Source organism: Sminthopsis crassicaudata, chromosome 4 (genome assembly GCF_048593235.1).
Source record: "Sminthopsis crassicaudata isolate SCR6 chromosome 4, ASM4859323v1, whole genome shotgun sequence".
Lineage (NCBI taxonomy): Eukaryota > Metazoa > Chordata > Mammalia > Dasyuromorphia > Dasyuridae > Sminthopsis > Sminthopsis crassicaudata.
This window is the reverse complement of record NC_133620.1, coordinates 354,461,732-354,533,385: the sequence shown is the minus strand read 5'-3', so window position 1 is coordinate 354,533,385 and position 71,654 is coordinate 354,461,732. Positions and strand designations below refer to the sequence as shown.

The 71,654-nt window shown below is 43.9% G+C and overlaps 2 protein-coding genes across 2 annotated transcripts; one reads left to right on the top strand and one right to left on the bottom strand.

Annotated features, from left to right (window-relative positions):
• The first annotated feature begins 15,557 nt into the window (after positions 1-15,557).
• ETV4 (ETS variant transcription factor 4) lies at positions 15,558-31,815 on the top strand. Its single transcript, XM_074261716.1, is given in 14 exon segments — positions 15,558-15,693; positions 16,238-16,348; positions 16,672-16,765; positions 17,075-17,122; positions 23,676-23,729; positions 24,717-24,840; positions 25,356-25,514; positions 25,876-26,132; positions 27,869-27,900; positions 27,902-27,944; positions 28,940-29,008; positions 29,170-29,342; positions 29,584-29,685; positions 30,767-31,815. Coding segments are annotated over 13 exon segments (1,440 nt in total). The 5' UTR covers positions 15,558-15,693; positions 16,238-16,288; the 3' UTR covers positions 30,992-31,815.
• Positions 31,816-35,430: 3,615 nt separating this feature from the next.
• On the bottom strand, positions 35,431-65,677 carry DHX8 (DEAH-box helicase 8). The gene is made up of 23 exons (XM_074261715.1): positions 65,068-65,677; positions 62,691-62,776; positions 61,918-61,990; positions 60,391-60,476; positions 58,466-58,572; positions 57,622-57,945; positions 57,002-57,146; positions 56,668-56,871; positions 56,022-56,109; positions 55,500-55,597; positions 49,988-50,135; positions 48,142-48,323; positions 47,542-47,736; positions 47,157-47,342; positions 46,787-46,997; positions 46,460-46,641; positions 41,330-41,470; positions 40,126-40,281; positions 38,638-38,775; positions 38,110-38,238; positions 37,736-37,932; positions 36,923-37,102; positions 35,431-36,114 (listed from the first exon to the last, which is right to left on the bottom strand). Exons 1-23 carry the CDS (start codon positions 65,177-65,179, stop codon positions 35,895-35,897), a joined length of 3,588 nt encoding a protein of 1,195 aa, XP_074117816.1. The 5' UTR covers positions 65,180-65,677; the 3' UTR covers positions 35,431-35,894.
• Between the last annotated feature and the right edge of the window lie 5,977 nt (positions 65,678-71,654).

The window sequence follows — 71,654 nt, the reverse complement described above, 5'->3', positions numbered from 1 at the left end:
TCTCCCTTCCCAAATCATCATACAACTGAATCCCTAAATATTGGTTTGCCTGTTCGGGAAGAAAGAAAAATTTTGGCCTTATTAGTCCAATATAACAATTCCCTGTCCAATTGAGAGGCAGGTGATTATAGGCAGTTAAACCACAGATCCAATAATGACCCTTTAGAGCAGGTTGTTCCCTTGGAAATGTCTGAGCTGTTCCTTGTAAAAGGATAATATTGTTGGTCTCTCGTCCCTAGGGGGCTTCCCCCACAAAGGGGTCATACTGGCATTTCCATAAACCTTGCTCTTTTCTCCAACTACAATTGGCAACTGGCCACTGGCCTGTTAGATTAGAGGTACTCCAAAATGTGGAAAACAGAGTCCCATGTTGCCCGGGTGTCCCTGGGGTGACATTATACCAAGCCCATTGGTAACTGCACCCAATGTATATGTTCCCTTTCCTCTTATTCTCTTTTATACATCTCAATACATCCCATTCTACTTCACTACACTCAGCAGTAGTGACTTGTTGATAGCAATATCCCTGCTCTCCTATTTCTGGGAGAACATCCAAGGTACAGTCTTTCTAGTCCTTCCTCAATTGAGGATTCCTCCCCGTATCCCGCCAATATTTAGACATTTTTGTACAATTGTCTTTGGCCTCAGGTCTGTTCTCGAATAGGTCCACTCACAAACACTATTTCCCAGCTTCAAACCTCGCCCTGTCTGATTTAAGCAGTATTTCCCTTTCCTATCTTCTGTCAATGACCACTGATGTTGTTCTTCTCAATTCTGGAAACCGGTCCCATTATGAATTTGGGATCTGTTGCTAAGGATCCAGGCTGGGCTTAGGGGGACAGGTATCCATGGCCATTGGTTCAATTGTTGGGATCCGCCACAGATCCAACAATTCGATAAGTTAAATGTTCTCCCTATATTCTGCATGAGCAGGAGAAATTGGTTCTCATCTCTAGAAGGTCATAAGGAAATAGATAAACCCAAAGCTTAGGGAGAGCCTCATAATGTTCAACTATTATAACACCGTAAAGTTAAGGTGAACTTCCCAAAGGAAAATATATCAAATCACAAACAGGCAAAGAGACCCAAAGTAAGGAAAGTCATACAGTTACAATTCCCATTCAGTGGAGGTCCCCTCCTCTTATGTAATTGGAGGTCTCCCCTGTCTTCAACTGTCCACTCTGATAAAGGTGGCGCCACAGGTCCTTTTGTCCTGGTGTGGTGTGTCCAGCCTCATTCCTGGGTGCGAATCGCAGTATCTGAAGTCAGTATCACTTGGTAGGGTCCGTCCCAGCACGGAGTCAGCTTCTCGTCCTTCCAGGAACGGATCAGCACCCAATCACCAACCTGAATTCTATGAACAGGGAAACCTAGGGGAGGAGTCTGAGCTATTAGCCCTTTTTGTTGAAGTCCTTGCAAATGTTCCAGCAATGATTTAACATATCTCTTAACAAACAAATCCTTAGTTTCTAAAATAGGGTCCCAGTCTCCCTTAGGATAAGCCTGGAAAGGATGACCATACAATAATTCATAAGGTGAAAGCCCAATATCTCTACGTGGCTTGGTCCTGATTCTAACCAGAGCGAGAGGAAGGCATTTCGTCCAAGGTAGTTGGGTCTCTAAAGATAACTTAGTCAGCTGCCATTTTATTTCTTGGTTCATCCTTTCTACTTTCCCAGAAGAGGGAGGATGCCAAGGGGTATGGAGATCCCAAATGATTTCTAAGGCCCTAATCAGATTCTGCAATACCTGGGCAGAAAAATGTGTTCCCTGATCCGAGTCTATCCTCTCCACCATTCCATATCTAGGAATAATTTGTTCTAATAAGACCTTACTTACTGTCGAGGCAGTTGCTCGGCCTGACGGGAATGCCTCCACCCATGAGGTCAGATGGTCCACTATGACCAGCAAGAACTCGACCCACTGGTGGCAGCTCAGTAAAGTCCACCTGGATGCTTTGGAATGATCTGATTCCAGGAGGTCGTCCCCCTTTTGGAAGCTGGCGTTGGGCAGCCCTGTTAGTCCTTCGACAAACAAGACAACCGTCCACCAGTTGTGGAGCCATAGTATATAGGCCGGGGGAAACATACCTTGTCGGTATAGCATCACACAGGTTTTGGACATCCCAATGACTGCCCTGGTGCAGTTGCTGAAGGACTTGCCTCAGACTTGCTTTGGTCAGTACCTCTCTGCTGTCAGGTAAGAGCCATCGTCCTTCCGAGTTCTCAACTGCTCCGAGAGTTGAGGCTTTCTCTTTTTCCTCCTGAGTAAAACTAGGAGAGGGTAGACTAGGGGGAAGTACAGGTATCAAAGCCATTATGTGAGAGATTTCCTGATCTCCGGCTCCCTTGGCCTCCTGGTCTGCTAATCTATTTCCCCTTACCTCAAAAGAATTTCCCATCTGATGTCCCTTTACATGTATTACTGCTATATTCCTAGGAGTCAGAATATTTTCTAGTATCTCTCTGACTAGTGTATGATGAACCAGTTCTTTACCTTTACTGTTTACATATCCTCTTTCCTCCCAAATCCTCCCAAATACATGCACCACACCCCAGGCATATTTAGAATCAGTATATATATTCCCAACTTGGTCACACAATAATTTTAACGCTTGATTTAAAGCATACAATTCACAGCAATTCACAAGTTTGAGCAGACCAATGGGCAGGTAGACTGTCCTTGGTAACAGTGGAAGTTCTAACAAACCCATTTCTTTTCCCATTTACCATCCTAGAAGAACCATACATAAATTCTAAACAAATATTTATCATAACCTTGTGTTGATAACAATAAGGAATTTGTCCCAATGAGTTTATATCCAAGTAGATCTTTCATAAGTGAACATTATTCATACAAATCAGTTTGTTTTTAAAAACATCCAATGCAAATACAATCATATACAGAATGTCTAATTCCACACAAGAGAATTCAAGAAGTTTTGATAATAGATTCCCATTAACTTGTAATGGGAGAGACATTCTGCTATTCTGAAACATAAGGTCTTATCAAGTATTCTGATAGAGGCAGGGGTGGGGGTTTGCAGAACTAAGAGGCAGGGAAACTGAGGCAGGACTGAGTCAGGACAATAATTCAAAGTTAAAACATAAGCTAGCCAATCATAGTCTAGCAAATTTTCAGCTAGAGTCCCCTGTAAAGGCCTTTTGTCTCTGCAGCCTTCTCCAAACCCAGCATCTGCTAAAATCAGGTGTGTCTAGCTAGTGGACAGGTAAAGAGCTTTTTCAACTTTTTGCAGCCTCTCCCTTATCTGTAGAGACAAGAGACCTTTTGTCAATCGCAGCAATTCTTAAAAGAATTGTGCCGAGCATAGAGCTCTAACAACGATCCAGGCCAGAAGCAGCCTGGATGTCCGGTGCAAAAAAAGAAAAAAAAATCTTTTACCTTTTCCAGAGTTCCATTCAGTACCCAAATTATGTCTATTTTCGAGGTCCTTCATCAGGGAACCAAAATGATGAGGTAAGCAAAGAGTAAGTAATTTCCAATTAGGCCTGAACTGAAATAAGACATCAGTTTTTCCCAATTTTCTGACCAGTTGAAATCTCAGTTTCCCTTCCCCCCCCTGTTTACAGAAATTATCAGATTATACACAACAGACTAGTAAATTTCCCAAAATAGCAATAGTCATACAGTTTTATACAGCAATAGTTCTGTTCTCCAGGGGACAAAAAGGAAGCAGGATTAAAATTATGATCTTGGATTATGGAGCATTCTTTTCTAATAGTATTGTCTCATGTTTCAACACTATGGAATCTGTGAGCCATCTCCCAGCCCTCTAGATTTAATATTGTTCTAACTTGAATACCCCTTCATTTCATCTTCTCTGCATATTTAATAGGGGATTGAGTGTCAAAAGTTCTTTCCCCACCATGATCATGCAAGATATGAAAAACGCATCTGAATATAGATCTATAGTCAGGAACTTGGGATTGGGGTTCCAGAGATTGCCAGCTTCGTCTCAAAAAGAAAGGCAAAAGTGGGAGCGGTCCTAGCACTGTATATCTCACTGACCACTTGGCTCTGATTACAAACATAAGAGGAAAAACCAGGGGCATGATTTAAGGCAGTTTTACTTCAGGTAGCTGTCCTAATTTTAACCATCCCACCTCCAGATGGTGGAGTTTAACGACCTCTGCAAACAGTTATACCTGAATTCAAAACTCCAAGTAAATATTAGCTTCAGTCCCAAAAGATTTTATCTAAATGTAGGCTGTTCCTTTAAACAGTAGAAATAATTAATATCTAAATCAGCAAGGAGGTGCAGTTATTAAAAACAAACTAACAAACAAACAAAAAAAAAAACCCACTATACTTAATGGGAGGAGGGACCTCTCCACGTGGTCACCCTTCCCCCACACCACCATGCTTCCCGACCCAATATATCATAGCTCCATTTTAAACTATTAATTACTTTTACAAATCAATCTTTCCTGTCCCGTCTTTAAGTAAATATATGTGTATATATTTTTAAACTTTACACTTCAATGTTTGCACGTAACTGACCCAAATTTCATAAAACTTAATACATGCCCAACAGAGCTGACAAACACTTAAGGCATAGCTCAGTTACAAATTACCCAATACCTCTAGCAAACATACCATCGAAGTAGGGAGATACAACCACAACCTCCCCCAAGTAAGCTACCAGCATTGTTTTAAAAACCTATGTTTTAACTTAAAATCCCAATCACAGCTTTAAATTCCCAATAATATAAAACTACTTTGCTATCATATTTAAAACAATGAACTTCACTAAATAGCAGTTTCTTTCCCCCAGCCCACGTGGCCCTGCTGCAGTCAGGACACGTGGGAGGAAGAGGAAGGAAGCCACCATCTTCACTGGCTCAATCCCACATACTTCCCCATGTACAGGGTTTCTGATCCCCAATGGGATCTACTAACAGCTATTTCTGGTCAGCTGGAAAGACCCCTGCTTCAAAAGACCTAGTTCTCCTCCCTGCCCGAAGGCCTCTGGAAGGGCTAATGGAATTAAATCCTCTCAGGTCCTTCTTTCAGGTACCATTTAATCCTTTTGGCACCACCAGTCTGCAACAAAACAACAATACCTTATCCGCTTTTTCTTGCTTTTTATTTTTCCTCATATTTTGGCAGTTTGTTCCAATTACTTAATTTATCTCCCAAGGGACTATCTACCAGTATTTTCTGATATTTTTCTCATTTCTCTCCGCGAGGGCTGGCTGGGACTAGGCCACACCCATTGAATTTGGAAGGAGTTTAACAGACTCCTAAACGCCCAAACACGCTAACTGTCACCAGTTAACTCAGTCACCCAGGAAGGCCTAGCTCTCTTCCTGTCTACCGTCTACAGCCCCCTCCAGAACCTATAACTAGACTCAAGGGGCTTCACAGGACGCTTACCTCTGGGTTGCTGCGCAACAAATTACTTGACTGATCTGTCCTCCACCAACCGGTTGGGATTTTCACCGCGGAGTTTCCGTTGCTTTTCTCTGAGTTTCTCCACTTCGGGTCCACTCTACGTCAGGGAGCAAGGAGAAGCCCCTGGAAGCTGGCGGGCTGCCTAAATCAAGGCAGGGCGCCATCCCACTAGCACCCAGGAGTTCACTTACTCACCGAGTAAAGGATCCGGACTAGCCCCCAAACTGTGTGGTACGGAAATGGTGAAGGGTCACCATTTAATAAAAAAGCTGGAGAGAGCTCTAGAGAAAAGCAAAGTTTATTGTACATTCTCGCGAGAAGGGCGTCCCACTCTTCGAGTAGACTATGGAAGAGAGGAAGCGCCTCCTGTGGGCAGGACAGCACCTTTAATCCCTAACGCAAAACGCCCCCTCCCACCACTGACCCTCATCCTCATTGGCTGAGAGTCTTACATTCTAAACGCGAGATCTACCCATGAAATTGAACTTGACCAATAAGTACATAGTTGCCCATATTTGGATGAAATAGGGAGATAGCATAGGAGGGGAAGGCAATGTCCTTTACTTGAACTTCAAAGTCCTTCAGGCCTACTAGAATTCTGAAGTAGATGAAGCCTTACTCGATTTTCACAACTGTCTTGAGAGATCTCACCTTATCTCATTCAGAAGGATCTTTCCTAAAGTTCTACCTCAAATGTCCCATCTAGGAGTTTACATGCATACTAGGGAATAGAACTATACAAAAGTGGTAGCTCTGGGACAAGAGTTTTGTTCTAAGCAGGTTAAAGAGTTCTAAATACATGCTCTTAAATTCTAGGGAACTGATGTAGGGTTCTGTATATTTCTATGTTCTATACTGAGCCTGTATCTAAGTCTCATCTTAGAGGAATTATTCATTAATTAGGTCCAAACTTCCATGATCCAGGGCACAATTTTAGTTATGGACTCACATTTAGGGGCCCCCTAACAAGAATGGGGAAAAATATTCAAGGCATAATATAAATAGAGTATAGAACTTAGGGGAAATGACCATTCTATCAGAATATATAAGAGAGAAGGAAAGGAATATTGGGTATAGTCTGACGTACACTCTACATTTGGAGAAAAAAGATTTCAAAGAGTTCAGAGGAAAAACTGTTTCCCATGGACTAAAACATTTTAGAGGAAGTTTGTCAAGGAGGGACGAGATATGCTCAAAAACAAAATTCTGAATACACATGTACACATACCCACACATTTTAGTCTAGGTTTGAAAATGAGATTTTCCTAAAAAGGATAAGACATAGGAAACTCACCAACTGACTTAGATTTTATAAAAATATACATACAAGATAAGGCCTGATATGAAAAGATATGGGAATGGACAAAGGAAGAGAAGCATTCACAAGCTAAGCATTTTAAAAATATTATCTTATTGGATAATGAGGTATGGTCCTATCAAAATAATACCAAAAATACTAAAACTTAAAAAGAACTGAGGTTGGTCAAGAAAGCTAAGGATAACAAAATGACCTTTTTTTTTTTTTTTTCTTGGCACTATTGGGAGAAGTCTTCCAGACTCAGGCCCAGCACTTTATCCACTGTGCTATCTACCTCCAAAATAGCTAATACATCTATAGCACTTTCTATGTGCCAGAAACAGTGCTGTTGTTGTTTTTAATCCTTCCCTTTTGAAGAGGACCAATGACATGACAGGTCATGTCTTGATTCAAATGTGAATTGGATTTAAATAAAGCAGAGTTGTCAGACTTGCTCTCTCTTTCAAAGAGAAAACTTCACTGGCAAAGAAATAGAGCTAAGTAATTTGGCCAGAATTATCCAGTTGCTAAGTGTCTGAGGATGGATTTGAGCTTATCTCTTCCTAACTCCAGATCTACCTTCCTCCACCCATTGAGAAAACAAGTTGCTTTTTTTTTTCTTTTAATTTGCAAAAATGTTTTATATTGGGGCAGCTAGGTGACAGTGAATAGAACACTGGCCCTAGAGTCAGGGTACCTAAGTTCAAATCCAGTCTTAGACATTTACTAGCTACCTGTGTGACTCTAGAGAAAGAAGAAGGAAGAAGAAGGGAGGAAGAGGAGAATGAGGAGGAGGAGGAGGAGGAGGAGGAGGAGAAGGAGGAGGAGGAGGAGGAGGAGGAGGAGGAGGAGGAGGAGGAGGAGGAGGAGGAGGAGGAGGAGGAGGAGGAGGAGAAAAATTGGGAACTATGGAGCAAAATACTCCAAAGGATACAGTGGGAGAGGAGGGCAGAACTGGGGGTGGGGGTCAGGATGGAAGTATCTAGTTCTGAGGGAGGGCAAGACAAGGATGAGGAATAGAGAATGAACATTGGCTACTGAAGGTTCAGTGTTACTGGGAAGGGCTATATAAGAGAATAGGAATAAGCTAACTATTGAACCATAAACCCAGATAGTATAACAGTGATCAGAAAGAAATAAGTTGAGAGAAACACACTATTAGTTTGTTGGAGATCCTTCCTTGAAGTTCAGAGTGTCCAGAGGAGGACAATCAGGAATGGTGAAGAAGTCTGAATTTGGGACATATGAAGATGAGCTGAACATATTTAGCTTGAAGCAGGCAAAATATAGTGAGTAAAGTGCTGGGCTGAGTTCAAATCCCCCCTCAGACATCAGTTATGTAATCCTGGGCAAGTCACTTAATCTCTAGATCTCACTAATCACTTCACAATTTACTACCAAGGAGGACTTAACTCAGTCATCCCAGGAATTTTTCCCCTCTCCAGTTTTACAATTCTAATTAAATCAAGTGAAGTCACTGTTCCCGGAACGGAAGTGTCGAGATACCCCCCCAAGGCTATACTCACCCCTTCCAGGATAACCACTCCCACACAGGTGTTGTTCGTTTTTGTCCAACTCTACGTGATCCCTTTGGGGTTTTCTTGACAAGAATACCAGAGTGGTTGGCCATTTCCTTTTTCAGTCCATTTTACAGCTGAAAAAACTGAGGCAAATGGGTTAATTAATTTACCTAGGGTCACCCATCTAGGAAGTATTTGAAGTTGGATTTGAACTCTGGAAGGTGAGTCTTTCTGACTCCAAGCCTGGCATTCTGTGCACTATGGCACCACCTCGCTGCCATTGTACTTCATTGATGTTCAACTCTTAGGACCCCATTTGGTGTTTTCTTGGCAAAGATGGTTTGCCCTGGATTGTCCTGATCTTCCCCAGTTCTTTAGGAACTTTGTTAGCTAAGCAAAGGATGGACTAGACTGGGAAAAACTTGAGATAGGGAGGACAACCATCAGATCACTTCAAGTCAATGAGGTGATAAGGGATGAAGTGAAGTGATGTCTAGTCTCATTAACTTACCACATTGGCTCAGTGGAGTTTATTATTCAGGATCTTGACCTGTTATTCTAATTAACCTTTTCTGTGTCAGGAGTCTTTTTGGCAATTGGATGAAACTCATGAACAAACACCTTTTTAAAATAATGCCTTTCAATTAAATTAAATGCCTATGATTACCAAGGGGCAGCTAAGTGGCACAGTGGATAAGGTGCCAAGCCTAGAGTCAGAAGGACCTGACTTCTAATCCAGACAATAAGCAAGATATTTAATCCCATTTGTCTCAATTTCCTCATCTGTCAAATGAGTTAGAGAAGAAATGGTTACCCCATAACCTCCAGTATCTTTGCTAAAAAAAAAAAACTCTCCAAAATGGGCTCCTAAAGAATCAGATAGATCTTTCTTGTGCAGCAAGATAATTGTACAAATATGTTTACATATATTGGATTTAACATATGCTTAACATACATTGGATTGCTTGCCATCTAGGGGAGGGGGTGGGGATAAGTGGGGAAATTTGGAGCACATGGCTTTGTAAGGGTCAATGTTGAAAAACTATCCATGCATATGTTCTGAAAATAAAAAGTTTTAATTAAAAAAAAAAACTAGCTGGAGTAGAAAATAAAAAAGAATCAGACATGACTTCAATGACTAAACAACAATAAAATGATTACAAAGAAAGCCAAGTATGTTGAAATATAGTTATTACATTCTTTTAAACAAGTTTACAGAAGCGGGGTTAAGAACCTCTGAATTAAGGATTCGATTTTTAGCTGCCCCTTTCTGCTCAAATGAAATTGTTTTTCTTAGCTCTTCAGGTTGCTGCAATGAAAAAAAAAAAGTCTTCTGCTTGCTTTCTACAGTTTCTCCCCATGACATGCAGAACCATCAGTCAAAAATTGTCATTATTTTCCTTAATAGACAGCCTAGTCCCCACCCACCCCCACTCTACCTCACAGTTTTGGGGTATTTCTAATCACTGCTCCCCTAGAGTTTATCTATTTGCTACCCCACCCTCCCAGCCCCCAACACAGCTTTCTTTTTCCTCATCTTTATTCTTTTGGATCTTCCAGCTCCCAGGATTGGAGGGCAGGAACTTTAGCATATCTAAAGCCTATATCTACATTTTATAACTGCCCTAGGAGGAACTGGTCTCCATCCTATCCATAATATATTGGAGAGTGGTGGGTATTGGAATAAAAGAAGAGAGTTCATTTCTCCATATTTTGCCGAATGTCTATGATCCTTCCTTCTTCCTCTTGGCCCCCCACTATAGATGACTGTGTTGCAAGGCAATATGTCATTATCATTAGAATTTTCTTGGAATGTTCAAATTCAAAAAAATGTATTAAGGGGCTCCTAGGTCCTTAGGTACTAAGTTGAGCAGGAGAGACACAAAGACACAAACAAAATAGTCTTTGCTTTTGAGGATCTTATATTCTCCAGAGATAGGTGGAGCAACAAGCGTTTATTAACAATTAATAAACATTTACTAAAAATCAGGCAGTGCATCAGTATTATCTCTATGGGAGAAAAGTAACAAGTCCCAAAGTGATAGGATAGAGAGACCTGGACCTGGAGTCAAGAGGACCTGAGTTCAAATCCAGCCTCAGACATTTCCTGGATGAATGCTCCTGGGCAAGTCACTTAACTTTGTCTGCCTCTGTTTTCTTATCTGTAAAATGAGCTGGAAAGGGAAGTGGCAAATCACTATAGTATCTTTATCAAGAAAACCCCAAAATGGGATCACGAAGAATTGGACACAACTGAACAAGAAAAAGTATCAGACATTGACAAATACTAGACATAAAAAAGAAAAGAAAGGAGTCTACAGTTACTAAGGAGAGACAATATGCAAATAAATATATACAAAGCAGGCTATATTCAGGATAAATATAAAATAATTAAAAGAAGGAAGGCACTAGAATTAAGAGGGGTTGGGAAAGGATTCCTATGGAAGGTAGGATTTAATTGGGATTTAAAGGAAGTCAGAACTGCCTTTAAAAGAAGCCAGGAGGAGTTTTCCAGGCAGCCAAAAAAAAATTATTGAAGCTAATAGATGAAGCATCTTGTTCATGGAACAAGAAGTAAATTAGAATTGCTAGATCAAAAAGTATGTATTGGACTATCATGCTATAAGAAATCATGAGCAGGCTGATTTCAAGAAAGAGTTTATGAACTGATGAGGAGGGAAGCGAGAATTAAGAGATCATTGTACCCAGTAACAGCAAGACTATGTGATAGACTTAGCTCTTCTTAGCAGGGAGGTGATGTAAAGACAAATCTAATAGACTTGGTTTGGAAAATGCCATCCACATTCAGAGAAAGAACTATGGAGGCTGAATGTGGATTGAAGCATAGTATTTTTACCTTTTTCTTGTTGTTGTTGTTTTTTTCTTTCATATGGTTTTTGCCTTTTGTTCTGATTTTTCTTTCCCAATATACCTAATATAAAAATATGTTTAAAATGATTGTATGCATATAACCTATATCAGACTGCTTGCTGTGTTGGGGAGGGGGAGGTAAGAAAGAGAGAGAGAGAGAGAGACAGAGACAGAGACAGAGACAGAGACAGAGACAGAGAGACAGAGAGAGATTACAGAGATACAGAGAGACAGAGACAGAAAATCTGTTAACTCAAAAACTTACAAAAATGAATGTAGAAAATTATCTTTACATATAATTTTAAAATGAAATACTGTTAATTTTTTAAAAAGAATGTGTAATGGAGGATAGAGTGGGTGTATAGGAAAGGAATAAAGCAGAAAGGCTGAAAAAATAGGAGGGGCCTAGATTATCAAGGGCTTTGAATGACAGAGCATTTTGTATTTGCTCTTGGAAGCAATAGGAGTTTATTGAGTAGGGAGTTGAAATGATCAGACCTTGATTTTAGGGAAATCACTTTAACGGCTCAGTGAAGAAGGGATTGGAGCAGAAAGAGATTTGAGGCAGGCAAAACCACTACCAAGCTATTACAATAATCAAGGCATGAGGTGATGAGCACCTGCAGTAGTGGCAGTGTCAAAGCAGAGAAAGGAGTGTATGGTACAAAGGTGAAATCAGCAGTCCTTGGGTATGGAGATAAGAGGAATCCAGGATGACTCCTGGGTAGTGAGCCTGAGGGACTGAGAGGATGGTATGGTCCTCTCCACTGGGAAGGTAAGGGTTGGGGAGAGTATTTAGGTAGAAAGATAATCTGTTTTGAACATATAACAAAAGTGAGGATCACTGGTGATGGCCCAGAATGCAGTGCATGACCTAGTATCTTCTATGACTGACCAATCTCTAAACACTCTACAATGCTTGCTTCTTGGGCACTGGAATGAATTGTTCTCATCCACCCATTTAGCCTTTGTGGCAGAGTTGGGGAGTCTTCCCATGCTTGCAGTAGACATCCCCCTAATTCACCAACAGGCTGACAGGTCATTGTGTACTGAGACTTCCTGAAAACACAAGGGAGAGCTGAGTGTCAGGTAGATACCAAAGGTAGATGAACAGCTCTAAAAAGGGCTCCCCTCACAGGTGCTAGTTCTCCTGGAACACCCCATATGTTCCATTATTTGTAGTGTACCCCATCAAAAGATGGAGTAGTTTTCTCCCCTTTGTTTAGCAGTATGTAAGTAGCTAGGAAAGCAATGAGTAGGGGGAGAGACCCAAGGCTGAGGCCTGGCTGGGCATAATCAGCAGCTAGGGATGTGAGAAAGGAGGCCAGTGTAGGGTTGATTTGATTCACCAAGAAGTCAAGATGGGGAGAAGATAAGACCGTGGCTAGTGCAAGGGAGATGGAATAGCAGAAAATTAAGGAACCAAGGGATCAAAAATCATGAAGAAAATGAAGAATAGAATTATGTAAAGGAAAGCAGAAGGAAAAGTACAAAGACAATAGATTATGGCCTGATGAATTTCATCATGGTGGAATTTCAGAATTCTTGAAGCTGGAGGTAAGCACATTTTATAGGTGATGGCAAGATGAAGAGCATGAGCATGTTTGTGTGGGATGCAGAAGTAGATCATGGGAGGGGGATTGTTTGAGGTACTGAGTGGTTAGGGTGTTTGAGGGAGAATCAGTTTCTATATCAAATGGAAGGAGGCAGGAGTTGGAGAGGAAAAGAAGGGGAATGGCATTGGGGATTTTGATTGGGTAGTAGATATGAATAACATGAACCTCAAAGAAAGAGAGGTTACTGAATGATGGAGGAAGAGGGAGAACCTGAAAGTATTAAGTGCTTCCTTTGAGCCCAACACCGGACACACAAGTAGAAGGAAGGGTACCTTCAGCAAGACCGAGAGCTGGGTCTCTCTGCTGGGAGGGGAACAAAACATAATGGGCCTGAGCCTCTTCTCAAATGGAGACTAAAAACTGAGGAATAAAACATGCTGATAAGTAAGTAAAGACAAGGTGATTTGAGGAGAGAGCAGCAGGGAAATCATGGAAGGATTTGAGAAGGTCATGCACCTGATCTGAACCTGGCAGGAAGCCAGGGGTGCCAAGGATTAGAGACAAGGGGACAGACGGTGCAAAAAGGCATGGGGACGGCTTAACTGGAAAAAAAAACTCAGTGTAGAGGTACGTCATTGTTTATGCGTGTGATGCACTGACCACATTCTGTTCTGTGCTATAGATTTGTGTGGGTATTTTTGTTCTCTTCAAAAACTGCGCGATGGAGCATAAAACTCACTAGTCTTAGACATTGGAGACGCAGGTCCAAATACCGATAACGTCACTTCCTGTATGGCCTCTTATTCTCTCCGTCTCAGTTTACACATCCATAAAATAAACATCATAAAACATGCCTTTTTATTTATTTATTATTATTATTAATTATAAATTAAGCATGTTGTATATGAATATAAATTAGTTGTCCGATGGTGTTGTCCAGAAGGTTGTAGATAAACAACTTATAACGAACTATTCCCCCCTTCACTGAGGAAATGGAGACGCTAGGTATAGAATATTGTATGTAGTTAGCCACCATAGTTTTACGGGCTTTGCTAAAGTGCTTTTCTTTTCCTCTTATAAATTCTTATTGCAAGGGATGACTGGCTGGGCAAGAGGGAAGAATTTATTCCCAAATGAATGTGATTTAACAGCAAAAGATCTCTAAAATAAAATGCATTTTAATCACTTTAACACGTTATGGAAATGTGAACTCTGCTAGAATTCCTAGTTGGAAGGGGAAAGGTGGCAGCTGCTGGGGAGAGCAATTCAGAATTCGGGAGGTGGAGAGGGCCCCCATGGGCATTTACCAATGTGTGTGCCCACAAACGGGTTATTGGGGATAACACCTGCAACTGAGGGCGCGGACCTTCAGCGAGACCTCTCTGCCGGGAGGGAAAGGAGGCGCGACGGGCCGGAACCTCGGGATTCTGGGGGGAGGGGTGCTTTGTAAACATTGAAGTATCGGGACACGCCCTCTTGCTCTTTCTGTTCCTTCTTCATTCCTCGATGTGAGTCTCGTACTTAACACTGAAAAAAATAAAGTTTGGTAGCTGTTCATTCCCTGCTTGTGCCCAGACAGCTCGGGCTCCCAAACGGCGTGAGTCACTCAGGAAAGGCACCTCCCCCAGCCCGAAGTTTGGTCCTCGCTGCACATTTTTGTGGCGGAGAAAGGAATAAATGTTCCCCTTAATGCCCGGGCTGCAGAGCTGGTATCCTAGGCCGGGGGAGAAGAGCGGCGTTATCTCCCGGGGAGAAAAGCGACGATCCCCGAGCGACCGTCCCCTCCTCTTCCACGCCCCGCCCCCACCCCGGCTGGAGACCGCCGCTGGGGCGGGGGAGAGGGGGCTTAGTTTGCCCCTGAAGGACGCACTTTACTTTCAGTGGGGTCCGGGCACTTGTGGTGAAAACAAGCAGAGTGAGTCAGGAGCGGCGCCGGGGGGCCTGGGACGTCGCCGCTTGGCCCGCAGCCCCCGAAGAGGCAAAGCCCACCCCACCTTCCGTCTTCTTCCTCCCACGTCATCGCCAGGGGCCACCCAGCCCCAATCCCCGAATTTACTCGGGCTCCCCTCCCCCCGGGAAGGGAGATGCCCTCGCTATTGTGTCTCCTCAGGGCCCTAGCCCCGCTGGCACCGCTGATCTCTGCCCACTGAAGCCTGGCCCTTCTCCAAGGCCCCCGGCCCCCGATGCTCTCCTCTCCCCCATACTGGCTCCAAGATGGCCCGCTTACCCCGGAGCCACTACAAGCGACATTTTCGGGGGGAGGAGGGTTAGTCCCCAGGGCGAGAGATGGAAACATGGACAGGGAAAGTGTGGCGGCGGAGTGGGTAAGGACCTCGTGGGGGATGCTTGGCCGGCCACCTGTGCGCTCCCTCTGTGCACACGCGCGCACACACGCACACACACACATTGAGGTACACTTCTTCTCGGGGTGGGGAGTGCGCTGCGCACGCACCTACACAAACCCAGACGGCTGTTTCACACATTCACACACACAATCCCAGAGCCAGAGCCACCCTCCGCCTTTCCGTCCCCGAGCGGGTGGGTAAACTTAGTCGAGAACCCGCCCCGGCCCCTTGCTCTGCTCTGCTCCGCTCCTTTCCCTTACACGAAGCTCTTTATGAATGAACTCCTAGAGCAGCAAGTTTATTTTTTTATGAATGAGAGCCCAAGCCGTGAATGAAGCCCTGAACCAGGCCTTGCGTTCCGATTGGCCCGGGTGGCTGGGAAACTCCGCCCCCGAACTCGGACGGGCTGCGATCCTGATTGGCGGGCGTGTCCGGCCCTGGGGTTTCATTCACAAAAGTCAATGAAACAAAGGGAACGGGGAAAGCTGAGCCCGTGCTGAAGGAAATGCACCAATCGGGGGGTCCCCCGGGCACACAACTGTCTGCTCCGGCCGGAAAACAAGTTGGTGCGCTTGGGACTGGGGACTAAGGAAGCCTTGCTCTGTCTCGAAACCCGGAGTCCCTGCTTCCCAGTCCGGGGACATGCTCCGGACCCCAAAGCGGCAACTGCGCTGACGCCCCCTCCTCAGGTGAGGGTGAGGGGGAGGGGAGGGGGAGGAAGTGCGATTCCCCGCCCACACACACACCCCATAACACACGATCGTGTGCGCACACACATGCTCCTGCAAATTTGGGGTGGGGGAGGAGAGGGGAAACCGAGGTTGGGGGGGGTTGCAGAACCGGGAGTCCATGTGTCCAGCAAGAGGCGGCGGGCTGAGTTAGTTGCATGAGGATGGTGCATCCGTCGCCTTCCCCCCACCCCCACGCACACGCGCGCGCACTCACACGCACAGAGACACACACAAAATAAGTCTTATGTAACCGATCTCAGCAGACCAGGGTTGCAGAAAGAAGAGAAAGGAAGAATTGTAAAGCTTCCAGAGCAGGTGGGGGTCATTTGGCGGGAGGGAAGTGGCAGCGGGGAAGCCCTCATTCCCTCCGGAGGTGCAGAAATGTGGCCATCCCACCTGGGGTTCCCAATGAAGCCGCTGCCCCCCCCCGCCCCTTCCCGGGCGGTCTGCGAGCGAGCCCCGTTCCCACTCTGCTCCCGCCCCGTCCCCACTCCTACCCCAGGTCTTCCCCCCCTCGGTGGGGCCGAGGCTCGAGGTCTGAGGGAGGAGCCGAATGGAGCGGAGGATGAAAGGCGGATACGTGGACCAGCAAGTGCCGTACACCTTCTCCAGCGTGAGCGCGGGTCTCGGCCCCTGGCACCGCGGGCACCTCTCTCCCTTCCTCCTCCGACCCCTTCCCCAACTTTCCTCGCCCCTCGCCTATCCCTCCGACCTTCCCCACCCCCACTCTCGCCCCTCCTACCCCCTCGCATCCCCTGCGGGGACCGGCTCCTTGCCCGTCCCGGGGGACCTAGGTCAGACCTCCACGCCCCAGCCCCGTGACCGCCCTTGGCTGCCTCCGCCCCATCCATATCCATCCCCCCCTCTCCACCACTCCAGAGGATGACTCGGGGTCCATTGGGCCCTTTTCTCCCCCTCGCCTCCCCCCACCCCCAGAAATCGCCCGGAAATGGGAGTCTGAGCCGAGCTCCGATGGTCACACAGGGGAAACTCATGGACCCTGGCTCCCTGCCGCCCCCGGAGTCAGAAGGTGAAGTGCCAGGTTCTGGGGACCTGTACCTCCCCCACCCCGTCCCAAACCACACTGTACCCTCCCAGTCCCCAGCCAGGCCCTCCGAATAAATGCCCGGGCCCAGTGTGCAATCCCTCCCCACCCCCACCACTTGTGGCATTTCCTTTCGGAGGACAGAAGTGCTATTTCCCCGCGTGCACCCCACTTTAGTGGCTCCTGCAGCCTCGATTGGGTCGGGAGGGGGAGCTCCCTGGCTTTGAGTTCATCTCCCGGTCTTCCTACCCCACCAACACCTCCCCATCCCATTTTATTCTATTCAACCCTCAGATCTCTTCCAGGACTTGAGCCAATTCCAGGAGACCTGGCTTACGGAAGGTGAGTTTGGGATTTTTTGGTTGCCCTCCTTTCCCTCCGATCCTGCTCCCCCCACCCCGACCCCCCTGCAGCTCTGGGACTCCCCCAAGCTCCCTCCTTTTCTTCGGCTCTTCCCCACCCCGCCCCCACCAGCCCAGTGTGTGGACATATATATTGATGTATTTATTTTCTCTTGCCCTGAGCGGGCTTCTAAGCTTGTGTAACTAGGCCTGGGGATGAATCAGACCATTGTGCGGGGTATTTGCTTATGAATGGAACTTGGCCTCAGGCCCATTTTCCTTGTTGAAATTTTCTTTTGCAAAGTCTGCTTGGCCCTGTAGGAAGACTGAGGTGTGTATTGGGGTGGGGGTGGGGTGGGGAAAGGAGCAGTTAATTTGTTACTTATCTTCAAGAGTTTCCAAAACATTGATTCTTCCTCCCCCTCCCCCACCCCACTAGACAATCAGCTATTCAGTGTGTAAGACAAAAGAAGAAAAAAAGTTGAAATGATTTTTTTTTCTGTCTATTTTGCCTCCAGGGGCCAGGGATCTGTCCCTAAATTCCCTTGGTCATAAATCAGATATTTCTTCTTTTTCCTCTCTTTCCCTTTTCCACTTTCCAAGTGATATTCTCTCAACCATCCTTTTCCAGCCCCAGGCTGGAGGGTTTTGATAGTGTTTGATGGATGTATTGTATTAAGGTCTGAAGCTGTATCTGATAGGGGGAGGATCTGGATTTGGGTGTGGTTGGTTGCTACATTTCACCTAATGTGTTCTGGAAAGGGTAGTTGAAATATTTTAATAAGTTCTGATAATATTAGATTTAGAGATAGACGGGATCTTTGAGGTCATCTTTTTTCCACTTGGTATTTGTCCATGAGTTTGTTTCTGATAAAATTGGTGGCTTGTTAGTGGTTTTGTTTGTAAACATTCTGGGTGGGCCTGGCTGGAAAGATTAACATTCCGTCTTAAACTCTTCATTTTTATGTCTTGATGACCAAAAATCTCTGGAGAGATTTCTCTCTCTTCATCTCCCCATCACCTCTCAAGCTCTGGTGTCTTATTCAGGTGATATTTTGTATGTTATGAACTGCAGGGGAATCTTGGGGCTAGTGGGAAAGAACTTTTGCTTAGACGCTTGGGGCATTATGTAAATGAGACTTTCTCCTAATCTCTGAAGTGGGCTGAGTAGATGGCTCTTAGTCGGAATTACAATTACAAACCCGGAATCTTATCTCTCAGTCTCCATCCTTCCCACCTAAAGTGCCAGAATAGTAAGGTCGGGTCTTCCTTGCAGCAGGATTTTCTGGGTTCCTGTTTTTATCTCTTTCATTAATTCCTTATAGTTTAACATCCCCTGGGCTTGCCAGGCTGAAGGTCCCCAATTTCTGTGACTCTCAAGTGGTCAGCACCCCAGGAGGTGACTAGGAAGATAGTCCTGAGGTGGGCTTCGGTATCGGCCAGTCCCATCTGTGGCCTAGGCTTAGGAGTGGGGAGAGGAGGAAATATCTTCCTACCCCTCCTTCTAGAGGGACAAAAGGGATTAGGGATACGTGGGCAAACGGCTCCAGGGAGTAGTCTCTCTGTTTCTGCTCCTCTGAAGTCCCTGTACATTCAAATCCAGTGGGTGGACAATGCAGGGCCAGAGAGGGGGAGGGAAGCATAAGAGGCAGGGGGAGGGGGACTGGGATCTCCCTGGTTCCCTTTCCCTTCTGTGGGAGCGGCTCCGGTTCCCAGCTGGAGATGGAAGGGGCCTGAGGTGGGGATGCTGAGGCCACTCACTCCCACTCTCTCTGCGGAGACAGATGCAGCTGCCGGGGCCATGTCCCCCTCTGCCGTCAAGTCACCATCCTGGCCTTCTCTACTGCCTTCTCCCACAAGGTCAGTCTCCCCTCTTAGCCCAGGGGGGCCCTGAGATAATGGAATAGGTGGGGAGGGAGGCTGGAGCTCGAAGGGTGTGGTGGGGGGGATGGGCAGGAATTGCTCTTTGGAAAGTGGTGATTTTTGGGAACCCTGGACCAAATGTGGGGTGGTACGCATTCCACCTCCCCCACCGCTTCCTAGAGGATTTACAAGTCCACTTTTCCTTAGTCCTCCGGGGGCAGAGCCACCCATTTCTGCCAAGGGGCTATCAGCAGTGTATTCCTTGCTGAGCCCCACTGCTGGGCCAGGGCCAGGGGACCAAGAGATAGGCAAGGGAGGGTGGTCAGGCGGACCACCAGGCACGGACAGCTTAGAGGTGCTCGGGCAGGGTGTGTCTGGGGGGTTCCTGAGCCGAGAAATGGCCACAAGGACTCCTATCCTTGGTTTTCCGGAGCCTTATCTCCGAAAGGTCCGAAAGGACCTCCATTTTCAGGGTGGGTGCCAGGACTCTGTGGAAATGTTGGAAAAAGAGAGTGCAGGGAAAATGCCCTGAAGTTGGGTCTGATTCTGAGGGACCACCTGGCTGGTGGAGGATGAGGGAACTGATCCATCCTGTATAAGGCTTCTCTTCTGGCGCTTTAGGCGGGCAGCACGAGGTAGCTAATCTGAGCTTGGGTTCCATTCCGTGGAAATGAGAATATTTCCTCTGGCTTCATGCGTCATATGATTCAAGCCCTCTGTATTGAGATCTCCTTCATCCTTTGGTCCCTTTGGCCTGTGGATATACCTGTGTGACCTGATTCAGGTTCCGAATGCTTGTGACTGTTGTGGCTAGAGTTGACCGAAGGAATTAAGGAATTTGTGTATGTGCAGGATTGGATTTCTATTCTCATGTTTGTATATGTAGTTGTGTCTTAAGGTATGCTGTGTGTAAGGGTACACTCAATTCATTTCCCCTTCTCCCCCCTAGTTTTACCGGTACTCTTTAGTTTGACTTGTTGGCCATCTCACAGAGTGTGGATGGGACTATTTCCTACCCCCTCCCCAATTTAAGGTTAGGTGGTTCACTGTAGAACGGAAAGTGATATTTGGGGGATAGATGTGTGAACAGCTTCAAGATGACTTTAACCCTTCCAGACCTTGGGTTGGGAGACCTTCCATTAATCTTTGTGGAGCATCCTTCTAACTTTTCCCATTTCCATGCTAGTTTCCTGAATTGCATAGACTTGAAGAACATTAGAACATGGAGGGATCTTGAAGGATTCAACTCCTTTAAATTATAGTAAAACCCAGAGAGAAATGATTTGTCTGAAGTCCTACAACTAATCATCAACAGAGGCAGGAAACAAAAGAGTGTCCTCAGATCTCTTCCTAGCTTGGCAGTTCTCTGCCCTCAACAGCCATCCTCATCCACTGTCAGAAGTCATAAGAGCCTAGTGTTGAGAGCTGGAAGGGGTCTTATGAGATTATTAGTCTAAAACCATCAAGTATAACCCTCTGGTTCATCTGTTATGGAGAGTTTGGTAGCTAGCTGGAATGGGACAGGGAAGTCAGAATTCAGGTAAATAAATAAAACAAATCATTGTGATCTCAGAACCAAAAGTGGCCATTAAAGAAAATGTGTTTGCTGGTTTGCTGTCCAGGAAAGGAAGTCTCTGTATCATTGTTATTGTCATACTTGGCAAACAAAGCCATCCCCCAATTCTCTTGTCTTGTCCCTCCCCATCCTCTTCCTAAAGTGTGAACTTTTTTGTTCCAGTGATGATGATGATGATCATAGCTGACCTAGCAATTTGATCCTCATATTAACAATCCTGGTAGTCATTTGCTCTTATTATCTGTATTTTTACAGATGAGGAAATTAGGTCCGAAGGAGGTTAAGTTTCTCAGGCAGCATTTGATTTGAGGTGCTCCTGATTCTGCCCACTAACACTCCAAGTTCTCCTTAGGTGTGGGGAGGAAGTATAGACAGGATCATGGAAGGCTTGGGGGATGAGAAGCTGAGTAATGAAGCCCTCTCTGTAGGACCACCATATTTAATCCTGGCTTATCTTACTAGGATTGTAGATTGATTTATTTCTTTAAGCAGAATTAAACTGAGAAGGCTAGACCTGGAAACCTAAACAGAATTACAAAGTCATGTATTCCGGCCTCACACCCTCATTTCATAAGGGAGAACCTGAGATCCGGAGCAGGGGGGAGACTTGCCTAATGTCACATAATTGGTGGCTTAATCAGGACAAGGCAGTCATTTAAGTTGTGTCTGATTCTTTGAGACCCCATCTGGGGTTTCTTGGTAGAGATCCTGGAGTGCCTCCTTATTTCCTTCTCCAGTTCATTTTACAGATTAGGAAATTGGGTCAAACAGGGTTTAGTGACTTGCCCAGGGTCACAAAGCCAGTATCTGAGATCATCAGCTTTTAACTCAGGTCCTCCTAACTCCAGACCTGGCATTTTATCCGCTGCACCAACTAGCTGTCCAACCAGGATTAGAACAGGAGATGAATAGAATTCCTCCCTTGGGGATTTTCATGGGGTAATGTCTGTCACAGCTTTTTAAAACCCGAATATGAAGCAAAAGAAAGGGTGATAGGACAGGACCTATGGAGTGCTGCAATATGGGCTTTGGGTTCAGGTTAGCATCCGTCTTAATGGGATAGTGGAGGGAGTGACGTCAACAAGGGCAGCCCTGGCCCCATTACTTCAATGGAAACAGCTGTTTAATGAAGTCCCATGGGGGCTCTGAGTGCGTCACCTTTCTCCAGGCTCTGAGCCTTCACTCCCCTCCCTCCCTAGAGACCCCCCTTGCCTAAGTGGGTAGGGGAGAGGGGGAGGAATTTTCTTCATCTTGTATCCCATTACCCTTCTTCTCTAGGCAGCCATGGCTACTGTACCCATTGGAGATGGGGCAAGATGGGAGTGGGATGGAAAAGAGAATAAGGGGTCTGCCTCCTCCCACAAGAGATAGAACTCATGGACCATGAAGTCTTGCAGCTTTAAGGTCCTGGGGACTCTTTAGGTTTCCTTAACTCTATCGATGGGTTCCTAAAAATCTGGATGTATGTGGCTTCTAGAAATGGATTTTAAAATCAAAGGTGCAACCTGCTAAAGAGCACCCCAGGAACCATTTAAATCAATGTTTTCATTTTACAGATGAAGACAGTTCCAAGGAAATTAAATGATTTGTGTAAGGTTACACAAAGAAGGAAGGGAGGAAGGGAACAAACATTTATTAAGTGCCTACTGTGTACTGGGCACTGTGTTTTCAGCCCTTCATAGATATTCTCTTACTTAGTATTTATACAAGTCATATAAAGAGGAATCTAAACTCAGGTTCCAAACTCTTTGTTTTCATACTGATATCTGCGATCGTTTCTGGAATTGTTTTACTGTTTCCTTTGTGATGGAGAGGTCTACAAATTCCTGTGGCTGTTTGTCCACTCCAGGCTTTCCCTCTTTCAGCAGACCATGAGTCTATAACCAAAAGCACTAGGCATTTTTGTACTTTAAAAGAACTTGGTGGCAAATTGACACGTGTGTGTGTGTGTGTGTGTGTGTGTGTGTGTGTGTGTGTGTAAGTGTGCAAATAACTCTCTTCTGATTTTTCTCTTCTCCATCTCATTTTGTTCTCCCTTAAGAAACACTGATAATAGCACAAAGAAACAGCTGTAATGTTCAGCCCAGGACTGGGAGAATGGTTAGGGGTTGTGTGGACCTTCAGAGGCCCAGTCTTCCCCAGGCCTTAAAATCCCAGCTTCCAAGACCAATGTGAGCATCTGCATTACAGTGACCTGAGCCCGAGAATCATCCTGACTCCCACTGGACCAAAGGCTATCCCATTCAGCTCCTCTCCTTGCATATTAGACAGAACCTTTTCCATTTCTTAGCAATCTCCTAGGAAAGGAATCCCTGTGGAGCTCTTAGACAAACTACCCCCTACCTCCAACCTCAAGCCCCCTTCCTAGAGTCAGAAAATTATTTGGCCCTTTCATTTATCAGTCTCCCCACTGCATTCTTCTTGGGAGGCCCCAACTCAGGAGGACGGGGCCGTGCCTTCCGTTCTCCACAGAATAGATTGCTTCCACCCACTCTATTCCTATCATGCTGCTCCAAATTCCCTACATTTACCCCCCCTCCATCACACCCTTAAAACTTGTGCCAACGTGTCAGACTTCCCAGCTCCTAAGATTCTTAGAAGCTGCAGCCAGTTCCCCTCCACACCCTGAGACAGCAGTAGATAAAGGGCCTAAGGCATCCTAACTCCCCAAACCCCCAGTCCTCCTTCCCATAATTCTCCCCTGTTGCGACTAAGTACACAGGTGATATCCCCATCCCCCATCCTACCTCTCATGACACTTCTAAGTTCTGGAGTTGGGGAAGAAAAAGGGGAAGAGGAAGCCTGTTTCAATTTGGGGTGGGGGGGATTTAAAATAAATCTTGTAGGAAAAGACACGGGAATCTCCTCAGACAGGTTCTGGGAATGTTTCAGCCACAAACTAGATGAGTCTTCACTTGAGAGAAGAAGCGGGCAGAGGGGCCTTAGGACATGAAGCCCTTTGTCAATAAAAGGGCAAAAATGCATCTTATCTAACTTGGGCTCCTTCTAATCTTTGGCTGAAAATGTCAGATCTGGGCCCCTTTCCATCCTCTCCCCACCCCAACCTGGGCTCACATGTGAGCTCCAAGCTCACTCCCAAACCTTCTCTCTGCAGCTCAGGTTCCCGACAGCGACGAGCAGTTTGTTCCAGATTTCCATTCCGAAAACTGTGAGTTCCTGGGCCCTGTTTGGAAGGGAGTTGGAGAGGAAGGAATAAGCCGAGGGAAGTTTACCTATACATCAAACGACTCCTTTTCCCTTTTTCTCTGATAAAAGTGTGGGTAGGGGAGGGATCCCCATTTTGCTATATAAATACAGATAGACCACCAGTCAGAAATATCTGAACAGAAGTTCTGGGGAGAGAAACACTTCTGTGAGATCAACCATGAAACACAAGCATTTATTATCAAGTGCTGTATTTATGTGTCATGGGCTAGGCGCTGTGCTAAGTGTTGGGATGTAAAAAAGGGCAAAAACACATGGAACAGGGACAGTTAATCCTGAGCAGCGCATGATATGAAATGTTTGACTCTAGATTCGAAGTATTTGGCACCAGAACATAATGAAAGCCTCTATACATTTCCTCTTCTCTGACTCCATTCACGGAGGGCTTAAAACCCAGCTGAGGGGCGGAGGAGATGAGGTCATTATGCACAGATAATCGCGAATGGGGTAGGATGCTGAAGCTACTTCTGAGCCCTAAACTAAGAATAAACATTCCGCCTGAGGTCTAAGGTTCAATGCTGAAGCCTTCCTTTCACTCAGCTTCAGGTATAAACTGTTCAATTCCTCTAGAGAGCCAGGATCATTAGGAAATTACAAGTCTGTTTGCACCAGGCCTCGGGAGTTTGGGATTATGGTGAATATTGAACTTTAAGCAGCGTCTCTGGCCAACGTCTAGCTTTGGGCATTGTCCCTGGCTAATGTCTGCATTAGCCACAGGGCCAGTAGTGACACACCATTGCACAGCGGTGATGACCGCTGCGGCTGAGGTGTTAGAGCGACTTAGGTGCTGCGGTCCCGCCCCCTCCCCTCCTTCCTAGAGGTGTACTCCAGCCAGCTGAGAGTTAGAATACCGGACACGTACTCTCGGGGAGGGAAGCCAGCAGGTGACCGAGATCCGCTTTGCCGATTCCAAACCCTCCCCCCTCAGTAGCTTTCCACAGTCCCACCACCAAGATCAAGAAGGAGCCCCAGAGTCCGCGGACAGACCCGGCCCTGTCCTGCAGCCGAAAGCCGCCGCTCTCCTACCACCGTGGCGAGCAGTGCCTTTATACCAGGTGAGCCCGGGCGGAGAGGGTCTCGAGGACGCAAATGTGAGGGAAGGATGGGGAGTGGCCAGACCGGGACCCCACAGGAGACGGAAGTCACTGTCCAGCCATGGGAGGGAGGAGCTGTGAAAATTACTTCGTGGGGACTGGGGGGGTTCCCTCATGAGAAAGAACTTCGTCTAACCGGACTGAGCTCCCCCAAAATCTGCCCTGGCAGAAAGGGGGGGCAGGTCAGATTAAGGAGAGTACAAGACGAGGGTCCCGAGGTTTCAGACTCCTCCTCACTCAGCCTCCCCTCCCATCCCTCTCTGTAATGTGGGGCTGTGACCTCACTGTCCCTGGGGAGAGTGTGCGTGTAAGGAGGAGGAGGGAGATGGAGCCGAGAATGACATAATGATAATAATTTATACTTGGATAGCTTTTTAAGGTTTGAAAAGTGGCAGGTTGAGGAGATGGGAGAGGGCTATGCCTTGGGAAGCTCCTCCAACTTCCCCCGTCTCTCTCCCATGTCTGTCTGTCCCCAGTGCCTATGATGCCCCCAGACAGATCGCCATCAAGTCTCCCCCGCACAGCACCCCAGGGCAGTCACCTCTGCAGCACTTTCCCCGCGCTGAGCGGAGTTTCTTGAGACCCCCAGGGGCAGCCCCACCCAACCCCAACCATGGGTTCGTCATGGAGCATAGGTGAGTGGAGGGCGGGGTGTGGGGGTCCCAGTCCCGGCTATAGGGGATCCCCTCCCTCAGGCCTCCATCTGGCTGCTTTTCCCAGGCAGTGTGGTGCAGGGGATAGAGTTCTTCTGTGGAATGAAGGGGTGACAAGTCAGTAACTTTTAGGGTTCCTTCCGCTCTACACCTGGAATCCTGGGTAGAGAGGGAGAGGTACAGAGCAAGGGGGATCCGCACTTCCACCCCGACCAAATCCCCGGCTCTTGAGGAAAGTCCCCTGCGGAAGGAGAAAAAATAGGGAAAAAGTAACAAGGAGGGGACCGCTAACACTCTTCTCTCCTCTCTCCTCCTGCCCTGTCCCATCCCCACCTCCGTCCAGCTCCGTTTTCCAGCAGCCCGCAGAGCTATGCCATTCCTTCCCCCCCTCCCAAGCTGGGGGCCGGGAAGCCCCTGCAGCCCCCTGCCCGCCCCAGCTGTCGGAGCCCTGCCTGCCTTATCCCCAGCAGGGCTTCAAACGGGAGTACCACGACCCCCTGTATGAGCAGGCGGGCGGGGGCTGGGGCGGCGGCGGGCACAGGTACCCGGGCGCAGGGGTGGTGATCAAGCAGGAGCAGACCGACTTCGCCTATGACTCGGGTAAGAGCAGCTGGGGTCCGTGAGGGAGAGGGAAGTCTGAGTGTGTGCCGGGTGTCTGTAAGGTGGGAGCGGTGGCGGCTGTGGCACGGGGGAGGGGCACAGACATGCGCGCTGGTCAGCTGTGTCACCCATGGTGAGGAAAAGGAGCGGCCGTGCAGCGTCACCCTCTCTGGGCCTCTGGCGCCCAGGTGCACCTGCTACGTGCGGATGTGTGTCTTATACATACAAATATAAAACAATGTGCATTATATACAGAGAGAGAGAGACAGATACACACGCTGTATTATGTACACATACATACAGCCACAGAGAGACACACATCTGCTAGCCACGTTCACAGGTGAGCAAGCCCCGCTCCTGTGCCTCAGTGTTCCCATCTGTAAAATGGGGATAATAAAAGCCTCTACTTCCTTAGGTGGCTGTGGAGCAGAGGAGCCATGCACACAGAAACCTACACACGATAGATCACAGACGTACACACACATATACCCATACGGACGTCTATCGTGTGTGTGAATATCTTTCTCCTTGTAGTTTAAAGCGGTGCAGGGCCTGGGTGTATTATCAGTGACATTGGGTTGGATTAGAAAATGATGGAGGGGGCTCTGACATGACTGAGCTGTTTCCTTCCCAATTTTCACACCTTAGCGGAGGGAAGGTGTGTGTGTGTGTGTGTGCCCCTGCGCGCCCGCGCCCCGGCCTATCCGGGTATTCGTGCTGTGCCCCTCTGTGGGGGTGGGGTGTACAAACACGTGCGTGTGCACGTGGCCCCCGGACATCAGAGCCCCTTCTCTCCCAAGGAGGGCGCCTCCCTTCTGCGAAGCGGAGGAGGAAGGCCCGGATGGAGGCAGAGCTCTTGCCACTGACCTTCAAACACTGCTGGAGTGGAAGGGGATCGGGTTACGCGCCCTTGAACTCAGGGCCCCTCCCCCTTCAACTCCCGCTGAATGGAGTCAGGAATTCCATTCACAAAATGGAGGCATGAATGAGTCCCCCTCCCCGCCCCCCTTTCCCCAATCCCTGGGGTGTCAAATTTCACCTCCAGCTCTTCCCTCATAGGTGAGAACTGGGGGAGGAATCGTCCCAGAACTGTCTTCCATCCAATCCCCTCTGGGCGGGGGAGCCTACTGCCCGGGAAGGGAGGGGCGAGCCTGCCCCACCCCCCCGCCCTCGCCCTGTGGGCTGTAAATGCCGGGGGGCTGGCCCAGTAGCATCGGGGTTCTGGGCTGTTGTCTTCCGAACCGGAGAGACCCAAGCTCCCTCCCAGAACGGGGAAGGAGTCCATCTGGAACTTAATCCACCCGACATCTGCCCTTCTCGGGGACGCCCCCACCCCCCGCCGCCAGAAGACACCGAATCTTTTTCTCTGGGAGCTGCTGCTCTCCATTCACGCGCTCCCGTCCCTCCCTCCCCCGTATAAACAGGAAATAGCCGCTCCCAGAGGCTTCCTCCGGGCTTGGAATTATCCTGGCCTCCTTTCAAAAGAGGGAAAACCCGACTCAGCAGCCCTGCCTCTCTCCGGGCTGCAGCTGCCCCCTCACGGCCCGGGCGCTCAGGAGGCCCAAAAGAAATCGGGCGCCCGGATAACTGACGGCCCCGGGAGGCGGAGAGGGCATGGGGGAGGCCTGGGCAGGGCGCTCAGCGCCTGCGCGTGAGGGGCTGCGCCTCCCCCCTCATACCCCCCCCCCCCCCCCCCCCGCTCGCGTGACGGAAAGCTTTTCTTCCCGCCCCCACAGATGTTCCTGGGTGTCAGTCCATGTACCTACACGCAGGACGGTTTCCCTGGCCCCTCCCCCGGTGATGGAGCCGTGGGTAAGGCAGCTGCACCCCCACCCTGACTCCGGGCCCCATCTTACCGGCGCCAGGAGGGCAACAGATCCGAGGCACACACGGGCCCTCTGGCTACTGCCCCCTCATTATAGCGCAGGGCCCAGGGGCTGGAGACCAGCGGCCGAAACCGGCTCACGCACTTCCCAGCTGGGCCCCCAGCCAGGCTCCTGGCCCTGGGCCTCAAGGTTCTCATCTGTGAAGTGGGGACAATGCGAGCCGCCTCCTGTGAGCTGCGCCTGGAGCACTTGAGCTCTAAGCGCCTGTTGTTTTTGTGACCTTTATTAGAGTATTTGAGGCAGCAACTTCAGACCCGGAACTAAAGTTCTCTGGGCTCCCGAGGCACAGTAATGTCTCAGCCCGAGGGGTTCTCGTGGTGGAATGGAATTTCTATCTGTCACTGGTCTGTCTGTGCCTCCTCCTCCTCCTTTTCCTTCTTCTCTGTCTCTATGTATGTTTCAGTCTGTCTCCTCCCTCCTCCCTTTCTTTTCTCTCAATCTGTTTCTATCTGTATGTCCCTCTATCTCTGTCTGCGTCTCCCTCCCCCCCCCCCCCCCCCCCAGTACCTCGCAAACATTTATAGAATCACAGAGTTAGAGCAGGGGAAAACAGACAGACACACACCTCAGGGCCATCCCTCCCTCCCTCGTAATAGCTAACATTGCACTGCGTGGCAGGCCCCGCTTTAAGCCCTTTACAGTTGTTTGCTCCTCTGGGCCACCCTGGGAAGGGAGCTGCTATGTTACAAAGGCGAGGACCCGGTTGGAATGGCTTGCCCAGGAGGGGGCTCTTAAGGGTCTCAGGCTGGCTTTGAATTCAGGCCCGTCTGCTCCCCCTCACGGACGAGAGGGCTGAAGCACAGACTTGTTCCCACTTTTCTCTCCTTTGTCTCAGTGCTTCCCTTCTGTAACTGGGTTGGCGGGGTCTGAGCCCCAAATCTCTAAGACGCGTCCTCCTTTCTCTCTCCCCGCTGCCCCCAGGTTATGGTTTTGAGAAGCCTCTTCGGCCTTTCCCGGAGGATGTCTGTGTGGTCCCAGAGAAGTTTGAAGGTCAGAGGGGGGGGCTGGGTGGGGGCGGGGAAGAGAGGAAGGTCTCCCCACTCCGGACTCCTGTCTGAGCCTCCTCTGTCCAGCGCAGGGAGGCCGGGAGTCTCTTTTTCCATTCGGCACCCAGGAAGGACTCCGATCATCTCCCTCCCCGTTTTTCACAGGAGACATCAAACAGGAGGGCCTTGGGGCCTTCCGAGAAGGGCCCCCCTACCAGCGCCGAGGCTCCCTCCAGCTCTGGCAGTTCTTGGTGGCCCTGTTGGACGACCCGACTAACGCCCACTTCATTGCCTGGACAGGCCGAGGGATGGAGTTCAAGCTCATTGAACCAGAAGAGGTGAGGGTCTTCCCTTCCCCCACTAACCAAGAGGGCTGGAAGCGGATTCCTTCGACATCCACCTTTTATCAGGGACGTGGCTCTTGGGTGAGGGTGAGGTTGGGGGAGGGGTGTCTGACCATGTTGGATGAATGAAGACTAGGCATTTTTCCTAGCTCTCCTCCTCCTCTTCTCCCTTCCTTCCTGCCTCCTGACCCGCCCTGCCCCCCGAGCCTCAGACTTATTTGCCCATCTCTCCCAGGTCGCCCGGCTCTGGGGCATTCAGAAGAATCGGCCGGCCATGAATTATGACAAGTTGAGCCGTTCGCTGCGCTACTATTACGAGAAAGGGATCATGCAGAAGGTTGGGTTCGCCAAAGGGCTAAGATGGAGGTGGCAAGTGGTGGGAGGGGGTGGGTGCCCTGTGGGAGAAGATGGAATGGACTCTAAAGCTTAGGAGAGGAAGGAAGCTGTGTGAGGGAGAGGGGGGTACATCCTTAACATCCCCTCCCAAGGAAATAGTTGGTAGTGGGTGGGGGAGGCGGGAGGACAGAGCAGGGCAGAATGTGGGGTTAAAAGTTTATCTGGCAACCTATTCTTCCACCTGTTCCCAACAGCTGCACTGGTCAAGGCTAAAAGGCTCAGAGGTTAGATCAAGGTTTCCCAAGCTGTTTTTGCCACAGGAAATTTGGGCTTTAAATATATTGATGGAAAGGATGGGAACGAGACTGGGGTAGTGCAGATTGAGAGAGAATGGGAAAGGGGGACTAAAGGTGATTACATTAACCTTGCCTCTCCCTGGGTGCAATTACCTAAAAAGCAATTTTGATGCATAGAAAATTTCAAAAGTTAACATCCTGTTGCTTGCCATCTAGGAGAGGGAGTAGGGGGAGGGAGGGGAAAATTTGGAACACAAGGCTATGCAAGGGTCAATGTTATCCATGCATGTGTTTTGAAATAAAAAGCTTTTCCCCCCAAAATTAAAATAAGTATAAATCATATAAATACAAATAAAAAGATAAGTCTAAAAAAGAGCTAATATTCTAAAAGGGTAACTCCTGATAGCATGAACAGCATAGAAAGGGAAGACTCTGACTGGGGTGGGCCCTAGTTCTGCTGTCAGAGAGCCTGGATTCAAATGCAACCTTTACGGGCAAGTCCCTTCCTGTACCTTCCTATCCCATCAGGTTTTCTTCTCATTTATAAAAAGGAGAGTGCTGGAATGGCCTGGCCTTCAGGTCTAGCTCATGTGCCTGTATTTTCTCTTGGAACCCTTGGTCACATCCTGCGGGATCTCATAGTGCCTTTTAGGAAATGCAGGGTGGGCCATGGAGCACTTACTGAGTGGGGATGCTGCAGGGGCAGAGATGGAGACTTCCAGGCATCCCTGCTGCTGCCCAGCCATCCCCGACCTTGGTCTCCCCAAGCTCTCATTCTATCCCCAGGTGGCCGGAGAGCGCTACGTGTACAAGTTTGTGTGTGAGCCGGAGGCCCTCTTCTCTCTGGCCTTCCCCGACAATCAGCGCCCGACTCTCAAGTCTGAATTCGACCGGCCAGTCAGCGAAGAGGACACCGTTCCTTTGTCTCACCTGGATGACAGCCCTGCGTACCTTCCGGAGCTTGGGGGTTCTGTGCAGCCCTATGGGCCTAAGGGCGGTTACTCCTACTAGCCTCTGACAGCTCGCCAAGAACCCACAAACCCCCCAGGTGGGGGCAGGGAACGCTATGACATCCTCTTTGTACATATGGATACATTTGGTATTGGCAGGAGCCCTTACTCCCTTCTCTGACACTCCAGGAAACTTTGGGGGGCAGTTCCCTAGCCCTGGTCATCCCTTTTCCCTTCCCCAACTAAAATGGACCCTACCCATGGTGCTCAACCAAATGGCTGGATGGGGTGGGAAAAGAACTTGTCCATAAGTAGAAGGCTTTGCCCAGAGGACTCCACTCAGGGTCTCTCCCTTCCTCCTAAATGGTTCACCCTGTCTTTTCCCCCAGTACAGAGAGCAGGGAAGGTTTGCCCCTGCCAGGTAGGTCAGGGGAAGAGGACTGACTCTCGGTATTGCCTCCAAGCCTGGTGGATCTTTGAGGTTCAGAAAGCTCCCATCAGTTCCCACGAAGAGAAGCAGGCCTAGATATGCCCCCTTCTTCAATTACCAAATCCCAGGATCCCCACCTCCACCCCAGCCTCCTGGTTACAACTGGGTCCCCTTGGGTCAATAAAACGCTTTTTGAACTAAGAAAGTGATTGGCCTGATACCTTGGCTAGCTTCCTTTCCCTGCAGGTGACTGATGGCAAACACTCTCCACTGTGTTCCCTGAGGGAGGGGTTTCTGCCCCAATTCTTCATGAAAACAAGAGGTTTGCCTCAGACTGGGAAGCTTCAGGATGGGCCGGAGAGGGATCTTCCTCAAAGGAGAGCATATTAGCCTTTCCCCCCATCCATGCCCCCTCTTCTCTCCAGATCTCAATAAAGGCCCCTGCCAGGCTCTCAGTCTCTGTGTCCTTAATGTTGCCAGGTTCAGTGCTATTCTCCCAGGGCATGGATAGGAGGGTGGCTGGGGATGAAGATCAGAGAAATATATAGAACAATCTAGTTATAGACTCAAAATCAAGGGACTCCCAAGAATTTTCTTCCAGAGAACTCTAGTTTTCTAACTTTTTTTAATTGACCTTATTTCCTTCTCTTTTAATTCTTGTCCACTCCCGCAATGCATAGGTACCCTAGTAACTTATCCCTAGCTCTTGCTGGTGGCTCCTCCCTGAGTAGAGAGCCAGGCAGGGCTTCCTCCCATCACTCCTAGGCAGGCTGAGGGTCATTGTTGCATTGTTGCTGGGGATGGAAGAGGGAGGGGGCAGCAGGATGTGAGGGGGAAAGCCAAAGTATGCCCTAGGAGCTAGGCCAGTGAGGGTAAGACAACCAGGGAGGAGGAATTAGGAGAAAAGAATTTTCTCCTCTTCCAAATTTGGAAGAAATCTGATTCCCGGAGCTGAATTTGTATGGGTAGGAGGGAGACTGCAGGGAAGGTGATGAATAGGATACCTGAGCTGTGTGTAGCTGAAACAGGTGATGTTGCTATGGGTGGGTGTGATGGTGGGAGGACAGGATAGGACTAGGAGGAAGAACTCAGATAAAACTGAAACTTCTTCCTCCCCCTCCCCTCCATTTTGACTAGATCCAGTTTGGGAAGGTGGAGAAAGGGGAAAGCAAAAACAGATGCTCTCCAGATAGATTTTCAAGCCACTACAACCCCGTGAAGCAAAGAAGGAACTAAGAAACACAGGCTGACACACAAGCTGGTTAACTAGATCCCAAGTGATTCGGTAACCTGGCACAGGGGAAGGGAAGAAGTAAGATTATGAGCCAAATTCAGGTCAAAAACCTGTTTCATTTTATATCTCTGAGGGATTTGCTTTTTTAAAAATTTCAAACAAGGAACATAAGACTTCATTTAATAGATACATCAATGTCACATTCTGGCCAGAGACTACATTGAGGGGAGGGAGAAAATGGGAAAGGAAAAATAAACAGGAAGAGGCAGATAGAAAAAGAAGGAAAAAAAATCCATAGACTGAATTAAATTGCCGATTGATGCCCCTTGAAAAGCTAATTGCACGATTAGCCATTGTTCACAGCTCTTCAATTGCTCTAATGCTTAAATTTTGAGAAGCTTGACCAAATAAATGAAAGTCCACTGGGAGGAAATGATCATCTCAGGTACAGTGAAGGTGGTCAGAGCAAGGTTACAATGAGTTGAATGAGAGGCCAGGATTCCTCAGCCCAGTATACACCCCACAGAGTTCCAATATACACATGCATATGCAGGCGCATGTGCATACACATCACAAATCAGATGAAAGGAGCAGGAAACTCCCAAGCCTGGCTACCTGCTGAGCCATGGAGAATAATAGACTTTCATAACCAGGAAGATTCCAGATCACAGCATGAGATCCATATCCTCTCCCTAGCCATCACCCAAAGTCAGGGGGAAAATGAACTAAGGGAAGGGCAACAAGCACCCCATTGTGCAAGAGCCACAGTCCATTCCTGGGAACATCATTGCCTGAAATGGATAGGGTGGGGAAGCGGCTCCAGGGAAGGAATCTACACGGCCCCAGCTCCACAATCCGTGTTGATCTTTCCTGGAGGAAGGTCAGGAGGGCTTGTAGACTCGGCAGGGCCCCTGGCGTGGGCGAGGGATGAGGAGGCCACGAGGTTGTGTCTCACCCAAGCTCTCCAAGAGGAGGTCACTAGAACACACACAGAGCCGGAGGCCAGGAGGCATTCTACATGGCCACCCAAACCACTTCAGCTGTCTTGGGCTTGATAGGTGGCCCACCGAGCAGTCCCCTCCCACCAACGAAACCTCAAAGTCACCTATTGTCCCCTCTGGCAGGCTGGCACTGGACAGGGCAAGAGTAAGCTGTGCTCAGTGACCACGGGATAAACAATGGAGGAATACACTTTCAGCTTTCTCTGGGAACACCTGAGTTCCTCTGTCATACTGCTGAGCTGTGCTGCTTTCTGCCCAGTCTCCCTTATCCCCAGGCCCCACTTAGCCTCACTCTACAAGCTTTACCAAACATACAGTCTCAGTTCCTAAGACTTTCAAGCTGATTTTCTCTGCTAGACATTCAGGGCCCCAACTTCCCAGGACCCTTCAAATTCAAACATTTAACCTCCCCGCACAGAAAATGAAAAGGTATACCTAGTGAGGGGACAGGGGGAACCTCCTCAGCTCCCTAAGTAATTCCTGCCACCTCAGAACTAAGCAATTCCTAAATGGGGACTCTGCTCCCCAGCAGGTGGCTTGGATTCTCAGATTTGCTCAAAAAGGGCTCAGATCAATTTAGGGGCAAACAAAGAAAAAGCAAGAAGGAAGGCACAGATATGGACACTAACAAGGTCATATTGCCTGGTTCTAACTGCTACTCTTTCACAAGTTAGCAGCATAGAAGACTGAAAGGTTTTGAATCGGAAAAGACTTTGGTGATTAAGCCTAATTTTTTCATTTAATAGAAAAGAAAACTAAATTCCAATGAGGTTGTCATAAGTCTGCCCAGGATGCACAAAGTGTAAAGTTGGTTCTCAGACCTCTGACTCCCTTCTCTATACCACATTTAAACCTGATCTTCCCTCCCTAACTGGAGGGAAAGGAAAGCAAAGCCAGTGATAGAGGCCCAACCAATAAACAAGACAGCAGCAAGGGGAGAGATGTTTTTCTTTCAGAGAACAAGGCCTAATGACCACTTGAAGTCCAATGGAGAGAATTTAGAATCAGTTAAAGATCAGTGATAGCTCAGACACCGGGAGACAGACTCCACATCTGAAACATCCCAGAACACATTGTGGGCCCTGGTGATTTCCTCACATAAGACCACTTCTAGGAAGCCCTTTCTGTTTCCCAGAAGCTCTTGAGCACACTGTGTCTCATATAAGTGCTGTCCACTACAAACAGGGCAGCATCTGCCCTTCTGGGGTCACAAAAAGAGAGAGCCCAGATGAGGCATGGCCACACAAAGCCCTAGGAAAAGGGAGCAGCTAGAGTGCAGCTGTTAAGCTTCCATAAACCATCTCCAAGAAGGTGTTTGTGTGGCCATGTGTGTTTTGCCATAGAAAGCTTCTTTGTTAAAATTCACAAGAGTTCCTGGGGGAATATTAGGCCTGTTTTGTGGAAGGGAGTGATGGGAGTGGAAATTAAATAAAATAAAAAGTTGTGATGTCACCTAGCATTTTTGAAGAGGAAATAAGACACATTACACATTGTATAGGAGGAAAATCCCTCCATATCCAACATCTGTAACCACTCAGACCCCTAGACTAGAGAGTTCTGTGAAATGGATGTGGTTAATCACTGAGTGACCTATAGTTCTTAACTATGCTAGAAACGGCGCTGAAAGACAAGACTCCCAGGCTGACATGTGTGTTCTGCCCAAGTCCAGCCCAGGCGCAAAGGGCTTTGATTCTGGGAAAGGGGAGTTTGGCGGGGGGGAGGGGGGAATGAAGAGATTCTCTACCATGTGCTCCCAGTTGCACATCCTAAATCCCCCTCTCCTCAAGACTGGCCAATATACTAACATTTTAGCTAAAAGAAACAACTGCAGGGGAAAAAAATATATACAAATGTATTTAAAAATAAACAAATACATATTTCCAAAGAGTTAAGCTGGAAGAAACAGGTTGGAAGGTAGATGGAAAGCTAGGGCAGTGCCACCAAAGGGCTCCAAGTTCTCAAAAAGCACTGGGTTGATGGGCGGCTTATCAGGGTCCTCTGACCTGAGGATCTTGTAGCACAGGCTGTTTGGAAATGTAACAATTTGTTCGGCCCAGCCAAGGGGGCAGCATGTATCTCATGGCCAGGGTGAGGTTCCTGTCTTCTGAGGCTTTCATCACAAGAAAAGAAATGAGAGTGCAGGTCAGGATGTCCTGCTTTGGCTTTGGGGCCTCTCAACACAAGGATAGCTGTGCTCCTGATAGGGGGTTTTAAATAAAAGTCACTGGAGTCCTGGGCCTCAGTCCTCTAGCGAGAACTCAAAACGGAATACTTTGTGCCACAGTCAATGGCTCCCTTGTCACCGCCGCCGGAAAGCACGGGAGATTCTCCAAGCATTTGGCTCCTCATACCGGTTGTACAGGGGCTCAAGCCGCTGCTGCTTCTTCTGTTTGCTGAGCTTTGTGGGGTCTGAGACCTTGAAAAAGGCTGGAGCAAACTCCACCAGCCACCGGGGGTCAATGGTGGTGACCTCCCGCATGTACTCCTTGGTGGTCAGCACCAGCTCATGGTATACCACCCTGTGGACAGATGAACACAAGACTTAAAACTACAATATTATGTGACCCTGGTCTACAACAAAACCTATGAAACCACACCTGTTCACCCTCTAGTTTCTATCTTGTTTTTTTATTCCACTAAGCTCTGCTTACCATTAATGTACCACTGTACAACAAGACCTCCGCTTCTTACATTATGGGTCTCGACCCTATGTATGGTCTTATAACTTAATGTGTTGCAAAATTATGATTTATTATCAGTAAATGCTTGATTTGCAAACTTATTTTATTTACCTGTATACCTGAGATCACATAAAAATTTCTCAGGCAAAAAAGAGATCACAAATGGAAAAAGTTTTAAGAAACCTAGTGAAATTTTTTAATGAACCAAATAATTTTATCTGTCCTGCAAATTAGGCTCACACCAAAGGTGAATTGCAACAATTATCCTAGTGTGAATATACCCAAAGATACACAGCCTCAGAGAAATCACTTAGGCTAATAAGAACTGGAAGAAAATATGATTTCCCTATGAGACCTGTAGAGGTCAAACTAGTATTTCTGATCCTCTTAGAAATATTAGTACTAGAAGAAGTGCTGGAAAAGAACACAGATATACATATTTTAGCTGTGAAAATTTATCCATATGGTGCAGGGAGCTCACATGAATACAGGGATCTCACAGGGATCACCTATGAATAAAAAGAAATCAAGACTTCCCCTGGAAGGTAGCACATCTATAGAGCTTTGTCTTTTTATACACAAAAAATGTACAGGTGGGATACCTCCACCAATTACGAGTGCTCTACATTATGTACTGCTGGCCTACCATTCTGGCTGCCTGTTGAAGAGTGCACTGGAGGGATGGATGTAGACCACCTGCTGATCAATCAAAGTTCGGTAGCCTTCCTGTGGGTCTTTCTTGGCTGCATTTCGGAAGAAACCACTGCAAATGGCTTTCTGTACACGGACTGTTGCCTTGCCACAGGACACCACATCCAGCTTATGTCTACATAGAAGAATAAAGGGAAATAGAAGAAAGATATGGGACCAGTCTGTTGTCAGAAATTGGTCAGACACCCATACCCACACATTCAATATCACTCCTCTCCCTACTCCATCAGGAAATCCCTACACTTCCACCACTAAATAACAAAGAGGAACAATTGCTTTATAGACTGGGCAAAGCATAAATCCAAATCACTCAGGTACTTTTCCAAAATAGGAATTTTTACTTTTAAGGTCCTGATTTAAGGCCAATTTCTTCCATTAGGTTTATAAAATTATGTGTTAGTTATTATTTGTAATCACAAAGAATCTGCCCTTCTTTGTGGAATTTTTAAAATCAAAAATCTGCATAACCATACTCATTTGTAACAAAAGAATAGGCATTTTAAAAAAATGGAGTAGATCAAGAGATGTTTTTTTTCTTGGTGGAGGCCAATTGGTTTTTTTTTGTTCGTTTATTGGGTTTTTGTGGGAGAAGGTTGGCAGCTGTATGTAAAGGGACTAGAAGGACAATAAAGATATAAAAAAGGTAAAAGAACAGAAGCGTGACAGGTCACGCCAAAAGATTCTGCAATAAATGATTCTGGGTCTTGCTCAGTGAGAATGAGGAGGAAAAGACAGATTTTAGACTCACCTGTCCATGATGCCCAACATCTGTTTACGGATGTCCTGGGCTCTGCGCAAGGAGCGCGCCTGTATGAAATTCTCATAACACCAGGGGTTGGAGAATTTGTTGTTCTTCCAAGAATTATACACGGCCAAGAGAGTGAGGTGGTCACCTTCAGTTTGGTGGAATTTGGCTTTCTTCTGATCTGCAAGGGCTTGCTTGTCCTGCCAATCAATAGAGCACAAGATTATTCTCTTTTTTTACCACAGGTACTCATTCCTACTCAACCCCAGATCCAAAATGCCATTTCCCAGGCCTCCTCCAAAAAAGGCTCCCCCCAAAGCCAGTTCAGTGTGCCTGCCACAAGGGACACACTAAGAATGCAGGCCTTCGCCACCCACCTTGGGCCTGTAGAAGACGTTCTGCACTGACAGCATGGACACAATGGTGAGCATCTCCTCACTGCAACCCAGATGTACAGACATGATCAGCATTTTGCACAACATTGGCTCCAAGGGAAATTCCGCCATCTAGAGGGAGAAAAAGACACTACTCAACTCTTCTCTGGAAGGTCTCCCTGGTGGGTAGGCAGGGAGGACCCACTCTGGGAACAGCCTCCCCGACCCTTCTCCCCATCTGTAAGGAAGGAAGAACTAACAGCTGTCAGGAGGCAGGTGGCAATTCACCAAGTCTAAGCTTTGGGCCCATAAAACTCACACTGGGGGAAATCAATTTGGACCAGACTGTATTAGCCTAGGGAAAAGATGCGCTTCTTTTAGAAATAAAGCAGGACTCCTGGCTCATATCTGGTGACCAAGTGAAATGGACAGGCTGAGAATGAACCCGTGCCCACCCAGGGACCCCCACGTGCTCTCTGACCGGGAAAGAGGGATGAGGAACGGGGGCTGTGAGGCCGGGCCTTGACTTACCCTGCGGCCCAGACGGGTGAGCAGGCCCTCGTCGTCCAGGGCTCCCAACGTATACAGCTGCTCCATGGCTGTAATCAGAGTTTCCATTGGAGGAGCATCCATGAAGTCAAAGGAAAGCAAGTCATTGATGCCCATAGCCTGGATCAGAAGGGATAGAAACACCATCACCCCATTTAAGAGCCATCCCAAAGAGCTATTTCCAGGGGCCCAGCAGAGATTTTCAGATACTTCCTTTGGTTCCTCAAGTGCAAAACAGGAAGGTGACCAAAGAAATTAACAGTAGCCAACAGGCCAAAGGATGGGCCCCTGGAGTTTAGAAGAAAAAAACACATCATCATTTTACCTTCCAGAAATCCTAATCAGGTTTCAGCAAAGGGCAATATTTCATAGAAATTCAAAACTCATGCCCCAGAATAGATGGTGGGCTGTCTTATTTAATTTCTCTAGTTGGCGTTTAACAATCTCAAGGATAGATGCAATGTTTTCTATTTCTTTTTCTATTCCCTAACGGTCCTAAGACTTATGTTCACTGTACTTGTCTTACTGAATGAAAGTCATTTTGCTCATCCCAACCCCTTTGCTAGGAAAGCAGAGAGGATGGCAGATTTTTTTTCCTGAAGCTCTGTCCTCCCCTCTCTCATAGAGGATAAATAATAAATTTTGGTGGAACACTCTGCACCAATAAAATGAGAGGCTCCAGAGTAACATCAACTGTCGTGGGGACAATGCCATCATCTGGGAAATTACTCATGCAGCTGCCACTGCCAAGAGCGAATGAAGCTCTCCACTGAGGACTAGGAAAGGAAGAGAAATTATTCAGAATGAAAACTAAGCTCCCAAAGGACCAGTCTGTATTCTGATCTTATAGCTTAGTTTTAATTGTGTGTGTGTGAGTGTGTGTGTGTCCTTATTTTGACTTTTCAAAACAGTGGAGAAAGGGCTTGAAAACTAAGACTTTAATAAACTGTACTGTCATAGGACCTTGGTTTGATACTAATGACATTTTTCAAATTTTTTTAAAGATATTAACTGAAATGCTAAAAACTCAAATGATCAAAGACAGGGGCTGGAGAAGACATTGGCTCAGCTACAATGCAAACCCTGATTTCAGCCATTTTCATTTGACTCAAAATAACTGGGTTTTGATGTTACTTAAGTATTAAAGGAGATTCATAAAAATGAGCTTAATTTACTAAAAGCTTCATAAATGGGTTGTGCTGACACTCATGTCTGGAGGCAGTTATATAGCTCAGTGGACAGTGTCAGGACAGGGTTTGGAGGGATCTCAGTTAAAATTCAGCCTCACACACATACTAGCCAGGTGACTGAACTTTGCCTTAATCCACTGAAGAAAGAAATAGCAAATTACTCCAGAATTTTAGCCAAGAAAACCCCAGACACAGCGTGGTCCACAGAGTCATGAAGAGTTGGATACAAGTGAATGACTGAATGACAACATCACTCCATGCAACGGGACATGATAGCTACCTTGAGAGAGAGCACCGTGCTGGCTAAATTAGTTCTCTGGATCTCAGGCACGTTGGTGGTTAACATTTCATCTCGGTAGGCACGTTCCGTGTAGAGCCTGTAACACTTTCCAGGCCCTGTTCTCCCCGCTCTCCCTGCTCTCTGCTTTGCCTGTGCCTAGAAAGGTGAACATAAAGAAATAGCACACCTGTTTAACAGCTACTGAGGTGGAAGAAAAGCATGATGAGCAGGCAACAACTAGCAAAATCATAAATGGGGTCTGGTTTATTCCACTTCCATTCAAATCATTTCTAAGACCAGGAAAGTCCTAACTCTCATCCTCTTTATGGCAGAATACTTAAACAGCAGCTGAAGAATGATACACAGTGAAGCAATTACTGACTTCAATTGCAGCACAGCTATGGGCACAGAAGCCTGGCAAAGACTAAAGCAGGAGAATTGCCCTGACAGAGCAGCCTCTAAGCCCTAGCAGCAGAACTACAGAAGTGCTAGGCTGTGCAAACATCTGCTGCAGCTGCAAACAAAAAGGCAATCCCTGGAGGGAAGACTGACTAGGACATGGTAAGTGCTTTCAGCTTGCACCCAGCCCATATGATCCAGAAAAAACACCCTAATCAGCAGCACCTTAGAATGACATCCAGCTGACTGGATGAGGGGGATTCTTTAAATTACTCCTGCTGAGAGGCCCTGACAGTCTAAGAGGCTCCAAGTTTCTCACTGAAACAAGAAATGGTTAACAGCAACAAACAATTTTTCAATTTGCTTCTCTACTATGGTCCTTTGCTGTTAAAATTTGATTAGTAGAATGTTTCTATTACCGGGAAAACAAATCTGCCAAAAATTATTAGTGTCTTGGTCATTTGTATCTATGTATTTTTTTTCATGTGCTCTTCCACCTAGTTAAGCTAGGCTAGAGTATGGTGGAGTCCTTATCAGCAGTTCTGAAAAGGAGCTACAATTTTAGAAACTGAAAAATATCACTCTATAGATTTAAAATGCACAAGCATATCCCCAAAATAATCCCCTCATCCAGTTTAAAAGGTATGTCATCACTTAGAAAATTTATCCTTAAAAACACTGTAAAGCCCAAAAGCAAAACATGCAAAAACTTTTTAAGAAAAGCAACCAAATCTTTTAGGAAATCTGTTGGTGAGTCCCATCTGAGAGCTGACCTCTACTCTTAAAAAGGGCTGAGCCTATGTACCTGAGAGATGGGAGTCACCACCAGCTGATCGATTCCAGTCTTGGAGTTGTACACTTTCTGCTTCACAAACCCGGGGTCCACCACGTAGTAGATCCCATCAATAGTCAGAGATGTCTCAGCAATGTTGGTAGCAATTACAACCTGCAAGTTGAGAAGCACAATTAGTTGTGGCGGACTGTTTTTCTGCTCAAAGAGTAATGCAGATATGCAAAACTTTGCAACTCAAAGTGTATGAGACACTGAGACACATCACCAAGGAAATATATAACATCTCTCCTCTGGAGGTTTGAACAGATGAATAGAGAAGACAATTCTATCTAAGAAGAATCAGGGGATATAGTAAGGAGAGGGGAGGAGGAGGAGGAGGTCTTTTCTAGCTCTCACATTCTGTGAGGAGGAAAAATCATCCCTCAGCTGGAGAAAAAAAGGACAAGGAGGGGGAGGAAAAGAGGAAAAACTAAAGCTGATCAAAGCCCATTTCACTTGGATAAAATTGCTATCTAGCTGTCAAGACCCTATGACAATTACTAAAATTTTAATTTTTCCAGTGCCTTGGGAAAGCAACGATTTTCTAGTATCACATTAGCCAATGCAAAAGGAGATTTTTCTCTTGCCCTCAGGGACATCTAAACTATAAAATGGGCTTTTCACATATGTGGAACATGGGAGAAAATTTTCCAGCCATAAAAGGAGGTTGAGAAATTTCATCAGCTGGGTGTAGCAATATACATGATCTAAAAGGTTATTAGTCTCGCCTTGGCACTACCACAATTCTTCTACCCAGAAGTCTAGCTAATAAAAGATGATGCCTTGGGAAAAGTCCCTGCTAGGAGGCTATAGCACAGCTTACAGCATGCCAGCATCACACTGGTCCCCCAAGACTGCCGATCTACAGCTTAGCCACAGAAACTTAATGCTTAGAAAAGATAGCCGCCATTGATCGATCAACAAATACCTTTTAAGGGCTTACTATGGGGTCACAAACTGTGCTAGACCCTGGGGAAAAGAGGAAGGCAAAAATATTGTCCCAGATCTCCAGGAGGGTCCATTCTAATGGGGAAAGCAACCTGCAAATAAATCAGAACATAAAAAGAAACATAAAGGGGCAGTTAAGTGGCATAACAAGAAGAGCACCGAGCCTGCAGTTGGGAGGATTCACCTTCCTGAGTTCAAATCTGGCCTCAGATACTTCCTAGCTGGATGACCCTTGGATAAGTCACTTAACCCTGTTTGTCTCCATTCCCTCATCTGTAAAATGAGTTGAAGAAGGAAATGGCAAACCACCCTTGTATCTTTGCCAAGAAAAGCCCAAATAAAGTCGTGAAGAGTCAGACACAACTGAAAAACAAGTGAATAAGAATAAGATACAGAAAAAGGAGGGATGCTAGGGTAAGCTGACAGGAGAGGCACCAGGATCCTGGTGGGATCTGTGCTGAGTCTTGAAGGAAGTCAGGATAGTAGGAGGCAGAGGTGAGGAAAAGTTGCATGCAGCTAAGATGGGAAAGGTAGGAAGGAGCCAGGTGGTAAAAAGCCTTTAAATGCTAAATGAAGGACTTTATTTTGAACCTGAAAGTAAGAGAAGGTCATTGGGTGGGGGGGAAGGGAAGGGGGAAGATGGTCATACTTTAGGAAAATCAACAATTCTAAAGAGAATGAACTGGAGTGGGAAAAGTCAAGTAAAGTCAATGAACTTTATTAACCAACTCTCTTGGGTCAGCTCTGTGACAAGCACTGAGATCTGAGGATCACAGATCAATTAAAAGGATAATAGAGTATAGAGAACCAAGATGGTGGAGAACCAGAAGTACAGCAAGTGGCCACAGACACACTCTCACAACTCCTCCATTCAGATCTAGAAAACACAGCAGATTGAATCCTGCTGCAAGGGGAGACAGAGGCCTGTGGACATTAGGGAAGGGACTTAGCAGAAGCAAGCACTCTACTTGGGGAGAAGTGGAGCACTAGGGCAAGAAGAGATGCCAGATTCATCATAGGCCCAGGGACCTTGTGCAGGGCACAAGAACAGTTGTACCAACTGATATCTCTGTCACCAGAGATCCAGAGTAGGGAAGGGAGGGGACTTGTGTTGAAGTGTGGCAAGGAGCAGAACTAGGCCTTGGGGAATAGGCTAAGATGTCTTAGACCCCCAGGAACAGAGAAGAGCGCAGCCTGAAGCCTGCAGAGAAATAACAGGGCAGAAACCATAGACCAAAGGGAAGCCTAAAGCAGCATCACTCAGTACTAGCAAAGCTTCCCTGATGACTGATAGTCCAGTAGCAGTCCATTGTTCCTCAGAGCTAAAACGGAATCAGAAGCTTACAAAGCTCAGACCAGGAGGAAAGCAGGCAGACTGCCACAGAGCAAACAGAGCAAAAAAAAAAAAAAAAAAAAAAAGAGTGGTTTGTCCCTGAGGTCCTGGAACAATGCAATATTCAATAACCCAAGAAAGCAACCAGCAGGACAAAAATATAGAGCTTGACCCTAACACTGTTTCAAGTCAGGAAATAGGCTGGAAGAATGAAAAAGCAAAGATAATCCCACTATGAAAAGCTAGTGACAAAGATACTCAAGATTCAAATCCAGAAGAAGAGAACACTCCAAAATAGGCTTCAAAGAAAAACATAGTTTTGGCACAAACTCAACCATAATTTTTGGAAAAGATGAAAGAACAGTTGTAAATGAAATTAAAGTGATAGAATATAAAAAAGAACATTAAAAAAAGAATTACAAAGGGAATAACAGCTTTCCATAAGAAACACCAAATTTTGCCCAGACAATATACTCCTTGAAAGTCAGAATGGACCAAGAAGAAGCGAACTACTCCACTTATCAATAAAAAATATTAAAACAAAGTCAAAAACTGAAAACACTCAGAAAAAAGGGAAAAGTATTTCAAAGCAAAAACAAAACAAAAAATACCATGACCTTTTAAGAGACTAGACATTCTATTTCAAGAAAGCTTAAAAGAAAATGGCCCAGAACTCTTAGAATAAGAGGGCAACTTGGACATAGAAAGAATTCATCATTCATCTCCTCAAAAATGATCCCAAATGAAAATTTCCTATTATCACCAGGGATCAGAGAAGAAGTTTAAATAGAAGGCCAGTTTATGAGTGATGAATTTTTTTTCCTCCCCTGAGGCTGGGGTTAAATGACTTGCCCAGGGTCACACAGCGAGGAAGTGTTAAGTGCCTGAGACCACATTTGAACTCGGATCCTCCTGAATTCAGGGCTGGTGCTCTATCCACTGCGCCACCTATCTGCCCCTTATGAGTGATGAACTTGAAAAAAAAGTAGAAAAAGAGGGGAAGAAGATTATACTAAGTGGAGAAAGGCAAGAAAAATTATCTCAAAACTGAGAATAACAAGGAGGAGGTGGAGAGAATACCTAAATTTGATTATCACTTTAAACCAAACTGGTCAAAATACAAACATACCCATTTATGCAAAGTTGGACACAGGAATAATATGTCACTCAACAGGAAAATAGAAACAAAAGGAAGAAGGAAACTGGGGAAGGGATAAGGGGAAATTAGAGGAAGGGCAGATTAAATGAGAGATTAGTGCTAAACAAAAACCTCTAATTAAGAATGCACAAAAATATTTACATCACTTTTTTGAGGTTATGAAGAATGAGAATACAGGAGAGGTTTCCATCAACTAGTGAATGGCTGAATAACTTATGATATGTAAATATAATAGAATAGTATTGTGCCATAAAAAATAATGAAGGGAATGGTTTCAGAGAAAACTGGGAAGACTTGTAGGAAATTTTGTGGAATGAAGTGAACCGAACCAGGGCAGCAATTAATACAATACAAGACTTAGGAACTCTGATCATTATAATGACCAGTCGAGATTCTAGAAGACCAATGATGAGACATACTTTCACTTTCTCTTTCCCCCTCTCCCTTTTTCCCCCCCTCTTTCTCCCTTCCCTACTCACATATTCACACCCCATTCTGCACCCTGATTTCATATTTCCCTCTTTCAGACATATATAAATATGTAAATAAATACACACACATGTATTTATTTATGCCATATCCAATGGATATTTGTTTTGCTTGACAATACATGTTTTTAACAGGGATTTTGTTTTTCCTTTATTTTCCACTGGGGAATAAAGAGGGTAGAGATGATCAAAGTTTTACTGAATGAAAAAAAAAATTTCCAAAAAATTTCCAAGTTCTTAACAAAAGATCAGAAAACAAGAGTAGATGCCTAGTGACTGGGAATGGCAAAATAAACAGCATATGAATGTAATGGATTCTATGCTTTAAAATATAAAGGATACAGAAAAGCATAGAAAGACCTATATGAACTGATATCAAGTAAAGTAAAGCAATACCAAGAAAGCAAAATATACAACTATAACAATAATGGAAACTAAATGATGCAAAAATGTAAGCACTGAACTTGGCCCCAAAGAAGAGATAAGAATGAAGGATCAAAAATATAGCTATTGCATATGACTGAACAATGAGAAAGAGAGTGAAGATAAAATATATCAATAAAAATGTACTTTTAAAAAAAGAGGTGATGAAATCCTGAATTTAGTGGTAGCTATGTAAATGGAGAGCAAGGATATCCATGGATATTGTGTAAGTAGTAATGTTTAGTTCTGGCAAATGATTGGATATATGGGGTAAGTGAGAGTGAGGAGTCAAGTATGATATCAAGGTTATAAGTAGGGTGATTGAGAGGATGGCAAAATTTTGGGAAAAGGTAGCTTTTGAGGGGAGATAATTTGGTCATGGATATATACTTCAAAAAAACTAGCAGGCAGCTTGTGATGTGGGCCTGTAGGCCAAAAGAGACTAGCATATGAAAAATCTGAGAATCATCTGTATAGATCTATGATTACTTAGAAATTGATGAGATCAAATGATGTAGCAGAGCAGAAAGAGAAAGGGGCTCAGGATAGAGCCTTGAGAAAAAATCATTGTGAACAGGGATGACTTGAATGAAGAACTACCAAAGATGACTGAGGAGCAGTCAGATGGTCCAATACAGATCAAGAGAGCAGGGAATTTAACAAATAAAGCTTACAGAAATTTTAAGCAATTCTCAGCATGACAACTCAAAAAACATCAGTGACATAAGCAATGTTAATCAACTGGATATTACCTTCCTGCTACCAGGAGGAGCCGGGTCAAAGATCCGGGTTTGCATCTCACTTGGTAGAGCAGAATACACAGGCAGGATGATTAATTCCGGTACATCAGGTCCCAGGGACTTCATGCGTTCATACAAAATCTCACAGGCTGTATCAATCTCTTCCTGACCAGTCAGAAACACCAAGATGTCACCTGCATGGAATAAGTCATGGTATTTAGGCAGGAAAGTCAACCAGTAGCTGGCAGTTACATTTCTCATGAAAACCTTTGCTCTTCAAGAGATCAGTGCTGGAGAAGAGACTCATTCATAGCAGACATGTTAGTTCCTTATTCTCACCTGGTGGTTCAGTTAAATGGATCTGCATGACTGTGATCAAACTGGCATCCAAGTAATCTGTCTCAGGTTCTTTAGTGTAGAGAATTTCCACAGGATATGTTCGGCCTGGAATGGTGAAAATGGGAGCTTCATAGAAATACTGAGAAAATTTCACAGCATCTAATGTTGCAGAAGTAACAATCAGCTTCATGTCTTGCCGTTTCTGCACTGTCTATTGAAAAAGAAAAAAAGGGACTCAGGTTATATTAATGCACACAAGCAAAAGAGGATTTTCACAATCTATCATGAGACCAATCATCTCTCCCTCAATTTCCCACCAATCCTGCTCCCTTCTTCTAGAAGAGGGCACCCCCAGGAGTTATCTAGGTACCTTTTTCAACAATCCAAAGAGCACGTCTGTGTGAATTGTTCTCTCATGAGCCTCATCCAACATGATGATTGCATATTGAGTAAGATCAGGGTCAATCAAGCATTCCCGGAGCAACATCCCATCTGTCATGTACTTGATGACTGTTTCTGGACTAGTGCAATCTTCAAAACGAATAGTGTAACCCACCTGGAACAGGCAAGAAAGAAAATTTCCTACTTAAATCCAAAGTTCCTTCTCATTGCAATCTTCAAGAGGCTACAACAGGGTATCCAGGTGAACTAGTTCTCTTACATAACCAGATATTAATTTACTTGTTAAACAGTAAAATTCAGATTTCCCAGCTTTTCACCAAGCCATTCAGAAGCAGCTTTCTTTGGCCTTTTACCTCTTGTCCCAAGCAACATCCAAATTCTTCAGACACTCTTTTGGCCACTGACATCGCTGCAACTCTTCGAGGTTGTGTACATCCAATTTTCCCTCTGGAGGTGTAGCCAGCCTCAGCAAGATACTGTGTAATCTGTGTTGTCTTCCCAGAACCTGTCTCTCCAATAACAATCAGGATCTGATTGTCATGAACAGCCTAAGATGCATTAAAAACAGATTAAGAAATTGTTGGAATATCTCCATCTGAAAGAAACACAAATTCTTCACCCTAACTCACTAGCTTACAGTCCAGTACAAATTTTACATGGTCCAGTACTATTATTATCAGTCCACTTAGCACAACATCCTGACAAATGAGAAATCTGTTTTACTTTCCAGGTTCAACTGTGTTCATTTTTAATAGCAGACAGGTTTTATAGCGAGAGACAGATTAAAAAAAAAATGCTTTCAAACTTAAATTGTATTCTTTTATGCATGTCTTACTCCATGTTTTGAAAGTCATCTTTAGATTCCTACATGCTCTCTTCAAGAGAACCTTGCCCTCAAATGGCCTCCTCTCCTTTTTAGGAGAACTCTACTTGGCCACAAAATAATTACTCACCTGAACAAGCTGCTCTTTAAGCTTGAAGATGGGAAGACTCTCCCTCTGTTCAATGATTGACAACTGGGTCTTTTTACCGTAAGATGCTTTGTTGCCCCCAAAAGCATGCTTCTTCCATTCTGGGATGTCATTAGGCATCATTCCAATGCCCCTCATGTTGGCAGCAATCTGCCTTCCATCCACTAGAGAGAAAAACAAAGCATTTAGCAAGTCATCAAATACACTTCTCCACTGCCCGCAGCCATGTGGGCAGAGTACAACACTAACAAGCTAGGTGAAGCTCAACACACATTTCAGTTAGCCTGAAATCCCTGCAAAATCTAGTTATCAGCTTACAATCCTTTAAGTTTTGTTTTCTACTACCAGGAAAGCAATCCCAATAATGACTAGAATAATATAAATGGCAACAGACTTCAGGTCATACACAATGTCAGCAGGTCATCTTGACCCTAGAAGATGAATGATGAAACACCCTTTCTCCTACTTTCAATAGAAAAGTAAAGGATTTGGATTTGACACATATGCTGCCTGTCCCTGCTGCTCTGTCAAATTGTTTTGGTATCCATTTTTGTCCGTTACAAGAGTTCTTTGGGGGATCAGTTATTGTTAAATGTTTTTTAAATACACAAATATATCTGTGCTCTCTTCAATGTGTACATCCTTTCCAATGATGCATTTTTGCTATTCAATAGTTTTTTACAGATGAGAAAACTGAGGCAAACAGGATTAAGTGATTTGCTCAGGGGTCACACAACTAATAAGAGTCTGAGACCAGATTTGAACTTAGGAACATGTCTTCCTGACTCCAGTCTAGCCACTCCTAGCCTGGCACTCTGGCCCCTAGCTGTCCCAAAGAGACATATCATAACCTATCCATGCTTGCTCATCCTTGTTCAATATCTCTCATAAATACACCAGAGAGTCTACCCAACTCAATGAATATCGGTCTTGTTTTCTCCTGACATCAGTTAAGATACCAATGGCATGCTCATACAATCTATCATTCCTCAAGCTTGCCACATGACCAGCTTTATGTTCCTAGACCAAGTACACATATGTATATATACACACTTAGATGGGCATCCTATAGATCAAGATCAGGCAAAAGACAGCCTTCATCTACTTGTTCTTTCCAATTCAGTATCAGACTAAAACTTTTGAGGTGATTATCTCCTAGGAGAATGCAATATTCCAGGAATGGATGCAATCAGCACACCATTAGACACAACAAGATTCTCTCCAGAACATCTCACTATCAGGAGGAATCCTTCCTCAACAAGGGCTCTGCAATGGATGTGCTCTGACAATGCCAAACACCAAATATCTTAGGTGACCATATACCTCTTCATTTTATTTTCCACCTGATGTTTAAGATGAGATACTTAAGGAACAAGCGTCTGATTATTTTTATTGATATATCATGTAAGGAATTTAGAATGATTTTGAATATGGAGAAACCTTTCTGGAAGAAAGTCTTTAAAGGAGGCATTTTATTCTACTAAATCAAAAGCTGTTCATAATATTTTTAAAGCATTTGGGAAATGATAGAGGTATAAAAAATCGTAAGAAAATGTTCAACTTCAGCAAAAACACAGTATCTTGCCTATGAGACATTTTCCTAGGCAAATAAACAAGTTTCAGAACACTACCCCCATCGATAAAGAGTTAGCTTCAGTTTTAATCACTTACAAAGATGACCCTGTTTTAACTGGACAATTCAACAATGAAATTAAGGCCTATCAAAAAAACAAGGGGCATTAGTTTCCAACCTGGAGCACTCATAGCTTTCTTCTAACCTCGGGAGCTTTAACAAGAAAACAATTGCATTTCTCCCCCAGGCTCATACCGTCAGGCAGAGGATCCACCCAGTGTTTGTTGAGTCCCATAGGAATGGAGTCCATCTCTGCTTCACGCTGGGCCTGTTTGAGTTCTCTCCTTTCTTTTGCCAAAGCGCTCTGCATCATTGCTGCTTGGGACAGGGAGCCATCAGGATTCTAGAATGGGAGGAAAAACCCATTAGCATTCCTGTCTGAGGTCCTACCCCAACCAAGCAGCTTATCCTTCAATTCCCCTGCCAGACTCTAGGTTCCCTAAGAGCAGGGACAGAATCAGAGATAAACTGTGTCTCCCTGCAGCACCTGTTCTGCATCCAGGAAGCACTAAGAAAAGGTTTCCTGAATTGAAATGGAGCCATACTTTTTGCAGAAAAACAAACCTTTTAAAAGTATTCTGAAGCTTAAAGGTGATTATTCTATTTTTCAAGATGCCAGAGAATCAGGTAACAGCAGTGATAGCAAAATGAACCACATGGCAATGATAAAATGTGCTTCAGAACTCTCACGATCTTGATTCTTGAAAAAACTCTAGCTACAGCATCCCCTCTAAAAGGGTGATGGCTTACAAAGATAAAATAACCAACTTCAAAACTATTCTCAGAGTGGCATTAGCAACTCAGGAGCCCAGAGATGGTAAAGCGAGGGAGAAGGAGAAAGGAATCAGAAAATCAGTCAGAAATGTCTTTGCTGGTCTTGGGTGCAGCTGGCACTGACTGACAACTTTACTGCTCATATGCAGTGCTAAGCTAGTGCTTGTGCCTGCAGGGGAGAAAAGGCTTTTCCTGGGTAAAGACCAGAGACAGGCCAGAAGAGCAGGGACTACACTACCTTGGAAGCACTGAAAACATGCAGATTCCCAGAACTAGCTCTGCAAATGGTACAAAAAAGCCTAAAGCTTGGCACAATGTCTCCCCACAAATATGTAAGAATTCAAACTTAACACAAACTTCAAAGTCAAGAAACAGAATGGAAAATGAGAAAACAAACAAAAAAATTATAATTTGATCATAAAGTCACATCAATGGCCAGGAAGACCAGAAGACAAACTGAAGACAAACTGAGAAGACAACAATGTGAAAACAGCTATAAGAAAAGCCACTCAAAGAAAAATTCTAATTGGATCTAAGCGCAAAAGGAATTCCTGGATGCATTCAAGAACAGGTAAGAGTGGCAGAAGAAAAACTGGAAAAAGAAATGAGTAATACAAGAAAATGATGAAAAAAAAAAGTTAACGGCTTGGTAAAAGCAGCACAAAAAAGTGGACCAAAAAAACCCACCCTAAAACTAGAACTGGCCAAATGGTAAAAGAGGCACAAAAACTCACTTAAGAAAAGAATTCCTTAAAAACAGAATAAGTCAAATGTAAAAAAGAAGAAGAAAATAAAAAATTAGAATTGGGCAAGTGGAAGCTAATGACTCCATAAGATATCAAGAAACAATAAAACTATTAAAAGAATGACAAAATAGAAGAAAATGTGAACTATTTCATCAGAATAACCACTGATCTAGAAAATAAATCAGAGAGATAATTTAAGAATTACTGAACAACCTGAAAGCCATAGTTTAAAAAAAAAAAAAAAAAAAAAGGGGCTTTGACATCATATTTCATAAAGGAAATCCATCCCAGTTATCTTAGATACAGAGGGTAAAGTAGAAATTGAAAAAAATCTACCAGTCTCCTCCTAAAGGAAATTCCCAAATGAAAACTCTCTGAGATAATATAGCCAAATTTCAGAGTTCTCAGGTCAAGAACAAAACATTGCAAGCATTCAGAAGGAAACAGAAGGAAATATTTTAAATATCATGGAGCCACACTCAGGATCATATAAGATTTAGCAGCTTCCAGGTAAAAAGAATGGAGGGCTTAGAATTTGATATTCCAAGTGGCTAAGGAAATAAGATAACAACCAAGAGTCACCTGCTGAGTATAATTCTTCATGGGGGGAAAAATGAAGATTTAATGAAAAAGAGGACTTCCAGGCATTCCTGATGAAAAGACCAGAGCTAAATAAAAAAATCTGACAGTCAAATGTCAAAAGAAGCCTAAAAAGATAAACATGAAAGAGAAAGGGATTCAATTAAGTTGGTTTATATTTCTTTATAGAAAGATGCTAATATAGCTTCTAAGAATTTTATCTCACTATTAGGGAAGTTAGAAGGAGTCTACATAAAGAGGGCATGAGAGTAAAAAAAAGAAGGGAAGGGAAAGGAAGAGGAAGAGAAATACACACACACACACACACACACACATTCTCTCTCTCTCTCTCTCTCTCTCTCTCTCTCTCTCTCTCTCTCTCTCTCTCTCTCTCTCTCTCTCTCAATTATATATAGAAATTCATCATGTTAAGAAGAAGGGAAGGGGATAAGAGGTATGAGCTGAGGGAATAATAAAAGGAAGAGAGAATTAACAGAAGCAGTGATCAGTAGTAAAATAGACTTCTGAGGAGGAGGAGAATAAAGATAGAGAGAAGGATAAATAGAAGAAAACAGGATAGAAAGAAATAACTCTAAATGTTCATGGGATGAACTCACCCATAAATCAGAAGTGGATAACAGAATAGATTAGAAATGAGAATCCATCAATAAGTTGTTTACAAAAGACAAACTTAAAACAGAAAGACACACAGCAAGTTAAAATAAAGGGCTAGAGTAAAATCTATTATACTTCAGCAGAAGTAAAAAAAGGCATAGATAGCAATCATGATCTCAGACGAAGCAAAAAAAATATGAAAACAGATCTAATTAAAAGAGATGATCAGGGAAACTACATTAAAAGACAATAAATATTTTTAAAATCTTATAGTAAGTTTCTCAGATTTCCCAAATATATATGGAATTGAGTCAAATTCATAAAAATAAGAGCCCTTCTCAACATACCAAAGGATAAGAACAGGAAGTTTTCAGGAGGAAAAAAAAAAATCAAAGCTATCTAAATTCACATGAAAAAATGCTCTCAACCACTATTGATTAAAGAAATGCAAATTAAAACAACTCTGAGGTACTTCACACCTATCAGAAATGACAAATACTAGAGGGGATGAGAATAAATAAGTACACTAATAAACTGTTGATGGAGTTGTAAATTAGTTTTACCATTCTGGAGAACAATTTAGAACTATGCCTAAAGGGCTATAAAACTGTGATATCCTTTGATCCAGCAATACCAGTACTACATATATACTATACTTAGGGTCTAAACCCCAAAGAGATCAAAGAAAAGGAAAGAGACCTCTGTGTACAAAAATATTTGTAATAGCTCTTTTAGTGTTGGCAAAGAATTTTAAACTGAGGGTATGTTCATTGGTTGGGGAATGGTTGAACAAATTGCGACGTACAATTGCAAAGTACTACTGTTATAAGAAATGATGAGGAAAGTTGTAATGTCCGGGCTAGCTTTCTGGACTAGCTTTCTGGAGGACCTCGGGATCAGCCCAAAGTCCTTGTTCTTAGTGGAGAAGTGATGAAGGCAGGACAGTCACCACAAGGCTGGTCAAAGACAGAATATTTCTTTTCCAGTTTTTATTAGCCCTTATATACCTTATTGTAATTAAATCATTACAGCATACTGATTATGTGTGAACTTAGAGAACCATTACATCACCATATTAAGTACTAAGTATATATGTGAACCAGAGAACCATTATCTCATCAATTCCATTGAGTTAATTAACAGTTTGTTTCAAGTATATTTGTCCAGAGTTCCAGTCCTTTACAGAAAGTAGTTTCAGAAAGGACATGGTAAGACCTAGATGAACTAATACAAAGTAAAATGAAAAGAACCAGATCATCATTACAGCAATGTCATAATGATGATCAACTATGAAAGACTTGGCAACTCTGTTCATAAAGTAATTCAAGACAACTGCAAAGGACCTGTAACAAAAATTAGTTCTCCCCCCAACCAAAAATTAAACTCGAAATACAAAAATTAAAAGGAGAAATCAATAAAATTGAAAGTAAAAAAACTATTGAATTAATAAATAAAACCAAGAGTTGGTTTTATGAAAAAGCCAATAAAATAGATAAACCTTTGGTAAATTTGATCAAAAAAAAGAAAGAGGAAAATCAAATTGATAGTCTTACAAATGAAAAGGGGGATCTTTCCACCAATGAAGAGGAAATTAGAGAAATAATAAGGAGTTACTTTGCCCAACTTTATGCCAATAAATTTGATAACTTAAGTGAAATGGATGACTTTCTCCAAAAATATAGGCTCCCTAGACTAACAGAGGAGGAGATAAATTGCTTAAATAGTCCCATTTCAGAAAAAGAAATAGAACAAGCTATTAATCAACTCCCCAGGAAAAAATCCCCAGGGCCAGATGGATTCACATGTGAATTCTACCAAACATTTAAAGAACAATTAGCCCCAATGTTATATAAATTATTTGAAAAAATAGGGGATGAAGGAGTCCTACCAAACTCCTTTTATGACACAGACATGGTACTGATACCTAAACCTGGTAGATCGAAAACTGAGAAAGAAAATTATAGACCAATCTCCTTAATGAATATTGATGCTAAAATCTTAAATAAGATATTAGCAAAAAGACTTCAGAAAATCATCTCCAAGATAATACACTATGATCAAGTAGGATTTATTCCAGGAATGCAGGGCTGGTTTAATATTAGGAAAACTATTAATATAATTGACCATATTAATAATCAAATTAATAAGAACCATATGATCATCTCAATAGATGCAGAAAAAGCATTTGACAAAATCCAACATCCATTTCTACTAAAAACTCTTGAGAGTATAGGAATAAATGGATTATTCCTTAGAATAATCAGGAGTATATATTTAAGACCATCAGTAAGCATAATATGCAATAGAAATAAACTGCAACCTTTCCCAGTAAGATCAGGAGTGAAACAAGGTTGCCCACTATCACCATTACTATTCAATATAGTACTAGAAACGCTAGCCTCGGCAATAAGAGCCGAGAAAGAGATTCAAGGAATTAGAGTAGGAAATGAGGAAATTAAACTATCACTTTTTGCAGATGACATGATGGTATACTTAGAGAACCCCAAAGACTCTGCTAAAAAGCTACTAGAAATAATTCAAAATTTCAGCAAAGTGGCAGGATACAAAATAAATCCACATAAATCCTCGGCATTTTTATATATCACTAACAAAATGCAACAGCAAGAGATACAAAGAGAAATTCCATTCCAAACAAATGTTGAGAGTATAAAATATTTGGGAATCCAAAAATTAGTTCTCTCTGGAGAGAGAACTAATGAACTCAACACAATTTGAAGCATAATTTTCTTTCTTTTGCAATATGGCTAATATGATTTGTATATTTCACATGTATAAATGATTTTTTTTTTTTGGTTTTTATAGTGATTAGTAAAGAAGTGAGAAGGAAGAAGAGAATTTGAAATTTAAAGTTTAAAAAGAAAGGAATGGCAAAAATAAATAATATATTAAGGGGGGGAAGAGACTGTTTTCTTTTTTGGCCTAAGAGAATTAAGTCCCTCTGAGATTTCCAGGTTAAGTCCAACATTTCTCACCTTAACAATTTTAATGGGGCTCATGTCCATGCTTTGTTTGGTATGTCCTCTCAGGAATGGAGGTTCTTCCTCAACCAATTCAATCTCCAGATCTTCATCTAAAATCCCCACAAAAAGAAGATTTAACAAAAGAAGAAAACAGATTCTTTTCACCAAAACCTAGGTAACACTTACAAAAAGAAATCAGCACCATCAAGGATATTGCCAAAGGCCTAAACAATAATCAGGTTTAAAAGAAGGCAGTCTCTCAACTAATTGGCACCTAAAGGAATAAAAATCATTTCCTTCTTTCCCCCTCCCCATGCTCTTCAGAGAGTTGACACATATCTCAATCTAATTGCTTCTTGGTACTTTTATACAAAGTCAAGCATATTGAAAATTTTCTGAGTATTTATTTAACACTTTCAAAGTACCTTTTTTCTAACACAAACCAAGCTACAAACTGGCTAGTCCTATATACCTGATTATGAATATATCTTCTTGATTTTTTTTTTTTAGACCCCCACAGAAGTGATTTGTTACCTTCCTCATCATCCACTTTAGGAAGGATTCCTGTCTCTTCATCAAAGTCTGGAAACTCTTCTTTAGAAAGTACATTGGCCGCAATCATCTATACAGAAGACAAACACCATCACTTATAATTTAGGGGTATAGAAACTAAATGAAGGTGAATATACAGCTTTTTAATGAAGAACTGAGGTAATTTCTCCTCCACCTCAAGAAGCCAAGAGTCCTAATTCTTTTAGGTCTGTTTTTTATAAAATCTTTTTAAACCTAAACTAAAAGTAATTTGGGGGATAATGGCAAAAATATACAACACATTGGCCTCAGCAATTAATTGAAATCACCCATTAAGACAAAGTTGGGTTAAATAGCAAAACAGAAAGAAATCCTTTGTTCTTGGTCTGACTTGTTCAATTATTAGCTATGTAACCTCATATGTAAAAGGGAGATTATAATCCATTGAGGATTAAATGAAAGCATATAGTGAAATCGTTTAAAGCCTGCTAAATGCTATATAAATGTGAGAGACTATTATTTCTGATTCTTCAGGATTGCAGTCAGACTTTCCTTTTCCCCGCCTTCATCTTTTCTGAAACCTACTACTCCCATTTACAAGACAACAGTTGATAATTAAAATCATGCAGAAGAAACACAGAGCCCCCACCTGTTTGATCTCCCACTTCTCAGGATCTGATATTCGGGTGAGGCGTTTCCTTTCAAGAGTGTCATCTTCCACTTCTGGAGCACTGACAAGGGAGAGGTGAGTAGGTCTATCAGGGTTCCTCATAGAAGTCTCCTCATTGGTTTCCCCAACAAGGTTCCTCCGTCGGTTTGGGTTCAGATCTTCTCCAGTATCCTGATCCACATCCTAAAGCAAAAAAATCCTCTAGGCTTACTTTCCACCTTCATGTTTTCAGGGTATCAGATATGGAAGAGTCCAATATCACCTCCCTTGCCAAAGACACCCTCTATTATGCTGAATCTTTCTCCTGCCTTACCTTCATGCTCAGGCTGGTTTTGGTCCCAGTGAAGGACAGGACTTTCACCTTAACCCTCTGGCCTTTGCTCACCACATCAGCAACATTGGCCACTCGGCCCTCCCGACGAAGCTCAGAGATGTGAACTAAACCTTCCCACCGTTTCCTGTGCATAACAAAAGCAAGATGTAGAAGACATATCTAGGTACATGACCTGACTTCAACTGTCTAATGGCAGGCAAAACAAAAGAAAAAAAAATTAAATCTTAATGGAAGACTATGAAGTGAAATATAATTTCCTAGCAACAAGAGGAGTCAAGTATACTTAAAGTCATCAAATCTTCTTCCCTGGGAAGCATCTTAAAAATAAACTAAAAAAACTAATAAAAACTAAACTAGTAAAACTAATAAAAATCTCCACCTGTGTCTCAGTAAGGAAAGGGTTAGTCCTTTTGGCAGGACATGCCAGCCCCAAACAGTTTCTGAACAGATTAAAGAAGATTGATTGCATTAAAGATTTGCAATCAAACCGCTTTTTTTTTTTTTTTTTTTTTTTTTTTTTTTTAATGTAAAAAGTTCAAATGATTGCAGAAGACATTCAGACTAAAACTGGAAGGAGCATAAAAGGTCTTGGATGTTACCTTAGTCCTTCCAGTTGTACAAAACACCCAAACTGCATGATACTGGTAACTTTGCCATTGTAAATTTCCCCAATAGAAGGCTCTTCAGGAGGAGGCCGGTCCACATGTTTGTCTCGCCATCTGTCATTGCTCTTTTCCCCATATTTATCACGGTCCTTACGGTCTTTAACAGGACTCTGACTTCTGCTCCTTGATCGATATCTAGATTTCCCTTTATTCCTGTCTCGAGTCCTAGAACGTGATCTTGATCGGGACCGGTGTCTCCGCTTGTGGTCTCTATCTCGACTTCGACTACGACTCCTTTTTTTCTTCTTTGCTCTATCACTAACAGAAATAACAAACAGGTTTTAGAATATTCAGATATCCAAACTAACACTGTTAATAGGTTCCATAAGGACAGGAAATTAAGAGGAAATAGAGTCAGAGGATATAGTTAATTACAGGAAAAAAACAGGTAATATATAACAGGAGCAATGTTATAAATGTATGATTGGCCAAATACAGTACAGTAGGGTTTCACAACTTTATTACCTCCACATAAAATATTAATATTTCAAAATGAGGCAATTTTGATAATTAGTAGCTGTAATAGCCGTAAAAATTGTCCATCGTTAGAACAAATCAGAAAACTAACAAGAATTTGCTCTGCTTCTTGTTTCAAGACTTTTTGTTAGGAATTTTTTCTATTTCATACACATTCTAGCATTTGCTCACAAATCATCTGTCAGGATGGGTCCAGTGAAGGGCCAGTACAGGTCCTGAGGACTAGTCCAGAAACATATTCAGACTAGGCTAGACTGCCAAGTAGAATACAATCCCAAAAGAAAACCCAACAGATAAGTACCGATGTTCAGAGCCTCTCTGCTTCTGTGCTGCAGCACTAGGCTTTAAAGCATCTAACTCTTTGAGGACATCCACGGCAACTTTCACATCATCTTCATCAAGCATGGTCTATAGGAACAACAGAGTGAGAAAAAATACCAGTCAGAAAATACAATTGACAAAAATCCACTGAATTCTTGCTCCAAGATTCCCTGACGATAGCAAAGAAATGACTCTGGTTTCACAGATTATATCGAAAAGAAACACAAGCTATTGACAGGCCCTACTTTTAAGCAAGTCCTGAAATGCACTGTGCACCTATTATTAAATGACTAGCCTTAGTGGCTAAGCTCAGAGAAGTTCATCACCAGAAGAGAGCCTAGAGGTTTCAAACTTTTGTTTGGCCACAGAAACTCACGGTATTCATTAAGACATGAATAGGGAGTCATCTAGATGGCAGTGGACAGAGCAGTGGCCTTGGAGTCAGGAGGACCTGAATTCAAATCTGGCTTCACATATTAGCTGTGTGACCCTGGGCAAGCCACTTAACCCCAAGTGCAACACACATACAAAAACTAACATTTATTTTAAGATATTTAACCTATTCAAAAGTACACTGTTATTTTATGTGATCTTCCCAACAACTCTATGAAATAGGTAAGGCTAATATTACTACCTTCATTCTAGAGAGAAACTCAAGATTTGAGAAGTTCAATGACCTGCCCAAAGTTATCTTGCCAATCAATGTCCAAGATGGCATCTAGAACACAATTCTTCTGGCTCCTAGTTCTTTCTTTCTATTACACTCAAGCCTACAAATCCAAAGTAAAAAGGAGCCAGGAAAGGAGCCAACATAACTTAAAATGATGAGAATGGACAAAAAAAGTAGCATCCAGAACTAAAGGAGGGTCACAGTCCGGCTGTACACTGATCATATCTAGAATGCTTGTTTTTGGAATCCAAGGCTAAAGGAGCCTTAAACAAAATGGACTGAGCATAATAAACAATCAGTATAATGAGAGATGGAAACCATGTTATGGGAAGAATGACTGAAGGAACTCTGAAGTGTCTGAGAGAAGAAAAGACTTCAGAGAGGGCACAAGTGCTGTTTTCAAAGGTCTAAGAAGCTGTCATGTGATGAGAAAATAGTTACAATTATTAAGTGGATGCTTGCACTATAAAGAAATAAGTCCCATGACTGACATTATATGTTAACCTACACAGGGGTGAGACAGAACCAGATAACTTCTGACTTAGATATTATTTTAGTTAATGAACAGACACAAAAGTTCTTAGAAAACTTTTCTTATATTCCATACATCTCTGTAACACAACTCAGTTCTCTGGTTTTCAATTAATGGCAAAAATTTTAGCAAGTTGGGATTTAAGAAACACAGTTTTTTAAATGAAAAGAATATGCTTAACTTCTAAAATATCATGTATATCAAATCAGAAGTTATTTTGGGGGCAGCTAGGTGGCGCAGTGTATAGAGCACCAGCCCTGAATTCAGGAGGACCTGAGTTCAAATGTTGTCTCAGACACTTAACGTTTCCTAGCTGTGTGACCCTGGGCAAGTCACTTAACCCCAGCCTCAGAAAAAAAAAAAAAAAATGTTTTTAAGGCTATGTTATATATCCCAAAGGTTTCCAATATGTTTTCTTACTGCAGCTGACAAACCAGAATACTAAAAAAAAAAAAAAAAAAAAAAAATTAAATACACATGTAACCAAACAAAAAGAAGCATTATTTCACACATATGGTTAAACACCAGATCTTATAATTTTTCCATAATTTAAATTATTAATTTAATTAATTCTCACCAACATTTCTTAAGACCTTTTAACGTTTTTATTAAGAATGAAAATAATAAAAGAAACTGGAAACATTTTCATAAAACTGTTCAAAACTCATATGATAGCAAAAACTGGGCCTCAGGCCATAAGTACCCTAATTGCAGGATTGTCTGGTCGGCAAAGTGCTGGGAAGAGATCCTTGAGCTTCTCCTTTTCTGTCTTGGGTTTAATAACTGGATCTTATTTCATAAAACAAAAAGGGAAAAAAAGCACACAGTAAGGTAGATTATTTTTCTTTTCTTTTTTTTTGTTTTTAATTATAGCTTTTTATTTACAAGATATATGTATGGGTAATTTTTCAGCACTGACCCTTACAAAACCCTCTTTTTCAACTTTTCTCCTCCTTTCCCCCACACCCCCTCTCTTAGATGGCAGGCAGACCCATACATGTTAAATATGTTAAAGCAGGGGTTCTCAAACTACAGCCCCTGGGCTAGATGCAGCGGGCTAAGGAAGTTTATGCGGCCTGCTGGGTTATGGCAAATGGGCCGAGGGGCGGAGATAAGAGTGTGAGGTTTTGTTTTTACTATAGTCCAGCCCTCCCACAGTCTGAGGGACAATGAACTGGCCCCCTATTTAAAAAGTTTGAGGACCACTGTGTTAAAGTATATGTTAAATACAATATATGTATACATATCCATAGTTATTTTGCTACACAAGAAAAATTGGACTTAGACATAAGGTAAAAATAACCTGAGAAAAAAAACAAAAAATGCAAGCAGAAAAAAACAGAGAGAGTGGAAATGCTATGTTGTGGTTCATATTCATTTCCCATAGTTCAGTAAGGTAAATTTAATATTTTTAGTAACTTAAAGAAACATCAAACATGAAATATGCATCAAAAGTTTTCAACACCAAATCCCACCAAGTTTCTCCAAGTAGAAGAGGTTTCTAATAAATAACTCACTATTTCCCTCAAATTTCTTCTCCTGCCTTAAGAAAGTGAAGGAATAAATTATCCCACCTATTGCTCAGGCAGCACGCCAAATCACCCCAACCTTGAAAAGACCTGGGCTAAGACCTACACACACCCCCTTCTCCTTAATATATAATAACATTATATATATATAATATATATATATACACACATACACACACATCTATAACTGATGTACACATATCTTTCTTATATTTAATATTTTTTTCCTAATCCCAGCTCCTCTCAAACTGAGAAAGAGATATGTGTACATCAGTATTATTTTAAAGGGGGGAAAAAACCTAAAAAAATGGAGGGGATTAGGTTTTTAAAACTTTAAATGTTTCAAATTTTTGTTATCTCCCCCACCAGTAAAATGTGTATGTTTGTGTGTATAAACACATATACACACACACATACATATAAACACACGCCTGAATATGACATTTGAGTACAAAATGCTAAGTGGATTGGAGGAGGGAGAAAAGATTAAGATTGTATAACTTCATTATTGCTTGTATAATACTCATTTATCAATGACTTTTATTGCTTTAATTTTGCCTTAGATAAAATGGAAAATTTAAATAGCAGGAGTTATTTGGAAGCTCAAAAGCTGCCAACAAGATCCCATTGAAAAATATTTTGGGATTCTCAGGCTTTAAAAGACACTACCAGCACCACAGTCAGTTCAAAGTAGGACTTACCTTTGTTAGCAGAAGGCTTTGCTGGGGGCCGCATGGTCTGTATGAGGCGTAACAAGTTACTAATGAGAGAGTCCTTTGAAAGCAAGCACAGAATAAGAGTCTTTGTGTTTCTGTTCAAATATATTTAAAGAAAGAACATATCTGTTAAAAGAAATATAGGTCTAATCTTATGCATTAAATTGGAAGCTTCTTGAAAACAAGAACTATACTTTATTTATACATTAACACTACCCATATCAGATACTTAATAAGAGTCTGTTAAATGGGTTGACTATACATGTATAGTTGTGGAAGGCTGCACTTTTCAGTTTTAACACACTGAGGTTGCCAGACTGTTACTAGTTACTACATCTTTAAATATTCTTATATGTTCAAAATAATCAAAGAGTTGTTATAGAATTTTTTAGACAACTTATCTATAAAGTATTATGTTTTTAGATCTCATAAGACCACTTTATTTTTCAGTTTACAGCCACCTCCATATAGTACAACAATTTGTTTCTGTTCAGAAGAACTGGATTATTATTCATAGAACAGGGATGAAAGAAATTGCTACAAAGGCTTAATGATGGAAGCCTTGCTCCATTTAACTGGAAAACTGTCCCAGGAAGCCAAATTAAACTGAATAAATGACTGCTTGGTGATTTGAAAACATCATTCATTCAAACCACTTGATTGGGAAACACAAACCCCTGACTCTTCCCCAACAAGGGCCCCGTTTTTAATTCAAAAGTAACTTGAAGAAAATGGGAAAGTCTCAAGATTATACATACTGTGAATTCAGCACCATTTTTGGTGAGAGAAGCTTTAAACGTGTCAAAGGTTGTATTTTTCTCTGCAAGACTTATCACAAATTCAGCTGTGAAAACAAAAGTGATAATAAAATAGAGGGATTAAGACAAGGAATCATTTCCCACTACAATAAAAACTACTATACTGCTCTTAACAGTCCTGAATACCAAAGATCCAGTGATAAAAACAAAAACAAAAAATGATTTACCTTGCCAGGTTGTGTGCAATATATTTCTATAAATCTGTACATGACTGGAAGCTACTATTACAAGATTGTTTCCAGTTTTCAAGTGCAGTACAACTGGGAAATAACTCTTGATTTTCTCCCCAAACCTGAGTTCCTCACTCCCATAAAACTAACTAGATCGATAAACAGCTTTTCTGAGTTAAAATATGCTAGTGTCAAAAAAAGGACATATAATATGCTGTCTATTCCCCATGGTTTCCAACAATACTGACTATACTTAAATGTGAAACAATGGAGAGTGTCAGAGCAGGTAACAGGAGAGATCTCAGTTGAACTACTAATTTCTATCACTTATTAGCTGTGTGACCCAGACCTTATGCCTCAGTTTTCTCATCTGTAAAATGGGAATAATACTTATATTACTAATTTCATAGCATTGTGATGAAGAAAATGCTTTTCAAACCTTAAAAAGTATTCTATAAATCTAAATTATATTCAACCTATATGCCTAATCTGGAGATCACGAAAAAGCCTATCAGCCCTTAAACCCCTACCATTCAGCCACCAATGTTGCAGAAATCAATACATTTTGAGCTGTTTATTAATGCCTTTCAAAATATACAAGAGCTCTGACTAGGCAAACAAATGTGGGTTTGCTCTATCACCTCATTAAGGCATTAACAAATTTTGTGCACCTGATTAGCAAAATCATCACATCTCCCAAGTAAATGATACCCCCCTTACTATTTAAGGGAAGCGAGAAAAAGATACTAAGGGATGAAGAAGTATGAAGAAAGGGAGAAGAAAAAAAGTCATACTCAGTAAGGAGGAGGCCCTCATTAGTTTAACATAAGTGCTTTAAGTAGGTGGAGAAAGAGGAAAAGCAATGTGGATATTGATTTAAACTAGATCATTGCCATGGTCTTTCCCAGCTCCAGAAGTCTGAATTTTAGACTCACAAAAGTTCTGAGTTCTGAGAAACTCAGGCAAGGAGAGGAAAGGCCTAAAAACTTCTACTGTCCTCCTCCAATACACACATAAATAAAATGAAAACACAAATAAAATGTAAATAAAATACAGTGCAGCACAGATAATATTCATTTGTGGTTTTCTAAAACAGTGATGTGGCTACAGGTGTCCGTTTCTATTTGAGTTTGATACCCCTGCTCCAATCTATCTGACTGGAGTTCAAATGATTGAGATTTCGAAGGAACCTTCAAGTTCACCTGGGTTATTCCAGACGTTTTACAAATGTAGATAATGAGCACCACGTAAAGAAATAATTGTTCAAAACTAATAAACTTGCTGAAGACTGCAAAGCATCTTACCGACCTTTAGTTCCTCTGTCACAAAAGCCAAAGGAATTACTGACACATTTCACGAGGGTGCATAAAAGACAGCACTGTGGAGGGGGGCAAACCCCACCTGAATACGGAACCCTCTCGAATTCTCACAAGCTGTGACCAGAAATTTCACTTAAGCTCAGATTTCTCTTCAAGTAAAATGGAGCTAACCTGCCTTACGCACTGTTGTGAAAGTGACCTGTTTCTGCAAACCTCAAAGTACATAAACACTAGCCATGACTGTTTAATCGTTATTGACACAGACCACAAATTTGGGGTGGGGGAGCCTTAAAGGTCTAGACCAACTCCCAAATTTCCACCGTTGCTATTCGGTCATATCTGACTCTGGGATCCCTCTGGAGATTTTCTTAGCAAAGATCCCGGAGTGGTTTGCTATTTTTCCCTCCAGCTCATTTTACAGATAAGGAAACTGAGGCAAACTGGGTTAAGTGACTCGCCACCTGGCCGCCTCCATCGCCCCATTGTACAGATGGAGAACCAGAGGCAGGAGGAGAAATCACCGGCCCGCAGTCACACAGACAATACCAGACGGATACAGCAGGCCGGTTTTCCCGACTCCGGATCCCGCACATATAATTCCAACTCGGCATCTAGGACACTACTGATGCTCACGGATTCACGACCCCGCGGGATGAGACGCGTGGCGCTCAGGGGTTTGGATTTACAACACGCAGCTAGGACGCTCCTCGGTGCATGGGTTGGGGAGACCCATAAGCTCATAGATTCAGAGTGGAAGCGGCTTCTTTGGCCATCTTGCTCAACCCCCCACGTCACAAAGTTCTGCCGCTTCCCTCTCAGGCTTGTTACCTAAGTCCTTGTCGTTGATCCCAAGATGGTTGTCCAGCTCGGTGCATACTTTGGAGACCAGGGACAGGTACTCGAGTTTGGCGAGCTCTTCGGCGGGTCCTGGCTCGGCCATCACGAGCCGCCGCCAGCCCTAATCCTAAAGCCGGCGGCTTCACCCAAAGATTCTGCTGGTTAAATATATCTACTTCCGGGTCGGCCGCTGCCCCCGCCTCCTTGTTTATCTTCCTCGAGGCGAAGCCCAATGAACGCACACCGGAAGAACCATAGAGAACCCACCGGAAGTGCATAAAGAGGCGTCGGCGCAGCTACGGATACAGCGCCCGAGTGGTAGGTGACGACATAAACGAGAGCCGGCAAATTTGACTTTTAATACCAGCGTAGTATCTGTAGCTGGGTTGCAGAGGGCGCCAACTGATCGCGAATCGCGGCGCGGCCTCCTCTCACACCTTTCCTTTCCCACCCGCCTCTCTCAGTTGGTGGAACCGGCTGCCGCGGTCTCAGACCCACGTAGGCATGTGGTGCGTAAGGAAGAGATCCTGGGGAAGCAAAGAATGACTGAGGGAAGAGGGGTTTCGGAGTCGGGGGATGGGAGACTACGAAGCAGATCCCCTCGATTCTGTGTTCTGAGCTTCTCTCTTTACCCCACACCCTCTCTGTGACCTCATCAATTTCCCTGAGCTCGGCAACCGCGACCGTGCAAATGACTCTCGAATGGATCCGTCCTGCCCAAGCTTCAGTCCTGCCTAGCCTCCTGGGCCTGCTCCCGGACTTGGAGCGCCCGGCCGGCCCTTGGCTTTATGTGTTGGTTTCACTTTTAGAAAGTGACCTGATCTTCCGGGACTGTTACTGCTTGTATGTGCGATAACACGTGCTCTGCGCACGGTAAACATTTAGTACATCCCGCCGTGGCTCCGCAGCTCAGGAACCATTCTGCACACTTGGTCTCTGTCGGCCCGAGGCGAATAGTGTTCCCCTTGAGCTTTGGGGCCACGGGAGGGAAATCCTCTGGGAGAGACGGCCCAGGGAATCCAGACAAGCATTCTCCTTCCGTTATCCTGGCGGCAATACCCTCCATTGAGTTAGTCCAGGACCACCTCTAGAAGCTCATTCAATTGGACATCTCAGCTCCGGCTCCTGCTCAGGACCCTGATTCAGCTACTTCTAAACTCTGCCCCTTGAGGGCAGTTGCTGACCCTTTTCCATGTTGGAGCTTTCCCACATTAAGGAAACGCTGGGCCCCTTCGCCAAGGACCCCACCAAGTATATTGAGGGGTTTAAAGCCATTGCCCTCCAATTCAGTCTTTCCTGGGGAGACATTAATATCATTATTTCCTCGTGCTGTACCATAGAGGAGAAAAAGAGTCTGGGATCTGGCCCAGAAGTTTGGGCATGGCGTGGCTGCCTCCTCCCCTGGTAGAAACCCCCCTAGGGGCTGATGCTGTGCCCATCTCAGACCCCAGTGGGACTACCAGGAGGGGAGGGCAGATAGAGAAGGGACCCCCTCCTAACCTGCCTCACTGAAGGCATGAAAACGGGAATTAAGCAGGTTAACTATGGCAGATTTAGGGAGATCACCCAAGCAGCCGAGGAGGATCCTGCCCTCTTTCAGGGCCGCCTTGTAGAGACCCTGGGGAAATACACTCATCTGGACCCCACTTCTCCCCAGGGGACCACTGTCCTCGGGCCCAGATAGACTGCAGAAGTTAGCCTGGGCCCCAGACTCCCATGGCCCAGTTACTGGAAGTGGCTTTTGGAGTTTTTACAACAGGGACCAAACAGCCGCAGAGAAGGACGCCTGCGGGGCCAGAGTGAGAAACAAAGAGCAGGCCCACCTCTTGGCTGCTGCCATTTCTGGGAAACACAGGAGTTCCTGCTTTAGGTGAAAGGGGCAGAGACACTGGGCAGGAAACTGCCCTCTGAGAAAACCCCCCGGGCCCTTGCCCCGAAAGCAGCCAGGAAGGGCCCTGGAGGAGGGACTGCCCAGAGAGGGGCAAAGCACCCACCTCAAGCCTCGACCTCCAGTCTTCTCGGGATCAGGAATGCCAGCGGGGCCCCCCTTACTCCATCATTGCTGAACCCAGGGTCCCTTTGGATGGGGCAGGTGAGGCCATCAAATTTCTTTCTGATAGGAGGCCTATCTTTCCATTCTGTTCTCGGAATTCTCTGAATTCGGGTCCCACTGGATCCTCCCCCTGTAAAGTGATGGGAATTGAAGGGAGACTCCAGAACTGTTTGGAAACACTCTGCCTTGCCAGCTGGGGACCCATTGTTTCCACACTCTTTTCTAATATTCTCCTGTCCCAACCCATCATTGGGGTGAGATTTGATAGTGAAGCTGGAGACCCACTTCTCTCTTCTCAGATCTCCGAGTGATCTTTTTGTACTCCTTTCAAGACCCTCCCATATTCCCTCTGAATTCTTGGAGGAAATAAGATTCTTCTGTGTGGGACCAGGCCATCCCCAGGAGAACCACACACGCCACCCCAACCCTGAGTAAGCTGTGGGATTTCCTTCCTCCTTCCCTCCCTTCCCCTCTCCCACCTCTCCTCCCCCTTTCTCTCTGTGTCTCTTCATAGATAGATACATAGATATATAGACATCTATATAGATCTATCGATAAATATCTAGAGAGTTGTTAGGATATATGTGTATACTTAAATGAATACGTGTGTGTGTATGTGTGTGTGTGTGTGTGTGTGTGTGTGTGTGTGTGTGTGTGTGTGTGTGTATCCTAAAAACTCTTAAGATTCCAAGATCATATACTTGCCTTTTGCTCTTAACTTCCTATTTCTGTGAATCTTCTCCTTTAAAAAAATATACCTCAGGGCAGTGAGGTGGCCCAGTGAATAGAGCATTAGCCCTAGAGGCAGGAAGACCTGAATTCAAATACAGCCTCAGTCATTTGACACTAGCTATGTGACCTTGGTTAAGTCCCTTAACACTGATGGCTGAGTGAGAGAGAGGAGAGAAAGAGAGTCAGAGAGAAAAAGAGTCAGAGAAAGAGAGAGAGACAGAGACAGAGAGACAGAGACAGAGAGAAAGAGAGACAGAGAGAGAGAGACAGACAGACAGAGACACAGAGAGACAGAGACAGAGAGTCAGAGAGAGAGAGGAAGAGAGAGAGAGAGTCAGAGAGAGAGAGAGACAGAGGCAGAGAAAGAGAGAGTCAGAGAGACAGAGACAGAGAGAGAAAGACAGAGACAGAGAGAAAGAGACAGAGAGACAGAGACAGAGAGAGAGAGAAAGAGAGAGAGAGAGAGAGAGAGAGAGAGAGAGAGAGAGAGAGAGAGAGAGAGAGAGAGAGAGAGAGAGAGAGAGAGAGAGAGAGAGAGAGAGAGAGAGAGAGAGAGAGAGAGAGGAAGAGAGAGAAAGAGAGGAAGAGAGAGAGAGAGAAAGAGTCAGAGAAGAGAGAAGGAGAGACAAAAGAAGAGAGAACGACCGAAGGAGAGAGAGGAGAGACCTTATAGGGAGGACGATTAGCCATGGAACATTATTTGTGTAGCTTTTGGGGAAAGGGTAGCAGAGAAATACAGGGAGGGCTTAGTATCATTTGATATGGAGTCATTCTTTATCTTGTACAGGAGTTCTTTGAGAATGCCTGGTAACTAGAAACGATTATCAAGTCTAATATCCAATTTAGTTGTGTTTTGGTCTTCCATTAATTTTTTTCACGACACAGTAATGATTCTGGGTTCATGGGTTCAGACATAATGCAAGCCAGGTTCTCATTGTACATCATAGACACATCAGAAAACCTCAGTTGGGTCCAAGTACAGCTTGCCATGTTGACAGAACCTATTAACTCTCCAAGAGGCTTTGTTAAAATTGCTATTTGGAAGGGACAGGAGGTTGTATTCTGTGATTTCATCTGAAGGGAATCCCTAACATGGAGCTTTCCTCCACAGACGCAGACTAGCAACTTACAATTTTAAAAAGTTGTCTGCTTAAATGACCAAGGGTCACATGGCTAACTTGAATCCAGGGCCCCTTGATTCTAAGCCCAGCCTCTTTTCCCATGCTGTCTCCTCTTGATTAAAATTCCTAAGAGGAAAAAGAGCTCTGTGTCAGAAATCACAACTTTCTCTAGCCCATTGGACCTGCATCCTGTGGAAAGTCCTAACTACAAAGTTGGAAAAAGCTTCCAGGACTGGCCTAGCAACTACATGGACTTTATCTGAGGACTGACTTGGCTGATTTGGGAAAGGTTCATCACCTGAGAGTCAGGCACCAACCCAGGAGAGACTGGAAAAGAGAAGATAAAAGCTCATCTAATAGGAGATTAAAATGTCTATATCAGTAGAAGAATTAAGCACATAAATGAAGACTAATAGGTCCTTAAAATGCAGAGGTGATATTTACTACAAAGAACAGGGTATTCAGAAATGACTAAAGAGGATAATTTAAATTCATATATTTATCATTGAGGCATATTAAAAATTCTAAGGAAAAACAAATACTTAAGAGACATAGATGATAAATAGATGCCAATGCAACTCTACCTTTCTGTATCTTTTTATATGCATAGATAAATGATACTTAAATTGTTCTTATCATTCACAGAAAATAAAAAAGTCACATAATTAATTTTCCATGATTTTTACATAATTTTTTCGGAGAGACCTCTAATGACAGATTTCCTGTTATTATTGATGATTAACAAGCAAATGAGATACCTCCACAATAAATACATTGAGCTCAATATCCCAAGCTATGTCACATCCCATCTGCACATCACTGCCTATGAAGGTTTACATAATGGATGGGAAACAATTTCCTTCCATAATTCTCTGTGGAAGCAGGGGTCCTGAGTTTATGTCTGTCCCTAAAGTGATCCATGGACCTTCAATCACCATTGCTTATATTATATATGCTATGCCCCCTGGGAACTAATCCCAGCTGTTAACATTTGGTAAGGAAGGGGGAAAGAATGAAAGTGCTATAACCCTCTTAGCAGCAGATTGAAAAGGAAATTTAAATGTATGCTGCTTTCTGGGTAGGGTGTTGGCAAGAGAGTATAGGGGAGGAGGTTTCCTGTTACCAAAATAAAAAGTGTTGTGGCAACTGAAATGGCTTTTCCCCCCCCTTTCTTATTGTCAAAAAGCTGTAGAAAGCATGTTAGCTCTAAATTAGAAGATCAGAGCAATTTGGATCTAAAGAGTGTCAGTCTCACCTTTTTGCTATTATTATTATAAATGCAGTGAGACTTCAGGAAGACAGCCCCCTAATTTGCTGCTTGACTGTTGTTTTTGACACAACATGGTGCTCTGAGAAACCTCATAAAGAAGCTGTGATGATTTGGGCCTTTCATCAGAGCTTCTCATAGCTAAGGCTATGGAAAAGGAAAAAGAAATAATCATGAAGAAAGTTCAGTAATCTCCTTTTCCTTCTCCTTCTCTTCAGCCTTTCCTCCTCCAATTCTTCATCTGAATGAATCCTTCCTCTGGGTTAGAAGAGCTTCAGAGAAATAGAGAAAGGAATTATTCATATTTTGATTTTTTTTCCTAGGACTGGGTGACTATTCAAATGCTTTGGTTTGCTGATAGAGCTCCTAGCAGCTCCTGCCTTTGAATCACTAGGCTTTCTGCTGCCTAAGCAGAACAGACTGAGAGGCAGACAAAACTAAATAGAACATAAGTCATCTAAAATCAGCCTAGGATGGAAGAGAGGGTTTCCCAAGAAAGCAATTCCCTTTGGACCCAGTTGTTCTGGGGCCCAGTCAGTTGTGTCATTCTAGGCTAGCCATGCAAGCACAGACTCAAATTCTGTGCAGAAAGTCCCTAACCTAGAATTCTCTTTCTTAACGTGCCATCACACCTGGAAATAATGGATGCTCTATACTTTCAACTATCTAAAGTTCTATAAAACTAGATGAGAACTTTCTCCTTCAGCAGGTCTCCTCTTTGTCAGAATACAGCTTGGTATTTCTCACTTTGTATAATCTGGGAACAAAAATCTTGAGAATGAAATCTAGTTGAGCAAGTGGGATGGGGAGAGAAGGCTTCTTGTGTTTTGGGGGAATACACCAAAAATAGTTTCAATCTTTTTTTGTGGCTTTTTCATATTTCAAATACTTTTTTCAGGTCCAGGTGAACATCTGTGGGATATGTTTTAAACAAAAAAAATTTCTCTCCTCTCAAAGGGTAACTATAATTCCTATCTTGAGGGGAACAGAAGTGACAATAAGCCAGGATTCTCTGCTCTCCATCTTGCCATTGGACCCAGATGGCTCTGGAGAGGAAAATGAGGGCGGTGGCCTTGCACAGCCCTCCCTCACTTAAATGCAATTCACTTGCATGTCATGGCATCACTTCCCAGATGTCATGGTTCTCTTCAAGAATGAAGGACAAACAATAATACAGAAGGGTATCAAACTAAACTGTTTATCCACTCTCCTGAATTTTTGCAAATCTACTGGTGGAATTGGTTCAGGACAAAAAATTGCTTTCCTGGCTATCTGTCTCCTCCCCTTCATCCATTTTATTTTTATATTTCATATTCAGGGTCGTTTTTTTATTTTCAAATTTTCTCTCTCCCCTACCCATTGAGAAGGCAAGTAAAATGCTATAAATTATACATGTGAAGTCATA

Bases quoted from the DNA above. Each gene is read 5' to 3' on its own strand.
- DHX8 (XM_074261715.1), bottom strand. From the start codon at position 65,179: ATGGCCGAGCCAGGACCCGCCGAAGAGCTCGCCAAACTCGAGTACCTG. The intron at 56,110-56,667 runs GTGGGGGCTCTG...TCTTCTGTATAG, and splicing joins AGAAGTGGGAGATCAAACAG to ATGATTGCGGCCAATGTACT. The intron at 36,115-36,922 runs GTAGGCCAGCAG...ATCTGTCCACAG, and splicing joins TTCAACAGGCAGCCAGAATG to GGTGGTATACCATGAGCTGG.